We start from the raw sequence: 72,089 nt of genomic DNA on the forward strand, positions 1-72,089 counted from the left end.
ACGCAAAGGATGCAGCACTCAAAAAAATATAAAGGGGTTTATTTTCTCATCATCAGTGAAGAAACGTTTCTGCTCCTATGGAGCCATTTTCAAGCTTGAAAATGGCTCCATAGGAGCAGAAACGTTGCTTCACTGAAGATGAGAAAACAAACCACTTTATATTTTTTGGAGTGCTGCATCCTTGGCGTTTTATATATATATATATATATATATATATATATGTATATATATATATATATATATGTATATATATATATATATATATATGTATATATATATATATATATATATATATATATATAAAATAGTAATAATAAAAAGTGATCAAATAGTCCTATCAAAATAAAAATAGTACCAATAAAAACTACAAATCACTGTGCAAAAAAACTGAGCCCTGTATATTAAAAAGAATTGTGTTTTAGGGGTCAGATGAGGTCAATTTTAAGCACATAAAAAGTTATTGTTTTTAAAAAGTAGTCGAATAAAAAAAAAACTATAAAAGTTAGGTATCTTTTTAATTGTATGGACCTACAGAATAAAGATAATGTGTCATTTCTACTGCTGGAAGCCCCCAAAAGGTGCAAAATATATATATATTTTTATAAAATTTTGCCCCACAAATTATAACAATTTTTTTTTGTTTATTGTAGATTTGGTGGTAAAATAGTGATGTAATTACAAAGTACTATTGGTGCTACAAAAAACAAGCCTCATATGGGTCTGTGGGTGGAAAATTGAAAGCGTTATGGTAAGGAGGAAAAAGCTAAAGTAAAAAAAAATGAAAAAATCCCTGTGTCCTCAAGAGGATATATACACACTCATATATACATATAGAAACATATACTCACACACCCACACCCACATATTTAAACATATACTCGAACACACGCACACACACACACACACACATATACTTATACACTGAATTTGATAGGCTGCTGGTCTTCCTCTAAGCACAACATTCTAAACTCTTACGACATCACATGACATCACATAAAAGCTTTGTAAGGCTTCCAACTGGCATTCAGCTCTTCAAAACTGGAGTTGGATTTGGTAAGTTAAGTACATTTGTCTTCATCTCCTGTTCTGTCCTTATTATTTCCCATCTTCTACCTCCTGTATATTCTTCACCCTCCTTATTATTTCCCATCTTCCACCTCCTGTATATTCTTCACCCTCCTTATTATTTCCCATCTTCTACCTCCTGTATATTCTTCACCCTCCTTACTATTTCCCATCCTCTTCCTCCTGTATATTCTTCACCCTCCTTATTATTTCCCATCTTCCACCTCCTGTATATTCTTCACCCTCCTTATTATTTCCCATCTTCTACCTCCTGTATATGCTTCACCCTCCTTATTATTTCCCATCTTCCACCTCCTGTATATTCTTCACCCTCCTTATTATTTCCCATCTTCCACCTCCTGTATATGCTTCACCTTCCTATTATTTCCCATCTTCCACCTCCTGTATATTCTTCACCCTCCTTATTATTTCCCATCTTCCACCTCTTGTATATGCTTCGCCCTCCTTATTATTTCCCATCTTCCACCTCCTGTATATTCTTCACCCTCCTTATTATTTCCCATCTTCCACCTCCTGTATATTCTTCACCCTCCTTATTATTTGCCATCTTCCACCTCCTGTATATTCTTCACCCTCCTTATTATTTCCCATCTTCCACCTCCTGTATATTCTTCACCCTCATTATTTCCCATCTTCCACCTCCTGTATATTCTTCACCCTCCTTATTATTTCCCATCTTCCACCTCCTGTATATGCTTCACCCTCCTTATTATTTCCCATCTTCCACCTCCTGTATATGCTTCACCCTCCTTATTATTTCCCATCTTCCACCTCCTGTATATGCTTCACCCTCCTTATTATTTCCCATCTTCCACCTCCTGTATATTCTTCACCCTCCTTATTATTTCCCATCTTCCACCTCCTGTATATTCTTCATCCTCCTTATTATTTCCCATCTTCCACCTCCTGTATATTCTTCACCCTCATTATTTCCCATCTTCCACCACCTGTATATGCTTCACCCTCCTTATTATTTCCCATCTTCTACCTCCTGTATATTCTTCACCCTCCTTATTATTTCCCATCTTCCACCTCCTGTATATGCTTCACTCTCCTTATTATTTCCCATCTTCCACCTCCTGTATATTCTTCACCCTCATTATTATTTCCCATCTTCCACCTCCTGTATATGCTTCACCCTCATTATTTCCCATCTTCCACCTCCTGTGTATTCTTCACCCTCCTTATTATTTCCCATCTTCCACCTCCTGTATATGCTTCACCCTCCTTATTATTTCCCATCTTCCACCTCCTGTATATGCTTCACCCTCCTTATTATTTCCCATCTTCCACCTCCTGTATATGCTTCACCCTCCTTATGACAAGCTCTCTGTATTCTGATATCCCCCATATCTGAGCCCGCCATCTTAATATGAGTTTTTGATAAAATAGAAGAGTACATATGGCCCATTGTAAAAACGGTTTTCTATTCTTCAGTTCTACAGATTTTTCTGAAAAAAGAAAAAAAATGAATTCTCAAGTTTCCGAGGAGGTAACTCAGAATTAAAGTTATGAATTACTGTATATATGCTGAATGGGGGTAAAGTAGTATAAATGCATTATAAAAACGCTATACTGTACAGTGACATAGAAACCACACTAGAGAAAACATTTCTTCCTACTTTTTTAGTGTCCTATATTCTGGGAATATTTATATACTGGGGATACTGATGTAAGGCTTCACTCACACTTGTAGTATCTGTTTGTACATTAGAATAGGAACCGCTCTGTGTTATATTTGTGCAGATTTATGAATGGGGAGAAGGTATTAGATTATATTTTATATCCAGGTAACCATAGTGATCACTCAGTTATAGAATTGTTCACAGCACAGCTTTATCACAACATGTGCAAAGGAAAATTCAACCAGTTGCCCATAGCAACCAATCAGATTTCTTCTTTCATTTTTCATTTTTTTTTTCAAAAGAAAGAAGCAATCTGGTCAACTTTTCCTCTGCACGGGTTTTGATAAATCTCCCCCTATATGTTTAATCCTCAATACTTTATATAATAATATATTAGTAGATCACTTTGTAATCCATTATAATCCACAAGTAGATTTGTATAATAATCTTATTCTGATGGCCACAGGACAGGACAGGATACTGAAATCAATCACAATGTAAAACACTAGACTGTAGAATAACAAAGAAGCCACAATAAAGACATTTCTTGTTATTTTTTTTAGCTTCAAGCCTGCATAAACAAAATGAGGGAAATAATGGAGTATGCGGAGGTAAGGCCTTATTCACACTTACAATATATACTTGTGTCCATTTCCATATAGTCGTCATAGATTTCTGCCTTGCCTTTGGATCAGAGTTTATAGGATTGTCTGTAGACTGTGATCGCCAGAGAAAAGCAAGATGGCTCCCCCCCCCCCATCCCAACAGTCCCAACTGTCTCTGTCCATTGGTTCGGTCTCTACCTCCAATAGTGGACCAATCCAATGCACAGTTTTTACCTACAATAGTGGAACGATACAATGCACAGTTTTTACAAATTTCAGTTTTGCCTTTTAAGAGTCATACACAGACACATATTAGGGCTTGTTTTTTTGGAAAACCTATTTTTTTTTTGCCACTTTTCATTTTACCATAAAAGGTATTTTTGTTTATGCCCAGTCCACTTTTTGGTAAAACTGACAAGTCATCTTTATTATTTGGGTCAATATAAATAAAACGATTCCCATGGTTACACGCTTGTCTTGTATTCTACTCCTTTTATATTGTACTCCTTTAAAAAAAAAAAAAAAAATGAGTAGGCTTAACCCCTTAAGGACCAGGCCATTTTACACCTTAGGACCAGAGCGTTTTTTGAACATCTGACCACTGTCACTTTAAACATTAATAACTCTGGGATGCTTTTACCTATCATTCTGATTCCGAGATTGTTTTTTCGTGACATATTCTACTTTATGTTATTGGGGAAATTTTGTCGATACTTGCATCGTTTCTTAGTGAAAAATTCCTAAATTTTATGAAAAAAATTTAAATTTTGCATTTTTCTAACTTTGAAGCTCTCTGCTTGTAAGGAAAATGGATATTCCAAATAATTTTTTTTAATTCACATATACAATATGTCTACTTTATGTTTGCATCATAAAATTGATGTGTTTTTACTTTTGGAAGACACCAGAGGGCTTCAAAGTTCAGCAGCAATTTTCCAATTTTTCACAAAATTTCCAAAATCAAAATTTTTCAGGGACCAGTTCAGGTTTGAAGTGGATTTGAAGGGTCTTCATTTTAGAAATACCCCACAAATGACCCATTATAAAAACTGCAGCCCCCAAAGTATTCAAAATGACAATCAGTAAGTGTTTTAACTCTTTAGGTGTTTCACAGGAATAGCAGCAAAGTGAAGGAGAAAATTCACAATCTTCATTTTTTACACTCGCATGTTCTTGTAGACCCAATTTTTGAATTTTTACAAGGGGTAAAAGGAGAACATTTATACTTATATTTGTAGCCCAATGTGTCTCGAGTAAGCACATACCTCATATGTCCATGAAAAGTGTTCGGCGGGCGCAGTAGAGGGCTCAGAAGCGAAGGAGCGACAAGGGGATTTTGGAGAGTACGTTTTTCTGAAATGGTTTTTTGGGGGCATGTTGCTTTTAGGAAGCCCCTATGGTGCCAGAACAGGGAAAAAAAACACATGGCATACCATTTTGGAAACTAGACCCCTTGAGGAACGTAACAAGGAATAAAGTGAGCCTTAATACCCGACAGGTGTTTTACGACTTTTGCATATGTAAAAAAAAATGTAAAAAAATTTCACTAAAATGTGTGTTTCCCCCCAAATTTCACATTTATGCAAGGGTTAATAGCAGAAAATACCCCCCAAAATTTGTAACCCCATCTCTTCTGAGTATGGAGGTACCCCATAAGTTGACCTGAAGTGCACTATGGGCGAACTACAATGCTCAGAAGAGAAGGAGTCATATTTGGCTTTTTGAGAGCAAATGTTGCTCGGGGGCATGTCGCATTTAGGAAGCCCCTATGGTGCCAGGACAGCAAAAAATACCCACATGCCATACCATTTTGGAAACTAGACCCCTTGAGGAACGTAACAAGGAATAAAGTGAGCCTTAATACCCGACAGGTGTTTCACGAATTTTGCATATGTAAAAAAAATTTACAAAAATTTCACTAAAATGTGTGTTTCCCCCCAAATTTCACATTTATGCAAGGGTTGATAGCAGAAAATACCCCCCAAAATTTGTAACCCCATCTCTTCTGAGTATGGAAGTACCCCATAAGTTGACCTGAAGTGCACTATGGGCGAACTACAATGCTCAGAAGAGAAGGAGTCATATTTGGCTTTTTGAGAGCAAATTTTGCTCGGGGGGAATGTCACATTTAGGAAGCCCCTATGGTGCCAGGACAGCAAAATAACCCCCACACGGCATACCATTTTGGAAACTAGACCCCTTGAGGAACGTAACAAGGGGTACAGTGAGCATTTACCCCCCACTGGTGTCTGTCAGATCTTTGGAACAGTGGGCTGTACAAAATTTTTAATTTGCAGCGCCCACTGTTCCAAAGATCTGTCAGACACCAGTGGGGGGGGGGGTAAATTCTCACTGCACCCCTCATTACATTCCGTGAGGGGTGTAGTTTCCGAAATGGGGTCACATGTGGGTTTTTTTTTTTTTTGCGTTTGTCAAAACCGCTGTAACAATCAGCCACCCCTGTGCAAATCACCTCAAATGTACATGGCGCACTCTCCCTTCTGGGCCTTGTTGTGCGCCCCCAGAGCACTTTGGGGTATCTCCGTAGTCGGGAGAAATTGCATTACAAATTTTGGGGGGCTTTTTTCCCTTTTACCTTTTACCTCTTGTCAAAATGAAAAGTATGGGGCAACACCAGCATGTTAGTGTAAAAAATTTATTTTTTTACACTAACATGCTGGTGTAGACCCCAACTTCACCTTTTCATAAGGGGTGAAAGGAGAAAAAGCCCCCCAAAATTTGTTAGGCTATTTCTCCCGAGTACGGCGATACCCCATATGTGACCCTAAACTGTTGCCTTGAAATACGACAGGGCTCCAAAGTGAGAGCGCCATGTGCATTTGAGGCCTGAATTAGGGATTTGCATAGGGGTATTCTACGCCAGTGATTCCCAAACAGGGTGCCTCCAGCAGTTGCAAAACTCCCAGCATGCCTGGACAGTCAACGGCTGTCCGGCAATACTGGGAGTTGTTGCTTTGCAACAGCTGGAGGCTCCATTTTGAAAACAGTGGCGTACCAGACGTTTTTCATTTTTATTGGGGAGGGGGGCTGTGTAGGGGTATGTGTATATGTAGTGTTTTTTACTTTATTTTATTTTGTGTTAGTGTAGTGTAGTGTTTTTAGGGTACAGTCACACGGGCGGGGGGGTTACAGCAAGTTTCCCGCTGCGAGTTTGAGCTGCCGCGCAAAATTTGCTGCATTGCAAACTTGCAGCCTGATACTCACTGTAAGCCCCCTGCCCATGTGAATGTATCCTGTACATTCACAGGGGGGGGGGGAAGGGCTGTCTGGGCATACTGGGAGTTGTAGTATACAGGGTCCCAATACAGCAATGCATGTCGCTTTACGGCGACGTGCATTGCTGTAAAGGGCCCGACCGCGGCTGAAGATCTACTCACCTGTCCCTGCCGCCGTCGTCTTCATCGCAGGGATCCGGGTCTTCAGGGACGAGGTAAGTACCGGGGCCGGTCCCCAGCACTCCCCCGTCCCCCGCCGCGTCCTCCGGTCTTCCTCCCGTCCTCTCCGGACATTCAGGGGCCGGGCAGGACGGGAGGAAGTAACCGCCCCCCCCCCCCCTGCGATTGGTCGGTTAACTAACCGACGGATCGCAGGGGATCGGAGGAGGTGACAGCCGGGATCATGCAAAATTACCGGGCGGTCGGGTCCCAGAGACCCGATCAGCCTGGTATCGCCGCAGATCGCAAGGGCGATTTCCCTTGCGATTTGCAGCGATCGCCGACATGGGGGGCCTACATGGCCCCCCTCGGCGTTTGCCCTGGATGCCTGCTGAAGGATTTCAGCAGGCATCCAGTTCCGATCTCTGCCCGGCGAGCGGCAGGGCCGGAAAAGGCCATGACGTCGTGGGACGTCATTGGTCCTTAAGGCCCAGGGTGCCATGACGTCCCAGGACGTCATTGGTCCTTAAGAGGTTAAAATTACCATATTCTGACCTCTATAACTTTCTTCTATGGCGTCCATTGATGATCTGCTGGCCCGGGTGCAGGAGGAGGCGCTGCGCCGGGGTTATGGATGGCTGTCGGAGCAGCTACAGGGCATGGTGGGTGCTCCGACAGCTGGACTTGCGGTGGGGGTGTCGGCGGAGGGGCCGGAGTTGTGGGTGAGTGGACGCCGGTCCCGGCCGCCGACCCGCCTGAGCCCCAGCCTGGTGCCTCATTCCAAATGCCGCCAGTGTAGCCCTGGTGCCCGCCCTTCGACCTCTGCTTCTGGCGGTGCCGGCAGTGAGCGGTTGGGCACAATGAGAGGACTGGTCGTGGTGCCGCCCGCTCCCAGGCTGCTGACGGAGTGAGGAGGCGGGCCCGGCGGAGCTTGACTGCAGCTGCCCCCGTCTCCCGGTGGGGAGGATGGCAGGACTCGGGCCTGGTCTAATGACATCACGGCGGCTGCTGGACGTCGCAGCCGGCTAATGGAGGAACGTTCTCAGCAGTGCGAGGGGGGGTTCCCTTAGCCCCATCTCCAGCTTTCTGGGCAATGATTTAGATGTGGCGGGGGTGGTGCTGCCCCTGGCTTCTGCTGCTACTGTTGAGGATGTCGTTAGGGTTCCGGGCACCGCAGGGAGGCCCCTGCTCCGGCTGCTGTGAGAGGGGGCATCTGGCCCCGGCGAGCAGGTGCTGATCGGGAGAGGGTGGTCGGCCCTGCTTCTAGTTCTGCTGCTGCTGCTGCTACTTCTTCTGCGGGCGGGGGTGCCCCTGGTCCAGTTCTTGCTGGAGTGACGGCCGCTGGCGGAGCCATGCCAGAAGGGTCTGGTGAGTCCACTCCTACTTTTTGGTCCTTGGGGGGGGGAGGAATTTACCTAGTCTGGCGGGTTTGCAATTGTTATGGCAGGGGATGCAGGCCCTTCTGCAGGGTGGGGGGTTGGTGGGTCCCCGGTGTCAGTATGGGGTGCGCAGGCTGTAGGAGTTCCTCTGGGTTCAGCGTGCCTTGTGGTCAGGCGGTGGCGGGGACTGTGGCGGTCCCTGGCACTGCGGAAGGTTTGGTAGTCATGGTCAGGTTGGTGGACGCCGTGAAAGGGGAAATATATATGTGCTTTGAAAGGCCACTGGAGGCTCATTTGAAGGCAGGGGTCCATGATAGATTTGGAATGGGGAATATGTAGAGATTTTTTCTTTTTTGCCCCTTGAGAAGTTTAATTTGGATCAGGTGAAGCCGGAGGATTCAAAGCGTAAGAGGAGGAGGAGGAATGGCGGCGGTACCGATTGATACTGCGGACATTTTCCAACTGGCTTCAGGCATTTCCGATACTGGCCAGTGGGATTGGGGAAAAGGCGCCGAAGCATTGTTCCAGTCTCTTTTGTTATCTCGACTCAGTATGGGAGGCGTATAGAGTGTACGGTGGGACGGCTGCGCTATGATGAGCAGTTTTGGCAGCGCATGGCGATCATGCTGTTGCTGCAGTGGGATCACAAAGACATCAGTCTTTGGATGAAGCTTATGGCGGCGCCGCGGGGTGGGCAGCAGTCCTTTCGGGAGGGCGTCGGGGGTTCCGGCGCGGGATCTGGGCGATCAGCAGAGGGAGCTAAAGGACTGTGTTGGAAGTTTAACGAGGGGTCCTGTAAGTTTGGAACGGAGTGCTGTTTCAAACACGAGTGTTCCGGGTGCGGGGGAGCTCATGGGCTTACCCAGTGTTTCAAAAAGGGTTGGGGAAAGGGCGAGGATTCTGAGCAAAATGGAGGTGACCCTGGTCATGGTGGAAAATATGGCGCCTTTCCTCTCCAGGTACCCAAATACGGAGGTGGTGGCGCTCTTGGAGGAAGGGTTTTCCATGGGGTTTTAGGATTCCGAGTGTTACGGCGGGGCCGGTTGAAGGGGGGGTTCGCAACTTTCTTTCAGCACAGGCTCAGCCTGGGCTGGTGCTGGAAAAGCTGGGTAAGGAGGTAGCGTTGGGGTGAATCGCAGGTCCGTTTGACTCTCCTCCTTTGCCTGGGTTGCGGGTTTCCCCTTTGGGCCTTGTGCCAAAGAAAGAGCCGAACAAGTTTTGCCTGATTCATCACCTGTCCTACCAAGAAGGGGGTCGGTGAATGATGGAATTGACCCAGAGCTTTATTCTGTGTCTTACACTTCCTTTGATCAGGCGCTGGTTTGGGTGCGGCGGTATGGCCAGGGAGTGCTGTTAGCGAAAACGGACATTGAGGCCGCGTTTTGGTTGCTGCTAGTTTATCCGGACAGTTTTCCTCTGTTGGGTTGTTATTGTGAGGGTTGGTTTTTTGTTGACCTTTGTTTGCCCATGGGGTGTTCCATTTCTTGCGCATATTTTGAACACTTCAGCACGTTTTTGGAATGGGTGGTGCGCTAGGAGGCGCAGGTTCATTCTGTGCTCCACTATCTGGACGATTTTTTGTTTTCAGGTCCAGTGGGGTCGAGGGTGTGCGCGATTTTGTTGCAAGTTATGGAACGCATAGCTCGGTGGTTCGGGGTCCCCTTGGCTCCGGAAAAAACAGAGGGGCTGGCAACGACGGTTAGTTTTTTGGAGATTGTTATCAACACGGTAGCCATGAAGTGTTGGCTGCCTGACGATAAGCTCAAGGCTTTGAAAGGTGAGGTTGACCAGGCATGCAAAGTGCACAAGCTGAGGCTACGGGAGGTCCAGTCTTTGTTTGGCCATCTTAACTTTGCTTGTCACATCATGCCTATGGGGAGGGTGTTCTGCCGGCGTCTGCCGGCTGCTACTGGAGGCGTGCGCAGGCCACACCAGTTTGTGGGCTTATCGGCAGAGTCGCGGAATGATTTGGGGGTTTGTAAGGACTTCTTGGGCAGGTTCAACGGGAGTTTGGTGGTGTTTGAGCATCCGATCTCCAGTGGAGACTTGGAGCTGTACACCGATGCGGCTGGGAGCTGTGGGTTTGGGGCATACTTCCGGGGGCAGTGGTGTGCGGGGGCATGGCCTGAGAAGTGGAATGCAGCTGGTTGATTAGGAACTTGGCACTCCTGGAACTTTTCCCCATAGTGGTTGCTGTTGAGGTATGGGGATCTGAGTTTAGGAACCGGCGGGTGTGCTTTTAATGTGATAATTTGGGGGGGCTGCAGGCCATTAATGCACAGACAGCTAGCTCCCCTCTGGTGGTCATGTGGTTGGAGTTGAATGCTCATTTTGTGGCGCAGCATGTGCCAGGGGTTCAGAACTCTTTCGCTTATGCTATTTCTCATTTCCAGTGGGACAGGCTTCGAGAGTTGGCCCCAGAGGTGGAGGACCGAGGGCTCCCTTGTCCAGAGTGGATGTGGGAGCTGGTGTGACCTTGGCGATGAGTTTGGTACAGCGGTCTGTGAGTGGGGCTACTTGGGCGGCGTATAGTCGTTGGTGGGAGGATTGGGAGGCTATGCTGCGTCAGTTGTCAGGTGTTAGGGAGGAACGGGATTGGGATGCGGCAGTGTTATATTATGTGGGGCGTGCATTTGGTGAGTGCGTCACGCCCTTGGGCAGTGTTCCGGGACTCGAGGCCAGTGTCTTTTTCCCTGCTGGTCAAGGGAGGAGTAGACAGGGGGTTAAAAGGCTGAGGGGTGGAAGAGGAGGGGACAGTCTGCAGGACAGAGCCACAGAAGAACGTTACCACCCGTCCGCCCTGTATTGTTTTGTATAATTTGTCACGGCAGCGGGAGTGGGGGGGGGGAAGACTTGGAGGCACATTTGGAGGCTTATTATGGATGAAGTGATTGGTTGGCTGGGTGGCGGCACCCAGCTTAGTGATTTCCTTGCGGGCATGGGGCCCCAAGGAGGGGTACGGACTCTGAAATTGGTGCCCAGGGGTCCGGCGACCTATGGCCAGGGGTAAAGAAGGAGGTCCCTTTCAGGTGGGTTGACGATGGAGAGAGTGGGCGAGGTTCCTCAAGGTCTTTCCCCTAGTTCTGGGTTAAGGATAGGTTATACCTGTTATGCTGTTATGTTATGTATGATGTTCATATGGTTATTTATGGTTATAATTTGTTAATGTTTAATAACAGTTGGTCTGCTGTGGTCGTTTTACACCAACAGTGTCTCAGAGTGTTATGGGGGGGGGGTGAAGGGTAATAAGGGTGTTGTAAGGGTTAGCAGCATCCAGACAATCCCTGAGTTATGTGTATACAGTTTTGAGGGCTAATTTTTTGCACCATCATCTGTAGTTTTTATCACTGTATATATGTATGGCTGATAATTTCTTATTTCATTTTTTTCTGGGGTGTGATATGACCAAAAATCAGCAATTTTAGACTTTTTGGATATTGTTACATTCATGCTTTTCACCATAAGGTGTTATTAACATTATAGTTAATAGTTCTGACTTTTCCACACGCTAGCGATACCAAAAGTGTTTTTTATTTATTTTTTTTAAAAATGTTAACATTTTTTTATTAGTAAAATGGGAAAAGGGGGGCTGATTCGAATTATTATTGAGGGAGGGGCTTTATTATATTTTTTTAAAGTTTTTTTAACTAATTGTTTCATATTTTCTAAGTCACCACAGTGGACTGTTAAAGCGATCTTTCTATTGCTATTACTGATCAGTGTTATGCAGTGGCATAACACTGATCAGTAATATCGGCAATGTTTATGGACACCCCGTGTACTGGTAAACTATACAGGAGGATCCCCGAAGAGCTGCACTGAGAAGGGTAAGTGACCTTCGGCCACCACCTTCACTTATCGGTCCACCCGCAGCATGATTACAGAGGGTCACATGAGTGAAGATGGCCACCGGAGGTCTCTTACCCTCCTCTGTGCTGCTCTCCAAAGCCCCGCAATTGCATTTGATGCCATGATGAGCACTGATCATGGCATCCAAAGGGAAGTTAACTTGCTCAGTGATGTCCTTCAATCGTGGTGAGGTCCCGTCTGCTACCCGCCATCTATGAAATGAGCGCAACATGTGCATGACGTAAATTGTGCGCTAAGTACACTTACTTCCTGTGTCCTCTAGGGGTTAAAAACCATTCATTTAAAAAGTAAAGTATAATGGAGGCCTTTAAATTATAGACAATGTACAATCTGAAATCTTTCCATTACTTTATATACTTCTCTGCTTAAACCTTTTTCTTTTCTTTACTATTACAGACTCTAGAGAAAATGATGGCTTGTAAGTACTGATATTCTATGATACATTTGTCTCATTTTGTGACTATAATACTGTGATATATCTGTATTGGAGGCTTATGGTTTTCTGCATATTTGGCAAACAAAAAATGTGCTGAGTAAAATAGATGACAGATGCCATAATGGGAACCAACAGACCCCATTATTTGTCCATGAGCTTACACAGCTCAAGGCCTGCCCCCCTCCCCCCCCCCCTCCCGTGCCCAACAACAAGTCTGCCCCTAATGCCTGCCCTCTATCTCACCCATTGTCTATGAAACAAATATCTTAATAACAAAGGCAGGGGCGGACTGACACCACTCAGGACCCCCGGACCAAATAAAGCAAGGGCCCCCAGCAAGACTCCACCCCTGGCCCCACCTCTGCCCCGCCCCTATTCCCGCCCAGTATGTATATGAATATTTGCCATAGAATAGGGGGTGCAGTGTGCTTGAGGCTATGGTGTACTTTGAGGGATAGCAATGCCAATCACCTTAACTACACCAAGCGCTTAAAAACACTAAACTATGCTCCTTTTTATGCCAACTTGGGATCTCTGTCTGTGATAGCCAGTCCAACTTGGCTCCAGCCTTCACTCACCTTAAAGGGGTACTCTTAAGGGGTTGATTTTTTTTAAATCAAAAGTTAAAGTTAAACAGATTTGTAAATTACTTCTATTAAAAAATCTTAATCCTTCCAGTACTTATTAGCGGCTGCATACTACAGAGAAAATTATTTTCTTTTTGGATTTCTTTTCTGTCACGACCAAAGTGCTCTCTGCTGACACCTCTGTCCATTTTAGGAAATGTCCAGAGCAGCATATGTTTGCTATGGGGATTTTCTCCTGCTTTGGACAGTTCCTGACATAGACAGGGGTGTCAGTAGAGAGCACCATGGTCGTGACAGAAGAGAAATCCAAAAAGAAAAGAATTTCCTCTGTAGTATACGGCCACTAATAAGTACTGGAAGGATTAAGGTTTTTAATAGAAGTAATTTACAAATCTATTTAACTTTCTAGCATCAGATGATTTAAAAAAAGAAAAGAAAAGTTTTTCACAGAAGTACATGCCTTTCACTTTTCACTACATTATGGCACAGTCAGATATATAACTCATGTCTGACTGTGCCATCATACAGTAAGCGGTGAAAGGCAGGTAAAAAATAGCAACTGGTCCATTTACAAGCCACACACTTTACCTCCTGCTTTTTTGCCCCCTGCTTGGGGGAGGCTGAGGCCTCTTAGATTTATTAAAGAAATAGCACAGCAGCACAGAGTATTTCTGGAGGGAACTGTAGTGAGGCAGACTGTCTTCTTCACTACAGTTCCTGCCAGAAATACTCTGTGCTGCAGGGAAGCCTACTCCATTTTCTCCCTGCCTTTCACCGCCCCCTACATGACGGCACAATCAGAGATATAAGTTATATTTCACATATAACTTATTAGTCCGTATAACAAAATGAAAAGATAACACCAGCACTGAATAGATACAACAGGTGGATCTCGGCTAAAACCACAAAAAAAGGAGCTGTATACAATATATATAAATATGTATCTGCGCTCTAATAATAAAAACTACAAAATAGTGATAGAAGCTCACTTACTAAAATCCTGATGGGGAGTGTACTCGGAATCTCTGCCCAGAGGAAGTTCTTGTCTCCACTTAAAGATCCCTCAAAGCTGTAAGTCCGTGTCCTTGATAGTATGGAGCTTGTCCCGTTGTACTTGCTTTTTTGTGCTTGGAGTAGTTTTCAGAAGTGGTTCAAGTCAGCCTACTAGCCGGGAGATCTGCCCCGGCCGTTGGCGTCTCACCGGCTTGCTGTACTGTTGGTAGATTACGGAGTGCTGTGACCTAGCGTTGCGAGTGACGTCACTACTACAGTGAGAGCGCGAGGCCAAAATGCATCTATTGCATTTCGGAAAGTAACGCTTTCCTTCATCAGAAATACATACAACTATACAATTCATAAGCCACCCACCTGGCCAGGCTACCCTGTTTTGGGTCCATGCAGCTGTCGACTGAGAAGGCCGGCAGAGAGATTAGGACACTTCTTCAGGAAGGCTCTGTACACCGAGGACAAGAAGGGCTCTCAACACTGAGGACAAGCGGGGCTCTGTACACTGAGGACAAGCAGAGCTCTGTACACTGAGGACAAGCAGGGCTCTGTACACTGAGGACAAGCAGGGCTCTGTACACTGAGGACAAGCAGGGCTCTGTACACTGAGGACAAGCAGGACTCTGTACACTGAGGACAAGCAGGGCTCCGTACACAGAGGATATGCAGGGCCCTGTACACTGAGGACAAGCAGGGCTCTGTACACTGAGGACAAGCAGGGTTCTGTACCTCAGTGTACAGAGTGGACAGCGGTCCCTCTTCCTGTCCAGGCCTTCAGTTGACGGTCGAATGGACCAGCCGGTCAGTCCGCCCCTGAACACAGGACAAGAGTAACAAAAGCCTTTTAGTTTTAAGAGGAAGGAAGTAGGAAATATTATTATACATATTATCGCCATACTGTTACTGACCAAATCCAGTATACTGAGACCAATAGTACCATATATACTCGAGTATAAGCCGAGTTTTTCAGCACGATTTTTCGTGCTGAAAACACCCCCCTCGGCTTATACTCGAGTGAACTCTCCGCCCTCAGTGGTCTTCAACCTGCGGACCTCCAGATGTTTCAAAACTACAACTCCCAGCCAGCCCGGACAGCCATCGCCTGTCCGGGCATGCTGGGAGTTGTAGTTTTGAAACATCTGCCACTGCCTGGGCCTTCGTCATCATCCATCCCCCCCTCTCCCCCTTTAGTTTTGTACTCACCTCCGCTCGGCGGGACTTTCGGGTGAACTGGTCCGGGCCATCTGTGCTGCAGGACCATCCGGTGGGGAGGGTTAGTCATTCCGGGCTGTCCATCTTCACCTAGTGGGCCTCTTCTCCGCGCTTCGCGCCCGGCCCCGGAATAATGACGTTGCCTTGACGACGACACACAGGGACTTCATGAGCAACGTCCCTGTGCGTCGTCGTCAAGGCAACGTCATTACTCCGGGGCCGGGCGCGAAGCGCGGAGAAGAGGCCCACCCGGTGAAGATGGACAACCCGGAATGACTATCCCTCCCACCGGACGGTCCTGCAGCACAGATGGCCCGGACCAGCTCACCCGAACGTCCCGCTGAGCGGAGGTGAGTACAAAACTAAAGGGGGGAGGGGGGGCTGGATGATGACGAAGGCCCGGGCAGTGGTCTTCAACCTGCGGACCTCCAGATGTTTCAAAACTACAACTCCCCACATGCCTGGACAGCCGATGGCTGTCCGGGCATGCTGGGAGTTATAGTTTTGGAACATCTGGAGGTCCGCAGGTTGAAGACCACTGTTAAATCAGACATTGACAAGCGGTGATGATGAAGGGGGTGGTGTGGGATGATGACAGGGTAATGATGAAGGGGGGGATGATGAAGGGGGATGATGACAGGGTAATGATGAAGGGGGGATGATGAAGGGGGGATGATGAAGGGGGGATGATGAGGGGGGGATGATGACAGGGTAATGATGAAGGGGGGGGATGATGACAGGGTAATGATGAAGGGGGGATGATGACAGGTGATGATGATGATGAGGATGTTAATGACGGGGGTCTGGATGATGACAGGGGGATGATGTATTTCCCACCCTAGGCATATAGTCGAGTCAATAACTTTTCCTGGGTTTTTGGAGTGAAATTAGGGGCCTCGGCTTATATTCGGGTCGGCTTATACTCGAGTATATATGGTACCAATAAAACCAGTACACAAGGAGGAATTTTATGACATACATATTACCATTATACTTTTACTGACCAAATCCTGTATACTGAGACAACTAAAAAAAAAAAAAGTGAGAAAACTACCACCATACCATTACCATTACCACCATTATCACACAGTGATTGAAATTAAACCACTGAACATAGACCATTATCCCCCATACAAAGCCCATATAGTGATGACCTCGACTCTACACAGGCTCTGCATACCCTATGAGTGATTACAGTGCAGTTACATCTACTTACTCACAGGGGGTTTCTTCTTGGAGTCACTATTTCCTTTCCTTTTCTAGCTGTTTCAGACTGTTATCAAGTCTTCTTACTAACATAATTGGTCTTCACAGAATCTGCCAGACAACAAACATATTAGGCTCTGCACTTTTTCAGCACATTTCCCGCCTGTTCCCTACCCTAAGTGCCCCAAAAAATGCCCCCTTTGGTGCCCTGAATAGTATAAGGAAGTAGTTAAGTGTGTTTGGGGAAAGGGTAGGGGGATAAGGTGGTGGTGGGTAGGTTATTTCCCCTCTCCTATTATGTAGTGGCCCCAGTAGGTAGGTAGGTATGTAGGAAATCCCCCTAGAAGGTAGACACCCCCAGAAGGTGGATAATTCCCCTAGTAGGTAATGCCCACAGTAATGCTCGCAGGTAGGTATTGTCCTAGTAGGTAGGCAGTAGGTCATGCCCCCAGTAGGTATGTAAAAGGTAATGCCCCCAGGTTATGCCCCTAGTAGATAGTACCATCAGTAGGTAGTGCCCCTAGTAAATAGTGCCCTCAATACATAGTGCCCCCAGGTAAGTCATGCCTCCAATAGGAAGTTCTCCCAGGTAGGTAATGCTCCCAGTAAATAGTGCCCTCCAGGTAGGTTATGCCCCTAGTAGGTAGTACAATCAGTAGGTAGTTCCCCCAGTATATAGTGTCCCCAATACATAGTGCCCCCAGGTAAGTCATGCCTCTAATAGGAAGTTCTCCCACGTAGGTAATGCCCACGAGTAGGTATTGCCTCCAGTAGATAGTAGCCCCTGTGCTGATTGTAAAGGGCCCACATCCCATCCCAGCATCAAATGAGTAGGGGCACGGGGAGGGGTGTTACGTGGGAGACCTGGGGTAAGGGTCTGGCAGCAAGATAGATAATGAGAAAGATAGATGATAGATAAATCGATAGAAAAGTGTCTCCCAAATAGGATGCCTCCAGCTGTTGCAAAACTACAACTCCCTGCATGACCACACAGCCAAAGGCAACCTAGGAGTTGTAGTTTTGCAACAGCTGGAGCCACCCTGGTTGAGAAACAATGAGATTAAGGTAAAGAGGCACTGTCTCATTGTTTCTTAACCAGGGTGCCTCCAGCTGTTGCATGAGATAGTGCTTATTTACCTCCCACTAATCCCTAAATTGCAACCTGCCCCCCCCTTCCCCCCAGAAAGTTACTTACTTTGATGGGCAGGATCCAGCTGTGGGTCTAAGGGTTCGGCAGTGCCCGACCGTCATTCCGCCCCTGGGAGCAGGAGACCACTTTAAAGCGCAACTGTCACCACCGTACAGGTACGGAGGTGCAGTTACCATTGCATAGAGAAGAATGTGCAGTAAATGCGGGTGCTTTTACTCACATTTGCCGCGGTATGTAAAGGAGAATTCTTACTTTATTCTGATGCCGGGCCACAGTCGGATGGGCTGGCCGACTCCCGCAGCGGCACGCCCCCTCTCCACCTCCTCTCTGCTCTTAGCATGGAGCACTGCACGTCAATCTTGCTGATTCTGCATGATTGACGTGCAGTGCGCCATGCTAAGAGCAGAGAGGAGGTAGAGAGGGGGCGTGCCGCTGCGGGTGTCGGCCGGCCCATCCGACTGTGGCCCTGCATCAGAATAAAGTAAGAATTCTCCTTTACAGACCACAGCGAATGTGAGTAAAAGCACCCGCATTTACTGCACATTCTTCTCTATGCAATGGTAACTGCACCTCCGTACCTGCACGGTGGTTACAGTTGCGCTTTAAACAACGTTCTCTTGTTTCTGTGCTTGGGCTACTGCAGGAAGGTACACTGGCCCCTTACTGGGGTACTGGCTGTACCCCCCTGACGGCGGCCTTGGTCTAGAGAACAGAGCCTAAAATGTGTAGAGATTTGAGATAAAACATTCATTGTATTGTACCTTGAGGCAATGCTGATATAATGTATCCATCAGAAATGATAGCACAGTTGGGTCTGAATAATTCTGTAAACTATGTCTATGAGAGGAGGAGATGGACTGAACCATCAGAACTAAAATTACTCATCCAAACTCTCCGGATAACTGAGGTGAAGACTAAAGTAAATGAGAATAAAGCGTCCATTTCCTATAGAGTTCCTCCTATATTATCTGCCTGTGTATAAGATCCCTTAGTCTTCCTCAGCAGTATGATTCTACAGCAAACATGATGAATGGATTATTTATTTTTCCGGTAAATATTTCAGCAAATCTCATTTATGGTTATTTTTATTTTTAGGTCCAGAAGGAGAAGTCAGGTAAATAAATCTATTTTCTATTCGTATAACCTGTCTGAAAACCCCATTGTTATACCAAAAACATCCAGACATTGGCTAGTTAATACCCAAAATATGGCAGCAGCTCATTAAAAACAAATAATTGTCATCTATTATATCTTCCACTGCTCCAGCGCCAATGTCTTACATATGAGGCAGCAGTGATGTCCTGACTGGCAAAATCCCTGCTTCCATGTAAGCAGCCTGGAGCGGTGGAGGAGTCAGCAGGTATGGCGGCCTCTCTGCTCCCTCCTCCATGCTGCCCCCACTTGATGTGGCTGAATAGGAGGTCCCTTGTTTGTATTGCGTGTCATACTGGCAAAAACTTAAAATTGGGTTATCTTATTTATCCACCTACAGAGCCGTACAAGGGATTGTGTTTTGTGAGGCTAATTGTACTTTCTAATAACACCTTTCATTTTACTATAAAATCCACAGCAAAACCAAATAATTATTTGTAGATTTCTATTTGTAAATTAAAAAGAAAATGTAGCAACTTTTTGGGGGCTTTGGTTTTTATGTAGTGCCTTTTGGTAAAACGGACATGTTCTCTTTATTTTGTGGGTCAATATGATTGAAATGATAACTAAATGATAGTTTTTCTATTCTTGCACTACCGTATTTTAAAAAATGTAAATTTTGTATTTAATTTAACAAAAAATTTATTATATTTTCATGTAAATGGGAATGTACGAGGGATAATTTTTTATGCCATGAACACAAGTTTTTATTGGAACAATTTTTCTGAAACCTAATGTGTCCAAAAATCTGCGTTTTTGGCACTTTGTATTTTTAAACATTTACACTGTTCATCGTCCGGGATCATAAACATTACATTTTAATACTTCAGATAATTCTGCATACGGCGATACCAAATGTGTTAATGTTTATTTTTTTAATTTTTTTAATGAAAATAGCAGGGTGATGTCAATTTTGATTGGGGAAGAGGGTTTTATATAATTTAAAAAAACATTTTTTGTATTTTTTATTTTACACTTTTTAGGTCTCCACTGTAAATGTAATTATAATATTGAATTTACTGTACAATGCTCTGCCTATTGCATAGCACTGTACAGTGTGATCTGAGCTCCACTGATGCACTGGAGTGACGGGGAGGATGGCCAATAGGTTGCATCGTCAGACAACCCGTTTACTTTATCTACAAAAGGTTGCATTTGTGGTAGAGAGTGATTGAAGACAATTTTACCGTCTTTCATTGGCTCCAATGCCCTTGGAAACTAAGGGTGTGAATCGCCAAGAATTTGGCGATTCGATATATCCCGATATATCGCGATACCGTCTAGGTGACGATACATCGCGATATATCCCGATACATCGCCCACCTGGGAGCATTCATAGATCCCAATAGACGCCGCTGTCAGCTTTGACAGCGGCGATCTAGTACTCCGGTGCTCACTTTTCTCATTTTATCCCGTCCGGGCTGAAAAATAAAAGAAAACGCACTTTATCTTACCTGCCAACGAGCCCCCGGAGCTCCGGTACAGGTGTTGGGTCCCCGGGCTGTATTCTTCTTACTTCATGTTAGCGTGGCACATCACATGGAGCTTCAGCCTATCACCAGCAGAGGCGGGACATCGCTGCAGCCAGTGATAGGCTGAAGCTCCGTGTGACGTGCCGGGCTAACAGGAAGTAAGAAGAATACAGCCCGGGGACCGAACACCTGTACCGGAGCTCCGGGGGCTCGTTGGCAGGTAAGATAAAGTGCGTTTTCTTTTATTTTGCATAACATGAGAAAAGTGTGCACCGGAGTACTCCTTTAATAGCAAGCCGCGGCTATGCTGGCTATTAGCGGCGGCCCCCGGCTACTGAAATCAGCCGGGGGTCGCATAGTACGGAGCGGGCACGAGTCGGAGCCCGCTCCATACACCCAGAGCGACGCCGTGTCAGATCCGGCCTGCCCGGCTCCACAAATGTGGAACTTTTATCTCCTGATGCCCAGGACATGCTGTTCCAGGCGTCAGGAGATAAAAATTCCACATCCCTAAAAGAATCGATTCAAAAATATTTTGAATCGATTCAGTATCGGCAAATGAAAAAATTGCGATTATCGCGAGAATCGATTTTTTCTTACATCCCTATTGGAAACCCTCCATGTAGAACTCTAATAACTTCTGGCATTCATATATTTGTTAGATAATATGTGTTTCATGTACAATAGGGAGGAGACACCAGAAGAGGAAGAGGAGAAAGAGGAGATGGGGTGGATGGAAACGTAAGTAAAGAGATTCAGTATGTAAATATAAAGATTACAGATCACACAATGATGGAAAAGCCTCATTATCCCTGATGACTAGAAATGAAGATAGAAATAATGATATAACCAGTCTGCACATACTATATATCTGCCCTCATAGATGCCTTTCAGTGGGCGCCACCCATGTGGTATCATTTACTATAGAGAAATGGCATAATGGTGTTTTATGGGATACATGAGAGGAAGGGACTTTTTAAAGAGTCCCAGGAAAAATGAATACAAATGGTAGGTTTGTATTATGGAAAATTTAGAATGATATGATCTATTATTATTATTATTATTATGTTTACTTCCTGTAAGGATGTGTTCACAGGGATCTCAGATATAGTGCATACAAAATAGTTGCTAACAACAAACGTTCAGACACCTTTTTAAAATATTTTTGGCCTGTACTACGAACAGACACTAATGTTAGATCTATTGGATCCCATTCACTGGGATAAGCTGCAGTACAAGGCTCATCCATTCCTATGAATAGATAAACTAAATATGTGCCAGAGGTACCTACTTTACCTTGTATTTTATGAGACATCTATACAGAGTTAATTATGCATTTCAACTTTGTATCCCTGAAGTATGTTTGTTGATGTGAGCTTGTTTCTTTTTTCTTTTTTGTAATCTTTAGGATAACATCTTTCTTCTGTTGCTGTTTCTATTACAAATAGTGAGTATACGATATTCATTCTGATAAATGTCCCCTTTACTTCCCTTAAAGGGGTACTCCCGTGGAAACTTTAATTTTTTTAAATCAACTGGTTCCAGAAAGCTTAACAGATTTATAAATCACTTCTATTAACAATCTTAATCCTTCCAGTACTTTTTAGGGGCTCTATACTAAAGAGAAGAACAAAAAAGAAATGCATTTCCTGTGATGTCCTGACCACAGTGCTCTCTGCTGACCTCTGCTGTCCATTTTAGGAACTGCCCAGGGCAGCATATGTTTGCTATGGGGATTTTCTCCTGTTCTGGACAGTTCCTAAAATGGACTGCAGAGGTCAGCAGAGAGCACTGTGGCCAGGACATCACAGGAAATGCATTTCTTTTTTGGATTTCTCTTTAGTATACAGCCCCTAAAAAGTACTGGAATGATTAAGATTTTTTTTATAGAAGTGATTTACAAATCTGTTTAACTTTCTGGCACCAGTTGATTAAAAAAAAAAAAAAAAAACAAGAAAGAAAAAACGGTTTTCACGGGAGTACCCCTTTAACCCCTTAACCCCTTAAGGACCAGGCCCATTTTGGCCTTAAAGGGGTATCCCAGACAAAAACTTTTTTTTATATATCAACTGGCTCCGGAAAGTTAAACAGATTTGTAAATTACTTCTATTAAAAAATCTTAATCCTTCCAATAGTTATTAGCTTCTGAAGTTTTCTGTCTAACTGCTCAATGATGATGTCACATCCCGGGAGCTGTGCATGGTGGGAGAATATCCCCATAGAAGCTGGACAGCTCCCGGGACTTGAGTCATCAGAAAGCAGTTAGACAGAAAACAGCAACTCAATCCTTCCAATAGTTATTAGCTTCTGAAGTTAAGATTTTTTAATAGAAGTAATTTACAAATCTGTTTAACTTTCCGGAACCAGTTGATATATAAAAAAAAAGGTTTGGCCTGGAATACCCCTTTAAGGACCAGACCAATTTTATTTTTGCATTTTCGTTTTTCGTCCTCGCTTTCTAAAAATCATAACTCTCTAATATTTCCATCCACTGACCCATATGAGGGCTTTGTTTTTTGTCTCACCAATTGTACTTTGTAATTACATCACTTATTTTACCATAAAATGTATGGCGCAACCAAACAAATATTATTTATTTGGGAAATTGAAAAGAAAACCGCAATTTAGCAAATTTTTGAAGGTTTTGTTTCCACGCTGTACACTTTCCGGTAAAATTTACATGTATTCTTTATTCTGTGGGTCAATACGATTAAAATGATACCCATGATTATATTCTTTTCTATAATTGTACCGCTTAAAAAAAATCTCAAACCATTTTAACAAAATTAGTATGCTTGAAATTGCCCTATTTTGACTACCTATAACTTTCAAATTTTTCCGTATATGGGGCGATATGAGGGCTCATTTTTTGCGCCATGATCTGTAGTTTTTATCAGTATCACTTTTGCTTAGGTTTTACTTTTTATAAATTTTTTATAAATTTTTTTTGGAATAAAATGTGACAAAAAAAGCAGCAACTTTTTAAATTTTTTTACGTTTACACCGTTCACCGTACAGGATGACTAACAATATATTTTAATATTTCAGACTTTTACTCACTCGGCGATACCAAATATGTGTATTAATTATTTTTTTACGCTTTTTTGGGGGTAAAATGGGAAAAATGGATGTTTTACTTTTTTATTGGGGGAGTGGATTTTTCACATTTTTTTACTTTTTTATTTTACATTTTTTTACTTTTTATTTTTTTTTATTTTACACTTTTTATGTCCCCATAGGGGAAATCAGTTGATTGCTAATACTGTGCAGTGCTATGTATAGGACACAGCACTGCTCAGTATTATCGGTGATCTTCTGCTCTGGTCTACTCGATCTCAGACCAGAGCAGAAGACCCCGGGAGACGGCCGGAGCCAGGTGAGGGGACCTCCGGCCGCCATGCTGGATGATCGGATCCCCGCGGCACACATTTCCGTGTGGAAATGTCCAAGTTACAAAAATATATCATTAATTAAACCGCACGGTCAATGGCGTACGTGCAAAAAAATTCCAAAGTCCAAAATAACGTATTTTTGGTCATTTTTTATATCATGAAAAAATGAATAAAAAGCGATCAAAAAGTCCGATCAATGCAAAAATGGTACCGCTAAAAACTTCAGATCACGGCTCAAAAAATGAGCCCTCAAACCACCCCGTACGGGAATTTTTTTTTTAAGTTATAGGGGGTCAGAAGATGACAATTGTAATCATATACATTTTCCTGCATGCAGTTATGATTTTTTCCAGAAGTACGACAAAGTCAAACCTCTATAAGTAGGGTATCAATTTAATCGTGTGGACCTATAGAATAAAGATAAGGTGTAATTTTTACCGAAAAATGTACTGCGTAGAACCGGAAGCCCCCAAAAGTTACAAAATTGTGTTTTTTCTTCAATTTTGTCGCACAATTTTTTTTCCCGGCCTGGTAGTGCGTGTGGGACATGGCGAGGCAAAGCTCTCGCAGGCTTCAGTGAGGTTGCACAATTTTAGGACAATTTTAGGCATACTAATTTTAAAGTAGTACTAATACTACTGTACTACTTTTAAAAGTACAATAATAAAAAAAAGCTATATAATTTGGGCATCACTTTAATCTACAGAATGAAAAAAAGTGTCATGTTTACCATAAAGTGCACTTTCTAAACAAACAATCCCCCCAAAAGTTGGTTTCCTTATCAATTTCCCCCCACAAATAATAATTTTCTGATTACATTATAAATGTTATGGTAAAATGAAGGGCGTTATTCTATAGCAGGATTGGTCACACATAAAACAAGCCCTCATATGGGTCTGTGGATGTAAAACCAAAAGAGTTATGGCTCTACGCAGGTGAGGAGAAAAAAACGAAAATGCCAAGGCCAAAATGGGCTGTGTCCTTAAGTGTTTAATGTGTACCTGTATGTTCAGCAAACTTCTGACATGTCATAGAGACCTAGAAGGCAAATTCCACAACCAATCCACAAAACAGACACAAAATCCGTAGACTTATGACGACTTAAAGTTTTATACAATTTTCATCATGAACAATGAATCCGATCATGTCTTCTGGGTGAAGTCAGCAGATATTCATGTGCGGCACATTACAGATTCCTTCACTCCCCATGGAGCCTTAGAGTTCCAGCCGTCTAGTTTGCAGATCACTGCGAACTGAGTGTAAGATCTCGCGTCTGTACTAGTGTTGCTCACGAATATTCGCAATTCGAATATTATTCGCGAATATCGCATATTCGCGAATTCGCGAATTTCGCGAATATAGCGCTATATATTCGTAATTACGAATATTCGTTTTTTTTTTTTTTTTTTTTTTTTTTCACAGTACACATCACAGTGATCATCCCTCTCTGCTTCCAGCTTGTGTGGTGTAAAGAAGGCTCTAATACTACTGTGTGAGACTGGCGTGCGAAAATTCGCATATGCGGAAATTAGCACATGCGAAAATTAGCACATGCGAAAATTAGCACATGCGAATTTTCACATATGCGAATTTTCGCGTATGTTAATTTTGTATATGCTAATATGCACATATGATAGTTTTCGCATACGCGAATGTTCGCATATGCGAAAATAAAACGGGAATATAACGAATATGCGAATATTCGCGAATATATGACGAATATTCGTCCATATATTCGCGAATATTCGCGAATTCGAATATGGCCTATGCCGCTCAACACTAGTCTGTACTAATAATTTGTATAGAGTTAGTATAAAATCTAACAGTACTATACAAAAAACAATCAGAGCAGTATAGTCTTATAGTAATACATTAAAATGACATGATTCATTTATACAATGAGGGTATAGAGAGTTAAAGGAGTACTCCGGCGCTAAGACATCTTATCCCCTATCCAAAGAATAGGGGATAAGATGCCTGATCGCTGGGGTCCCGCCGCTGGGGACCCCTGTGATCTTGCACGCAGCACCCCGTTATAAACAGTCTCCGGAGCATGTTCGCTCCGGGTCTGATTACTGCCGATCATGGGGGCCGGAGCAATGTGACGTCACGGCCCCGCCCCCGTGTGATTTCACGCTCCGCCCCCTCAATGCAAGCCTATGGGAGGGGGTGTGACAAATGTTGTAACTAGACGGATGGATCTATGAGTCTCCATGCGGAGTGAAGGAATTCGTGATGTGCCGCACATGAATATCTGCCGACTTCACCCGGGTGTTTCTTTACTTATGTACAAGACATGATTGGATTTATTGTTCATGATGAAAATTGTATAAAATGAAAATTGTCATCATAAGCCTACGGATTTTGTGTCTATTTTGTGGACGTATTTGCTTTAAATGTTCACCTGAAGAATGGTGGTGCATTCTTCAGCTCGATCTACTCGCCGAACACATTGCAGCCTGTTGGGGCTACAATGTCCGCGTGGTCCTAGCGCCGACAGATTCAGTTGGTGCTGGCTGCACTCAGAGTCTCTAGATGGAATTTTTCCGTGTGGAGATTCCGCAGTGTGAACCTAGCCTAAGTCATCATAAGCCTATGGATTTTGTGTCTGTTTTGTGGACGTACTACTGTCTGGGGTTAATTGAAGCCTCCAGCTGACACATTGTTATCCAACACCCATGGTGAGAGACTTCTTTCTCCCGTCTCAGACATTGGCCTTCATTTACTAAGAGTGAAGTGTAGTTTTCTTTGTGTTTTTTTTTCCCCCAACAGACATTTTTCTTCAGTATTTATTAAGGTTTCCCTACATTTTGCACTTTTCCCATTCGTGTTTTTTTTTTACAACTGCTTTGAGCTGTAGGGTTTTCCAGATCTCAAATCCACCTCATTTTGGTGAAAACATTAGTAAATATGTTGGGATTTTTTTAATGGGAACACGCCCCCTTTTCGACAGCCACAGCCCTTTTCCAGAGGCCACACATGTTTTTCAGGTTTTCTAAGTAAAATAGAGAGTTGGTTGCTTTTTTTTTTTTTGTGTGTGCAAATTCTGGTACAGAAACAATTTGTGGTGCAATGCGACACAATTTGACGCACAACCCGACCAAACAGGTCAGGTTACAATAGTAAATCAGGGCCATTGTCTTGGTTCTGATAATTATATTTTCTCCAAGAGAAGCGGAGAGTTCAAGTAGAATTTGGACAAAAAATATATAAAATGTCCTTTGAAGCCATTTTGATAACTACAAAGTCGCAGATTTGTTTGCTTTCTCAGAGACGGTGATCGGAGCAGTATTTTACAGGTGGCAGGAACGTCAGATCTGAACTTGAGCGAAACATCCAGGTGATTTGCGCAAGGAAACCAAATAAGCTGATGAAAAAAGAGGCCAGCATAGTCCTGCACGCTTCGACTCTTACAGAATATTTAAAAGTTCAGAGGATCCCACAAGAATTGAGAAGTCAGGTCTTACCTGTTCTATTGCAGAACAACACTGATTATCTGCAAAAATGGCAGGCGTTATGTAAAGGACACTCACTGGATGTGATGTATCTTACGGTAACACTGGCAAGTGGCTGTAAAGGATATAAAGAAAGAGATTGCCATACATAATGAGGATTAAAAAAAAACAGGAACCGCAGAGGCTGTTGAAAAAACGCCCCAAGAATTGAGGGTTGACATAAAGAAACTGCGCACATCCATCTTGCAGGTCAAACTTTCTAACTGTAAAAGGAACACTAAGGACTATCTCCTGGATGGTGTCTACTCATGGACAGATGAAAGGAGACAGATCCGTCACAAGCGGAGAGAACAATGAGTTTGATGCCTTGGAGTACGCTTCTGCTGACCCTGAAAGGAGCCGTAATGTAAAGGTGTCTGAAAGATCTAGTCAGGATTTTTTGGATACACGTCCAATGAATCCCAAAAAGAAAAAAGAAACAAAGTAAGTGGAGAAGAGGGAGCGCAGACCAGAGCATGAGGACGTGACAAGCATCAAAAGCTGGTGAGTTGTTACTCAGTATCTCCTCTGTTGAACTCTCTGACATACATAGGAAGGTGATTGATAAAGGATTAGGTTTTGTGCCATCGTAAGAGTTTGATACATTTGACTTTACAGTGGACTTTTACAAATGTTGTATTTTTATTATATTAATTGGAGTAAAAAAAGTTAATGTGAGGAGTATTAATGCCAGATTAAGGAAGAAGAGTAATTTTGATCCTTGTGGGAACAGTGCCCTATTGGATAGCTTCCAGCAAGTGGTAATAAGGGAAGTCACTAATGAATGGGAGAATAGGAAGTACAGAATGAGATCTAAAATACAGAAAACTGAAAGAGAGGCCTTAAAAGAGCTAAAGAATGATGAGAGAATCATTATAAAAAAAAGGCAGATAAGGGTAGGGCTACTGTTGTTCTTGGTATAGAGATGTATGTGCATGAAGCCTATAGTGAATTGGAGGATTTCAATGTATATCAAATTAAAAGGTGATCCCACACATGAAATAAAAAGGTTAATTGATTTAATGTTAGAAGAAGCTTACACAGAGGGGATTATTGAAATAAATGAGAAGATAGCACTTACCAGTGACAATCCTCGGGTCCCAGTGATGTACTTTGGCAATATATGTGGATAGCTACTTACAGAAAATAGTGGCTAGTCTTCCCAATTGCCTTAGAGGCACTAATGAGTTTTTAGATCCTATAGCAGACATTGAAACCACTGAGGAATCATTGTTATGTACTTTGGATATCAAAAGCCTGTATACCAACATCTCCACACAATAGGGGAGTATAAAAAAAAGGTTTAGGTTTACTGATGAGTATGCTAGAATATGTGCTGTCCTAATGTTATTTCAGATTTAAGGAGGAATTTTTCTTACAGACGCAGAGGACTTCCATGGGGTTCCATGTAGCCCCAAATCTTGCAAACATTATCATGATCAATTGTAATGGTAAATTCATCCATACTGATCCATTGAGTGAAAATTGGGGCTATGGGTCTGTTATGTGGATGATGTGTGTGTCCACTGGACAGATACACAGCCACAATTAATGGAATTTGTTAAAGGGGTACTCCAGTGGAAAATGTTAGTTTTTCTTTTTTTCAAATCAGCTGGTTCCAGAAAGTTAAACAGATTTGTAAATTACTTCTATAAAAAAAATCTTATTACTTTCAGAACATATAAGCTGCTGTATGCTCCAGAGGAAGTTCAGTTCTTGGTTGTTGTTCTTTTCAGTCTGACCACAGTGCTTTCTGCTGACACCTCTGTCCATGTCAGAACTGTCCAATGTAGTAGAGGTTTCCTATGGAGATTTGCTCCTTCTTTGGACAGTTCCTATCATTGACAGAGGAGTCAGCAGAGAGCATTGTGGTCAGACTGAAAAGAACAACTCAACTTCCTCTGGAGCATACAGCAGCTGATAAGTACTGGAAGGATTAAGATTTTTTTTTAAATAGAAGTAATTTACAAATATGTTTAACTTTCTGGCACCAGTTGATTTAAAAAAAAGTACCCCTTTAAGAATCTTCATGATTGTCATCCCCTAATCGAATTAACCTGCGACTTTGATAAACAGTATACATTACCTTGATGTACAGGTTCCAAAACACAAGAATGGTCACTTAGATACCACACTTTATGTCAAACAGACAGATGAATATAATATGCTGTTAAGAAGTAGTAGACATGCCCCTCCGGTGTTTAGAGGTATCCCAAAAGGGCAGCTTGTAAGAGCTAAGAGAATTTGTAATACTGATGAAGAATACCATAAAAATAAATATATGCTAGTGCAAAAATGCATGAAAAAAAGGTATGACAAAAAGATATTGAAGAAATAGCAAAGGGGGTTAATAAAATACCAAGTGAAGATCTTAGGAATAGAAAAAAGAAAAAGAAGAATAGAGAGGAGGGATTTTATTTCTTCTCGGCGTATGATGGTCATTCCAGGTTGATAAGAAAGACTGTTAACAAATATTGGAATATATTAAAATCTGATGAGAAATATAGCTAACTTTTTCAGCAGCATCCAAGATATGTATACCGGAAGGGGAAATCAATTGCCAATTATTTAGTTAGAACTGATTTGAAAAAGATAAAAAGACAAACTTTTTTAAAGGAAAGCAAGTGTGTTTCCTATAAAAGGGTGGTTCACCTGTGATAGCAAACAAATGGTTCACCTTCTAAAATGCCCCTGCAGCAAGGTATATGTGGGACAGACAGCGAGAGCCATAAAAATCAGATTAAATGAACGTAAGAGCGATATTAGGACATATGAAAGGAGAAAATTGGAAGGAAAAATGGAGGGACTAGAGGACAGGTTTGGTGAAACCAGTCTAGTGAGGCACTTTATTGAGAATAGGTACCAGATTAATAAACTAAGGTGGATGATACTAGAGGAGATTCAAGGCAGCAATACAGCACAGGTAAAGAAAAGACTCCTACAATGGGAGGTCTTTTTGTGCCTAACTCTATACACCCTCATGGCAGCATAGGGGTAACTATTACAGATGTTACTTGTCAAGGATACCAAGGAAAATTGTTTGCCAAAGGAATATTATCAAGAAGAAGAAATTCACTGTTATACTGGTCACAGATTGCAGCATTTGCCTGTGTTTTGTCTTACTTAGTAACACAATAAATCATCATTTGGGAAAATGTTCTTCTTGATATTACACCCTCATGGTATAAAAAAATCGTGTAATTTCAATGTATTTTTATAAGACTATACTGCTCTATAGTACTGTTGGGTTTTATACTAATTCTATACAATTTTTTATTACAGACGTGAGATCTTACGATACTTGTTTGTTTATTTAATATGGTGTTGGGTGCACTAATGCCATGCTTGACAATGGGGGCGGTGGCTCCAGAAATGTTGCCGAACACTCAGTCCACAGTGATCTGCAAACTAGACGGCTGGATCTAGGAGGCTCCGTGCAGAGTAAAGGAATCCGTGATGTGACTTCACCTGGGTCATTCTTTGTTTATGTACAAGACATGATTGGATTTATTGTTCATGATGAAAATTGAATAAAACGTTGTCATCATCAGCCTACAGATTTTGTGTCTGTTTTGTGGACGTATTACTGCCTGGGGTTAATTGGAGCATCAAGCTTACACAATGTTATCCTACACCTATACTGAGAGACTTCTTTTTCTTGTCTCACACATTGTCTTGGTTCTAAAAATTCCATTATCAGGGAATGGATGCACGGATTAAATCAGACTGACTCTCTTCCAGCAGATTAAGTAGAAAAAGTGTGGTACCGGGTGGTGTAGGGAAATACATTATCACATCGTGTCGCCAGGACACCGTTAGCCTATAAACGGTCTGAGGTTGAAGACAGCTTCTCCTGGGCCAGACATGGGGAGTAATGGAACACAACAATGTCAGGTTACGGATAACTGTCTTTACTGAACAGGGTGCAGATGTTGATACACAGACAGTATGGCGCAGAGTGGAGAGGATGCAGCGTAACCTCTTGGAAGCCCTGTTGCCTTGCTGGGACTTGTGGTGCTTTCACCCAATAGATTGATAGTTACTTGAGAAAGGATTGAAGATTGATCCAGGTAGCTAGGGTTCTGTCAAGGTTCTGTAGCTTTTTCCGCCAGGGCGTGAACTTCCACCGTGCGGGTGATCCTTGCAGAATGACTGGATAAGATAGATTTGTTCAGGGCCTTCCCTTAGAGCTTCTCCACACACCTCACACTTTTACCACACTTGAGCTCAGCAAGGGTGTGACAGTGCTATTTTTTAATCAGCAACCCCAGTGTGTTTATACCATAAAACACTACAATCATAGTGGTGCAGACCACACATTATACATGCACCTGCGCTGCACAACAGGTGGCATGTAGAGAGAGATCACTTTCTGGAATTAGACATACAATGGGATTGTGATTTTAGCAATTTTTCTCACCTATTAATTGAATAAAATAAAAGATACGTTTTATAGAGCACACTTGATTTATAGAGAATTAGTTAACCCAACCAGGTTAAATTGTTGTTATTGTTGAGTTTATCTCTACAAGTGTGCTAAAGGCCCCCTTTCTGTAGTAGTTAGGCTATGCTGCCTATGATAGTGATTAAGGTGCATTAGATTTGGAGTTTATACACCTCCAAATATAAGATTTGAGCAACAAGAAAAAACATGTTTTTAAATGTCAGGAAATGCTCAACCCCAAATGCAGTTGTGCATTTTTGCTGGGGGAGCAGATTCTGTGCTTGTGGTCCATTGCTAGGGGTGATCCCCAGCACAAAATGCATACAATGGGAGATGCCTGTGTGGTGGCCTAGTATGGGAGGTGTTACCCTGTGCTTCTGCTGTCCTTTCAGGCAGCCTCCTTCAGTGTCCCCAGGCCCTCTGTACTTGTTTCCGCATTGTAAACATGTTTTTACCATGTAAAGTGTTACAACATGTAATGTTGCTTTAAGAGTATACCATGTGATATGTCATGTTGTCACGATTCGGCTTACAGGTTGTGGCTCCACTGTGTCAGCGAGGGATTGGCGTGGACCGTGCTGGTGGACCGGTTCTAAGAGGCTACTGGTGTTCACCAGAGCCCGCCGCAAAGCGGGATGGTCTTGCTGCGGCAGTAGCAACCAGGTCGTATCCACTAGCAACGGCTCAACCTCGCTGACTGCTGAGAAGGCGTGGGACAGAAGGACTAGGCAGAGGCAAGGTCAGACGTAGCAGAAGGTCGGGGCAGGCGGCAAGGTTCGTAGTCAAGATGGATAGCAAGAGTTCAGGTAACACAGGCTTGGACAACACTAAACGCTTTCACTGGCACAAGGCAACAAGATCCGGCAAGGGAGTGCAGGGGCAGTGAGCAGATATAGCCAGGGAGCAGGTGGAAGCCAATTAAGCTAATTGGGCCAGGCACCAATCATTGGTGCACTGGCCCTTTAAGTCTCAGAGAGCTGGCGCGCGCGCGCCCTAGAGAGCGGAGCCGCGCGCGCCAGCACATGACAGCAGGGGACCGGGACGGGTAAGTGACTTGGGATGCGATTCGCGAGCGGGCGCGTCCCGCTGTGCGAATCGCATCCCCGACTGCCATGTCAGTGCAGCGCTCCCGGTCAGCGGGACCGACCGGGGCGCTGCAGGGAGAGAGACGCCGTGAGCGCTCCGGGGAGTAGCAGGGACCCGGAGCGCTCGGCGTAACACATGTGATTGTTACCCAGGAGGTACCAGTGACCAGGTGATCCCAAGAGTGACCTATGGGCTCCCTGCTAGTCTCCCCCATATAAGCCCTGGGTGGAGCTTCTCTCTCTTGTAGCTTAGAGCTCTTGCTTTCTGCTGAGATCCAGTGCAGTCGCGCCTAGTGTGTGTGTCCAGAGTGTTGGAGGCCTCAAATTCAAGTCCTGCAGCCACCATCAATTCAAGTAAGCTAAAGTCACAGCTTTATGAGTCAAGTCAAGTCAGTCCCTGTCATCTATCAAGTCAGCGTGGTCTGCATTCAATAGTCCAGTCCTACTACAAGTCCCAGCAAGCCCTTAAGGTCTCTGCGTCACTGGTCAGCTCCTTGGGCCCTCCATGATCTGTATAGTCTTTACCAACTGTCTACCCTCAGTAAAGCTACCGTTGTCCATAACTTGGTGTCAGAGTCATTATTGCCCCCGTGCATAGCACAGGATCCAGCAGTATACCTTCGGGTGGTTATATGATAAACCACGTCCTGGTGTCAAGAATACAAAGTGGTTAATGCCATCTGCCCCTAGGGTAACAACATCTGCTCTTCACCACACACCCCGCCGCCACATCTGCAGCAGACCTGAAGTACCACAATGACATCCTACACCAGATGAAAGGTGTGGATGTGTAACATATAGAATAATACATAAATTTAGGTGCACTACTGTGGTAGATGTATACAGTGACATATGGCTAACCCTCAAACTGATGTTAAAATTGAGACATTAGCCAGTATATCCTTATATGAAGGACACACCTGAGTCCGCACACCAACGCCAAGGTTTCTCAAGTGGCACGGGACCGAACACTACACCTACCTGTGCCGTATGGGCAATACCAGGGGCCAGTGGGCAATTACAGCGGCATTAGGTCTGACTCACAGCCTGTTCCCAGTTCACTCCAGTGTGGCTGAGCACACATACAATGGGAGGAGGGAGAAAGGCTATGAGCCCCACCCAAGTAGGCTGATATGTTGTCGGCCTCACATGTGCACCTAAACGCTGCCTATAATAGTGATTAAGGAGCATTAGATTTGGAGTTTATATCCCTCCAAGTGTAAGATTTGAACTACAAGATTTCTCAAGTGGCACTGGACTTAACACTAAACCTTCCTGGGCCATATGGGCAATCTACCACAGTAGTGCAACTAAATTTATGTATAAAAAGTGGTCGGAGGGCCCTTACTGGCCTCCATACTATTAGATAGGTCCATTAAGAATAGAAACAGCCTCAGCAGCCTGTATGAACAGAGCCCCAATAACACTGATCAATGCAGTGTATGCAATGAAAAAATAGCATGTAATAGTCATCTATGGGAAAACTGTGAAAAAGCCCCCCCCCAATAAAATTTTAGATCACGGGGGGCGTGGCCTGGTCGCCAGAGGAGATGGCCGCTTAACTACATAGCTCCGCAGCAGGTGCTCGGAAAACTTCTGTTTATTTCTGCCAGTGACTTTATCAGCAACTATTTCTGACCTCGGGGACAGTATAGCGACTTCAGGCAGAAAGAGATCCAACAAACTGGGAGAAGCAAGACCCTGAAACAGTTTTTCATCCCGGAGAAGCAAGACGTGAGGGAGGCCAAAGATGACACGGCTCCCTCAGCTCTACACAGCGTGGCTTCATTTCCAGCACTCTCTCAACCTCCGCTGCCGCAGAGGAATGCTAAGACCATGACACCTCAGGTCGGAGCCCTGGAGACATACACCAAGGCTGATGATGACTGTCTCTTACCTCAGATCAGGCGGTAGGGCTGGACATGGCGGCCGTTGTGGAGGGGGATGACGCGCTGCCTCTGAACCCGGGCGATGTCACTGGAGCATTGGATGCTGAGCTAGACTCCCCTCGCTATCACTTTGCCTCATCTCCTCGTGTCAGCCCTGTGAAGCAAAAGCCCAGACTTACCTCTGACAGCGACGCTGCCTTTGATGCTAGCCTTGCGGGGGATGCTGGAGACCAGCATCCTACTAGACTACAAACAAAGCTGTGTCGGAAATGGCCCTGAAGGAGATGCTGCTACTCCTCCGCTCCTCCTTGCATAAGGACTTTTCTTCCCTCCTGGGGCCGTGGTATTAGAAAGGAAGGTCAAACATGTCGAATCCAAAATGGCGACCTTTGCTGCTGCCCATAATTGCCTCACTGACGCACACAATGCATTGGATGACAAGGTTGCTGCTATTCAGGAGAAAGTGGGGGACTTTAAGGACCACAATAGACGAAATAATGTTAAATTCCATGGCATTCCGGAAGCGGTGCCTAACTCCCAGCTTGCCAAATATTTGAGGGAGCTTAATTGTCACTTCTTACCTGATCTGGAAATATTTGAATATTACCAAGGCACATAGAGTAGTGAAACCAAAATCCCTTCCTGAGGACCTCCCGAGGGATGTTCTTGCTCGCTATACCTTCAACAAGACTAAGGTCTTATTGCTCCAGTACTCGAGGAAACGCAAGTCTTTACCTCCTCCATATGAGGATATCCGTATCTTCATTGATCTTTCTGCAGCTACGCTGCAAGCAAGGAGGAATTTTTATCCTCTTACTCGAGAACTGTGTCGCATTTCCCATGATAGGTGTTATTCTAAAGTATACACCATACTGTTTGTTTTTTCTTTCTCTACTACCTGTTTATTTGGTGCTTGGTTGTATTCACAAGTACGTATTGCTGTGTTTGCTAACTAATTGATTGGAGTGCTGTGCCTTACATTAACCCAGTAGGTGCTTTCCCCCTCTTTCTGTTCTTTTTTTCTCCCCCCTCCTCCTTCTTTCTCCCTTACTTGGGTAGAAGCCGATTATGGGTGTGGAGGTTTTGTCCCTGAATGTAAATGGCCTTAATAGTCCACAGAAATGGAATTTCCTGTGGCAAGAGGCGCTGCGGAGCCACGCTGATGTCCTGCCCGTCATACAGGAAACACATCTATCCTCAAATAATCCCCCGCCCTTGAGACACAGGAAATTCCCAGTTGTTCTGACGTCTTCCTTTCTGAAGAAGAAGAGAGGGATTAGGATTGCCTTTATTGATATAATTGCTCTGTCCATTGCCACACAAATAATTGATCCCCTGAGTCGATACATTATATGATGGTGGTCTCCATAGATAATGTGAATTACACTATAGTAAATGTTTACGCTCCTAATACACACCAGGGAAGGTTTCTTAAAAAGGTTATGAGGAAGGTGGAGACTGTTAGAAAGGGACTGCTGATGGGTTGTGGAGACTTTAATGCTGCAGTGTCCCCATCTTTGGACCACTCATCTCCAGCCACTAGAAATTCCTTTTACCTAGATGAATTCCTATCTGGTAACAACCTTTTCTTTTTTTTTTTTTACATCTGGTGTATACAACATGCGTTGGAAAGGGATTACACTCACTGCTCAGCGAGGTTTCGCACCTTCTCGAGAATAGACCTAATCCTGGTTGACGCTTTTCTTTCCTCTTTGCACCTTCCTAAGCTCTCACCCTCTACTCTGGATACCTTGAATTCTCCTATCACTGCCCAGGAGATCACCGATGCTGTCAACTCACTGCCTAATAAAAAGCCCCGGGACCGGATGGTCTCCCTAATGACTATTGCAGACGCTTCCTACTCGTCCTTCTACCGCATTTACTACCTGTGTATAACAATTAAATACCACAGTTCTAGTTTATTGCAAAAATATCTCCCTTGTGTCATATTGACACCCATAAGGGAGTGGAGAAAAAATCTTGTCATCAACAGGGGAACTCAATAATATAATTAAACACCATAGAAAAAAAGAGTTCAAACAGCACCTATATAAAAAGTATATACATCTTTATTAAAAACATATTCAATTAAAAACATGTATCATGCAGCAATGGAGAAGTAACAAGGATGGGTATCCAATACAACAAAAGGGGCAATAGGTTGCTCAAAAAAAATATTATCGTAACCGCTCATGGTCCAACGAAAAAACTAATAACATGTATAAACATGCAGAATCTCAAGTACAACAAAGGTATTTCCTTTATAATATACATACATTGAATATGGGCTTATGTCAGTATAGTATATCTATGGGGATAACCATTAGTTATTCCCACCCAGAGCTCAAGGTATATTTAACCATAAAGTGCAAATGCATCACATATATAAGATAGGCATTGGGTAAATGCAGACATAGTCCATACGGAAGAAAATGAGCGATCACATCAGCATACTGAAATAACCTTACCCATGTGGGAGAGCAGCCACCGCCCCGACCCCTACAATCGTTTCGGTTTCCCTTTCTCAAGAGGCACTAATAGTAGCAGTCACTATCGGAATTTATATGGTGAATCAATAAACTCTTGGTTTATCTGTGTTTTTTTTCATCATATTATTCACAATTAATAATCGGGATTGCTATTGAATGAATGGCAATGGCACCGTTATTTGCTGCACATTCTCTTGCATATATAATAGAGTTATAACACACATATGGGATTTACACATAGACACATTCACAGTATTGTTTACTAATTACAAAAAATATATATATTATAAAAAAAAACCTTTAATGTGACTTGGATGTCACATAACACTATATATTTTGATTTGTGTTTAATATTTATTTTATTGTTTCTGGATTGATATATATTGTCATATGCGTTGTAATTGTGGTGTTTTCTTATTATTTTTTCACTATTTTCACATACACTAAATGTCACTTACATGTTATCATGTGAACCGCTTACTGTGTATAGGCATTGGGTCAATGCAGACGTTCCCCACACTCTAATACAGCAGTGTTCTTCAGTGCGCCTGCGCTAGGCTTCCCCGTCCGTGACGTGGCTCCCCGACGTGACAGAAGTCCTTGTGCGCATGCCCGGAAATGATTGTTCCCCGGGCCTGCGCACTGGGATGAAGACGCCGGAAGTGGGGCTCACAGATAGTTCCGGCGGAGTAGTACGCAGGCGCCAGTGTGATAACACACTGCTGTAAGTAATTTACTTTATTGATTCACCATATAAATTCCGATAGTGACTGTTACTATTAGTGTCTCTTGAGAAAGGGAAACCGAAACGATCGTAGGGGTCGGGGCGGTGGCTGCTCTCCCACATGGGTAAGGTTATTTCAGTATGCTGATGTGATCGCTCATTTTCTTCTGTATGGACTATGTCTGCATTTACCCAATGCCTATCTTATATATGTGATGCATTTGTACTTTATGGTTAAATATACCTTGAGCTCTGGGTGGGAATAACTAATGGTTATCCCCATAGATATACTATACTGACATAAGCCCATATTCAATGTATGTATATTAAAAAGGAAATACCTTTGTTGTACTTGAGATTCTGCATGTTTATACATGTTACTAGTTTTTTCGTTGGACCATGAGCGGTTACAATAATATATTTTTCTGAGCAACCTATTGCCCCTTTTGTTGTATTGGATACCCATCCTTGTTACTTCTCCATTGCTGCATGATACATGTTTTTAATTGAATATGTGTTTAATAAAGATGTATATACTTTTTATATAGGTGCTGTTTGAACTCTTTTTTTCTATGGTGTTCTGTGTATAACAATGCAGTTGACTCGGGCTCCTTGCCTTCAGATATGCTTTACACCCTTATTACTACCATCCCCAAACCTGGCAAATCTCCAGATCAAACGTCTAATTACCGCCCCATTTCTCTTCTTAACGGAGATGCGAAGATATATGCTAAAATTATAGCAGCTCGTTTGCGCCCCCTTTTGCCGGCATTATTGGGGAGGGAACAGGTGGGTTTTACGCTTGGTCGCCACGCCCCTGATAACACCAGGCGAGTTATATCGCTATTGCAGCACTGTGAGAGGGAGAATATACCCGCAGTTTTTCTAACCCTGTGCTGAGAGCCTCTGGCTTTGGGGGTTCTATCCTCTCTGCCATCCAGGCTTTATATTCTAATCCTGTGGCGAGCGTGTTAACAAATGGTGCACTCTCTGGTAGGTTCACTCTGTCGAACGGCACCCGTCAGGACTGCCCCTTATCACCATTGATATTTTTAATTACTATCGAGCCATTAGCTCAGGCTATCCGCCTCTATGCAGATATCAAAGCTATCATTGTAGGTAAAACTGAGCATAAAATGGCACTGTTTGCAGACCATGTGCTACTCACTCTGATGAGTCCCCGATCTTCCCTTCCGTCCCTTTTTCGAGTTATTGACTCATTTAGCTGGGTTCTCTACGTCCTCAATTCCCACTGGATTGGCAACATTGGTCTATCTCCTATTTAGGGATACAGCTCACATTTCCCTCCTCTTCCCTCTTCCAAACTAATTTCTTACCATTTTTGTCTATGCTATCCTCTTCTCTCAGCACTTATGGGAAACATCTACTGTCATGGTTTGGCCGTCTAGCGGCATTTAAAATGTTTCTATTGCCAAAATTGTTATACTTATTCCGCACTTTGCCGATAGAGATACCCCCTTCCTTCTTCAAATCTGTAGACCGAATAATGGATGACTCTCTTTGGCATCAAAGGCATCCTAGGGTTCCTAGAAGAGTGATGTGCTGAAACAGATTCTACGGGGGATTGGGCAGACCTGACATTGAGGGCTATTACAAGGCGTATATCTCATCTCGATCAGATGAGATATTGGTGAACTGGAGATGCAGGCAAATTATGGGTAGAGCTGGAGGCGTCCTACAGCACAGAGTGCTCCTTGCTGTCTAGGGTACTAGCGACGGTATCTAATAGGAAGTTAGCCAAAACTCACCTGTCTGCCATTGATGTCACAGATAGGGTATGGAGATCCAGCCTTAAGGAATTCCCTAACTTTATCACCTGTCCTCCTAGACACATACCGATTGAACATTTGGCTTTACACATCCCAGACCTAGACTTGTCGACATGGAGAGCTGCTGGTGTGTCCACAGTGCACGATATCCTGGATGAATCGGGTAATGTTCATTTCCCGACTATTAGGGAAAGGTTCCGTATGCCCCACAGGGAGTTTTATAAAAGTTTACATATTAGGATAAAAGCTTACAGATTAGGAGTTTAATTAACACAGGCTGGTTGAACTCATTTAAGCTGCCCGTGCGACTATTAGGCACATTAAACACCTCTAGTTTCATGATGAGTAGTGTTGCTCGCGAATATTCGCAATTCGAATATTATTCGCGAATATCGCATATTCGCGAATTCGCGAATTTCGCGAATATAGCGCTATATATTCGTAATTACGAATATTCGTTTTTTTTTTTTTTTTTTTCTTCACAGTACACATCACAGTGATCATCCCTCTCTGCTTCCAGCTTGTGTGGTGTAAAGAAGGCTGTAATACTGTGTGAGACTGGCGTGCGAAAATTCGCATATGCGAATATTCGCATATGCTAATTTTCGCATATGCGAATTTCCACATACGCTAATTTTCGCATGCGCGTATTTTCGCATACGCGAAAATAAAACGAGAATATAACGAATATGCGAATATTCGCGAATATATGACGAATATTCGTCCATATATTCGCGAATATTCGCGAATTCGAATATGGCCTATGCCGCTCAACACTAATGATGAGGGGTATCTCCTTCTTCTATACCCTTCTGGGTGACAAGTCAAACATAATGGAGTTTCCTTACATGGAGAGGTGGGAGAAAGAACTTGGCATTTCCATTACTCTAGAACAGTGGCAGGTGACATTCCGCAACATACGCAACATTTTTAAGTGTGCCAACCATCAAGAAGCAATGTTTAAAACTATTTTCCGGTGGAATTATACCCCCTATAGACTACATATAATAGAAGCCTCCTGTTCCGACCTGTGCTGGAGAGGATGCAGGAACATGGATACCTTGTTACACACACTGTGGGACTGTCCTGCATTACGTGTGCTTTGGTCAGGCATTGAATTAGTTATTTCTAGTATTGTAGGCATGCAAATCACATTATCCCCTTCCCTTGCTTTGATGTTGTTGGACTTAGATGATCTTCCCACCGTGAAAAAGAAAATGGAAATTAATATATGTGGTATGGCTGCATGCGTAAATGTCCGATCTATTAAAATATAACATTAACCCCTTAAGGACCCCGGGCGTACCGGTAAGCTCTGACGTCCTGGGACTTAAGGCACCCTGTGCAAACCCCTGGGGGGTGGTCCTGAGACTTAATCAATTCAGATCGGCAATTTCTGGAGGGCAAGAGCGGGTGCCGGGAGTGTGTACCTGTAGTGGGCGCCCCTGATCCCCAGCATCAGCGGTTGGATCGGGGCCCCCGGAGCGGAGACAGCGGCAGCAGCAGGATGACATGCAGGACATGCGCAGCAGCAGGAGGTAAGGCCGTGCCTTCTGCTGTTGCCTAGCAACAACTCCCAGCATGCACAAAACGGCATGCTGGGAGTCATTGTTATGCAACAGCAGAAGGCACATCTACAACTCCCAGCATGACCTTTGGTAGTTTGTGCATGCTGAGGGTTGTAGTTAGGCAACAGCTGGAGGTACATTTTTTCTTTGAAAAAGTGTGCCTCCAGCAATTGCATAACTACAACCCCCAGCATGCGCAAACTACCAAAGGGCATGCTGGGGGTTGTGGAATAAAGTCTTGATGAAGTAAACACTACTATTGACGTCTTCTGTGATTTTCGGTGTCCTCTCTCCTTTTCTTCTCCTTCCAGCCATGCCACATCGATCTATTCCAGCCAACACTTATATCTTTAGCATCTGCTGGACAAACATCTTAGACTTTGCATTTTTCCAGCACCCTACTCTCTTCTACACAATCTCCCCATTTACAGGACCCCAAATTGTAATAATTCCCTCTTTGGTGTCCTGTAAAGGAAAAGGCAGGTAGGTAGGTAGCCAGGTAGGTAGATAACCTGGTAGTTAGGTAACTAGGTACATATGTAGGTATCTAGCCAAGTAGGTAGGCACCCAGCAGACATGTGGGTATGTAGGTAGCTAGGTAGTTAGGTAGCCAGGTATGTAGGTAGCTATGTAATTAAGTAGTTAGGTAGCCATGCATGTAGGTTGGTAGTCAGCCAGGTGTGTAGGTAGTTAGGCAGTCAGATATATAGTTAGGTAGCCAGGTATATAGGTAGGTAGATCCCCCCCCCCTCCCCTTTTATGCCAGGCTGAAAAAAGGTAAAAAACAAAACAAAAACAGATATTGCACCATGCAGCAATCTCCTCCGAAATACTGTGGGGCCACATTCTTCTTCCTTAATAGTGCTGGCACCGATGCATGAAGTCATTGGCGTCTGCACTGCGTGGGTGAGGAGGTTACGTCTCCTCTCTCTGTAGGCAGATGTGGCTCACAAAGAGAAGAGGCTTTTAGCTGTATGTGCGTGAGCCGCACATACAGCTGAAAGCAATGCTCATCTGCCTGGGGAACCGGGACAAGTTTTCCGGATCCCCAATAGCAGGGCCCTTTCACTGGCCAGGACAGCCGACCATGTCCGACTGGACCAGCCGGTCAGACCAACCCTGACTGGTTTTGTATACACTTAGTTACTCATAATTTATTATTTATTACTTAGTATTTCTCATTATTTTGTCTCTTGTTTCTCAAGCGCTAAACATCGTTTTGACACACTGTACATATCTATCGTCTCTCTCTTTTTGATGGTATTACTGGATGTAAAAGTTCATTAAAGTAGATCTGTAATACAGTGCACATGAAAGGGGTATTGGAGGAATATTTTTATTTGACTGTTCTACAAGGGCTGTAAAATTAGTGTAGTTCATCATATAGTGTCTGTCTGTACCTGTGTTTGATGGATGGTCACGCAATTCCTATGTGATCTGTGCCCTGATGTTTTTTTTAACAGCATACATAACGAGTGTCGTCTCAGGTTTTTTCCAGGTTTCAGTAGAGTGCATTACTAGTCAAGTGTTGAAAGGGAGCCTCCCTGCTTCAATGGGTGGAGCTACTGCTGTGTTCATTCTCCAAAGAGCTGCAGGAAATTGTAGAACAAATGTGCTGCAGAGGGTGGGGTGACTGATGTGTGGTACGGAGAAAAGTTTACTACAATGGATCCTGGGGCTTGTAGTTGGAGTGAGGGAACTCCAACAGGAAATAGCCATTTCACACAAAAAAAAAAAGCAGCATTATAGTGGACAACACGGCCGGCCATTTAGGCCCAAGACAAGCATGGATCCATCCTGAGCAAGTCCAATACTGTCTGGCAGGTAAATACTAAAGTCACCTTTTAGTCAATAACCCCTTTAAAAAAGTTGTCTGGGCAGGGGGTGTTTTTAACTATGTTGCTGGGGCTGCTTTGAAAAATAAAAAAGCTGTATATTTGTGTGCACCAACCTACAATACTGCCTCACCTAAATAAACACCAATGACCACCTATTGCAAAAAAAAATACTTTTTAAAACTCTTTATATACAAAAAGACAAGGACAGAGCCCTAACCCTTTAAAACATATATCCCCAAATAAACAGGAGAGAACCCCACATATAATTCAGAAATGGAAGTGTGGTGTCCCAGTACTGGACTTGGTCCCGTACCTTTGTCGTAAGTCCCCACAGTCAGAGTTCCTCCATGCTGGTAGGGCTTTCCTGTTGGGTTAACCCCTAGTCGCCTCATAGTTCTATTAAGAAATGTATATATTTAATATATTTTATTATAATGTAATTTATGTACAGGACCTTTGGTCATGTGATCTATGGAGAATTGTGTTATGCTAAGGTTCAAGGACCTTTAGGTCATGTGATAGGTCATGTGATGTAACCATAATGCCTTGGTTTAGGACTGACAGGTTTAGGGACTGTCACGATGCCGGCTGGCAGGTAGTGGATCCTCTGTGCCAGAGAGGGATTGGCGTGGACCGTGCTAGTGGATCGGTTCTAAGTCACTACTGGTTTTCACCAGAGCCCGCCGCAAAGCGGGATGGTCTTGCTGCGGCGGTAGTGACCAGGTCGTATCCACTAGCAACGGCTCAACCTCTCTGACTGCTGAAGATAGGCGCGGTACAAGGGAGTAGACAGAAGCAAGGTCGGACGTAGCAGAAGGTCGGGGCAGGCAGCAAGGATCGTAGTCGGGGGCAACGGCAGGAGGTCTGGAACACAGGCTAGGAACACACAAGGAAACGCTTTCACTGGCACAATGGCAACAAGATCCGGCGAGGGAGTGAAGGGGAAGTGAAGTATAAATAGGGAGTGCACAGGTGAACACACTAATTGGAACCACTGCGCCAATCAGCGGCGCAGTGGCCCTTTAAATCGCAGAGACCCGGCGCGCGCGCGCCCTAGGGAGCGGGGCCGCGCGCGCCGGGACAGGACAGACGGAGAGCGAGTCAGGTACGGGAGCCGGGGTGCGCATCGCGAGCGGGCGCTACCCGCATCGCGAATCGCATCCCGGCTGGAGACGGTATCGCAGCGCACCGGGTCAGTGGAGCTGCCCGGAGCGCTGCGGTAGCGAGAGAGAAGCGAGCGCTCCGGGGAGGAGCGGGGACCCGGAGCGCTCGGCGTAACAGTACCCCCCCCCTTGGGTCTCCCCCTCTTCTTAGAGCCTGAGAACCTGAGGAGCAGACTTTTGTCTAGGATGTTGTCCTCAGGTTCCCAGGATCTCTCTTCAGGTCCACAGCCCTCCCAATCCACCAAAAAGAACTTTTTTCCTCTGATCGTCTTGGAGGCCAGTATCTCTTTCACCGAGAAGACGTCAGAAGAACCGGAGACAGGAGTGGGAGAAACTAACTTGGGAGAGAAACGGTTGATGATGAGTGGTTTAAGAAGAGAGACATGAGTTGCACAGATTTCTTGATGCCTACATGACCTGCGAGATGGGAGGAGTGACCCCATTTGAGGATTCCGAGGCGTTGGCGTGGAGAGACGAAGGTCTTTCCTGGAGGAGTTTGCCTGATGGAGACTGGAGAAGTGGAAATCAGGCAGTCAGGAGGAATGATGTGTTGCGGAGAGAGTTCAACTTCCGAGGCATCCGAGGAACGAGAGAGAGCATCGGCCCTAATGTTCTTATCGGCAGGCCGAAAGTGAATTTCAAAATTAAATCGGGCAAAGAACAGAGACCACCTGGCCTGGCGAGGATTCAGCCGTTGGGCAGACTGGAGATAGGAGAGGTTCTTGTGATCGGTGTAAATAATAACTGGAAATCTTGATCCCTCCAGCAGATGCCTCCATTCCTCAAGTGCTAATTTAATGGCTAGAAGCTCTCGATCCCCGATGGAGTAGTTTCTCTCCGCCGGAGAGAAGGTCCTAGAAAAAAAACCACAAGTAACAGCATGCCCGGAAGAATTTTTTTGTAGAAGGACCGCTCCAGCTCCTACAGAGGAGGCATCAACCTCCAATAGGAAGGGTTTAGAAGGGTCAGGTCTGGAGAGCACGGGAGCCGAAGAAAAGGCAGACTTGAGCCGTTTAAAGGCGTCTTCCGCTTGAGGAGGCCAAGACTTGGGATTGGCATTTTTTTTGGTTAAAGCCACGATAGGGGCCACAACGGTAGAAAAATGTGGAATAAATTGACTGTAATAATTGGCGAACCCCAAAAAACGTTGGATAGCACGGAGTCCGGAGGGGCGTGGCCAATCTAAGACGGCAGAGAGTTTGTCTGGATCCATTTGTAGTCCCTGGCCAGAGACCACGTATCCTAGGAAAGGAAGAGATTGGCATTCAAACAGACATTTCTCTATCTTGGCATAAAGTTGATTGTCACGAAGTCTCTGAAGAACCATACGGACATGCTGGCGGTGTTCTTCTAGATTGGCAGAAAAAATCAGGATATCGTCCAGATATACAACAACACAGGAGTATAAGAGATCACGAAAAATTTCATTAACAAAGTCTTGGAAGACGGCAGGGGCGTTGCACAGGCCAAAGGGCATAACCAGATACTCAAAGTGTCCATCTCTAGTGTTAAATGCCGTTTTCCATTCATCCCCCTCTCTGATGCGGATGAGATTATAAGCACCTCTTAAGTCCAGTTTAGTAAAGATGTGGGCACCTTGGAGGCGATCAAAGAGTTCAGAGATGAGGGGTAGGGGGTAGCGGTTCTTTACCGTGATTTTATTAAGACCGCGGTAGTCAATGCAAGGACGTAGAGAGCCATCTTTTTTGGACACAAAGAAAAATCCGGCTCCGGCAGGAGAGGAGGATTTACGGATAAAGCCTTTTTTTAAATTTTCCTGGATGTACTCCGACATAGCAAGAGTCTCTGGGGCGGACAGAGGATAGATTCTGCCCCGGGGTGGAGTAGTGCCCGGGAGGAGGTCAATAGGACAATCATAAGGCCTGTGAGGAGGTAGAGTCTCAGCTTGTTTTTTGCAAAAAACATCCGCAAAGTCCATATAGGCCTTAGGGAGACCGGTTACAGGGGGAACCACAGAGTCACGGCAAGGGGTACTGGGAACCGGCTTTAGGCAGTCCTTGAAACAAGAGGGCCCCCAACTCTTGATCTCCCCAGTGGACCAATCCAGGGTTGGGGAATGGAGTTGAAGCCAGGGTAGTCCAAGGAGGATTTCGGAAGTGCAATTGGGGAGGACCAAAAATTCAATCTTCTCGTGATGAGGTCCGATGCACATTAGAAGGGGCTCCGTGCGGAAACGTATGGTACAGTCCAATCTTTCATTGTTTACACAATTGATGTAGAGGGGTCTGGCGAGACTGGTCACCGGGATGTTGAACCTATTGACGAGAGAGGCCAAAATAAAATTTCCTGCAGATCCGGAATCCAAGAAGGCCATAGTAGAGAAGGATAAGGCAGAGGCAGATATCCGCACAGGCACAGTAAGACGTGGAGAAGCAGAGTAGACATCAAGGACTGTCTCACCTTTGTGCGGAGTCAGCGTACGTCTTTCCAGGCGGGGAGGACGGATAGGACAATCCTTCAGGAAGTGTTCGGTACTGGCACAGTACAGGCAGAGATTCTCCATGCGGCGTCGTGTCCTCTCTTGAGGTGTCAGGCGAGACCGGTCGACCTGCATAGCCTCCACGGCGGGAGGCACAGGAACGGATTGCAGGGGACCAGAGGAGAGAGGAGCCGGGGAGAAAAAACGCCTTGTGCGAACAAAGTCCATATCCTGGCGGAGCTCCTGACGCCTTTCGGAAAAACGCATGTCAATGCGAGTGGCAAGATGGATGAGTTCATGTAGGTTAGCAGGGATTTCTCGTGCGGCCAGAACATCTTTAATGTTGCTGGATAGGCCTTTTTTAAAGGTCGCGCAGAGGGCCTCATTATTCCAGGATAATTCTGAAGCAAGAGTACGGAATTGTACGGCGTACTCGCCAACGGAAGAATTACCCTGGACCAGGTTCAACAGGGCAGTCTCAGCAGAAGAGGCTCGGGCAGGTTCCTCAAAGACACTTCGAATTTCCGAGAAGAAGGAGTGTATAGAGGCAGTGACGGGGTCATTGCGGTCCCAGAGCGGTGTGGCCCATGACAGAGCTTTTCCAGACAGAAGGCTGACTACGAAAGCCACCTTAGACCTTTCAGTAGGAAACTGGTCCGACATCATCTCCAAGTGCAGGGAACATTGGGAAAGAAAGCCACGGCAGAATTTAGAGTCCCCATCAAATTTATCCGGCAAGGATAGTCGTAGACCAGAAGCGGCCACTCGCTGCGGAGGAGGTGCAGGAGCTGGCGGAGGAGATGATTGCTGAAGCTGTGGTAGTAGCTGCTGTAGCATCACGGTCAGTTGAGACAGCTGTTGGCCTTGTTGCGCTATGTGTTGTGACTGCTGGGCGACCACCGTGGTGAGGTCGGCGACAACTGGCAGAGGAACTTCAGCGGGATCCATGGCCGGATCTACTGTCACGATGCCGGCTGGCAGGTAGTGGATACTGTGCCAGAGAGGGATTGGCGTGGACCGTGCTAGTGGATCGGTTCTAAGTCACTACTGGTTTTCACCAGAGCCCGCCGCAAAGCGGGATGGTCTTGCTGCGGCGGTAGTGACCAGGTCGTATCCACTAGCAACGGCTCAACCTCTCTGACTGCTGAAGATAGGCGCGGTACAAGGGAGTAGACAGAAGCAAGGTCGGAGGTAGCAGAAGGTCGGGGCAGGCAGCAAGGATCGTAGTCGGGGGCAACGGCAGGAGGTCTGGAACACAGGCTAGGAACACACAAGGAAACGCTTTCACTGGCACAATGGCAACAAGATCCGGCGAGGGAGTGAAGGGGAAGTGAAGTATAAATAGGGAGTGCACAGGTGAACACACTAATTGGAACCACTGCGCCAATCAGCGGCGCAGTGGCCCTAGGGAGCGGGGCCGCGCGCGCCGGGACAGGACAGACGGAGAGCGAGTCAGGTACGGGAGCCGGGGTGCGCATCGCGAGCGGGCGCTACCCGCATCGCGAATCGCATCCCGGCTGGAGACGGTATCGCAGCGCACCGGGTCAGTGGAGCTGCCCGGAGCGCTGCGGTAGCGAGAGAGAAGCGAGCGCTCCGGGGAGGAGCGGGGACCCGGAGCGCTCGGCGTAACAGGGACTAATAAGCTTTGATCCTGCCCTTTCTGTATATAAGGGCACTGCATACAATAATCTCTCTTAGTTCCTGGTTGCAAAGCAAGCAACATCTCTCTTGTATCCTGAATATGAAAGAAAGCAGATCTGTGATCACAGCTACAAGACAAGCTAGGCCTGAAGCCTTCCACTTCAGCGCTTTCTAAACCGTGAGTTAATCTGACTCAAATCTCACCAATCCTACGTGACTACTGAACCTAAACATACCCCTAAATTCAGTGGAACAGCGTACAGCGAAAATCAAAGCTGATTTTACCTCAAAGTCCCAGCCAACTTGTGAGGAGCCTAAGTCCCGGTCCTCCTGCAAAAGACTGTTATCATCATCTGCATAAAATCTGCAATAAAGTTATTTCCAGTTTATTACTACTTCTGCTGTGGACAATCCTTCATTCCTCCCTATCGTTCTTGGGACGGGTGGCGGTAGGACATTTATATATCAAGAGGAAGCCCGTACCCTGGTGTCACGGCAATCAAGGGTTAATGGTACACCCTGCAACACTACTCTGCAACACCCCTGTTCACCCTACATCCCCAAGCTCACCACAGAAGTATATACACAGAGGAATAAATATATAAAAATATTACATAACCAATAACATAATCCATATGTATATACAAAATAATTATACCCAAGTGGTGTCCAAATTTGTGCAAATGACTAATACTTTACTAAATAAATAAGTATCAAATCAAAATACATAAATTACCTGCGATCAACATCCTCGGTGTAATGTGGGGACCCCTGCCAGACACCTCCAGGAGGTAGCATTGTAGGTTATGTGCATATGATTTTGTGTCGCCTTGTTAAGTATAGTTGTCCAACAGAAGTAGAGTAGGTTTTGATTGTATACTTGCCTGGGCCGCTTTCCGGCCGATGTCAGTTTTCTGAAAGCCTGGAATGTCTACAAAAGTAGTGAAATATAGAACTGTGGTGGAAACCAGGGCGTAAGAAACTGCCAACAGCAAGGGAGCAGCCCAGATAAGTATACAGTTTTGTTATGTTCAATGCAGCCCGAGCAACATAGTAAAAAAAACACCATCTGCCATTCATTATCCTTAGTATGGACTTGTAGGGGCTCTTTCAGCCCTCTGGGACCCCATGCAAGTTTTATGTTGGAATGGAGTAGCGGTCTTGCATGCACACTGCAGCTCTATTCACTTTCAATGGGACTGCAGAGGAAGCCAAAGTTCAGCACTTAGTTAGTTGCTCCTAACCTCATTTCCCATATGTTATTATTGAGGTTGCATTGTACTAATGCTGGACTTTTTCTATGGCTTGCAAGTGACCAAATGTCACTATGTAGCCATAGTGTGGTGACCACGGGGTGTTGCAGTGAGTGGTAGCAGGATCTGATGAAATTAACCCCTGGGGCAAGATGTTGTTAACCCTAGTGTTCGTGATGCCAGGATGTGGTTGTTTTGGTATAGGGCACCGCCGACAACTAGCCCAGAAACGGCATGCAGAGTCCACAGGCAGGATTCAAAGCAACTTGAACTTTTACTTGGAAAAGGCAGATAACAGTCTTTACAACTAGCCAACTTCCACAGAGGTGACCGGGACACAGGGAACCTCTCAGGCTTGCTTGGACTTGTAGTTATTGTAGTAATGATGCAGGCCACTGTACTACTGTTGTAACTTTAGTGGGACAGTAATGGACTTGAATTGTAGAGGTAGATTTCACTTACAGTTTAGCTGTGGCTGCAGGTTCTTAGGCTTTGGGCTAGATAAGCTGAAGTTGAATGATACAGGACTTTGTGATTTCTTCAATGCCAGGAACCAAGAGAGTGAATATACAGGCTACAGCCCCTTATATACTAGGGGGCTGGACTAAAGCCCATTGGTAGCTGATTGCCTGGGGTACCTGTGCCCTTGGAACTCTGGGTATATCATGTGATTACAAGACACATGACCAACATTTTATACAATCTGTACAACTTTATACATACTGACAGAGACAATAAATGAACATATTGAATATACAAGGCACTTACACCATATAACCTGGGGGGAACCCTGCAGGAGAGCCCTGTGGACCTGAGGGACTCTTCCTGAGGGGACTTAAAGAAGCACTGTCATTGTTAAAAAACTTTTCATATATTGCAGGACTCATTATAATACGACATTTCACAATATATACCTGTTAAAATTTTTTTGAATTTTCACCTGAAATTCAAGCTCAAAATAGCCGCCACTAGGGGTCACCTGTCTTTTAGCCAGACAGACTAGTCTAGATTTTACAGCATACTGGATACCGGCCGTAAAGCATACCGGTATCCAGTATAGGAGATTTCTATTGAGTGAATGCAAAACTACAAATAAAGGATGTGTGGACATGCTGGGAGCTGTAGTTTTACAACAGCTGGAGGCAACACTGCTCTAACACAGTTATTTACAAACATTGCAGCTTCAGTTGTTACTAAACTACAACTCCCAGCATGCTGAAATAGTCAAAGCTTTCTCAGACTCCTGAATGACAAAGAAGTTGATCAGACATTCAGGAGTCTGTGAAAGATGAATGACACACATAGTGACAGCTATGCTGATTAGCATCCAGCTTTACTAGGAGAAGATAGAACAGATAGAACATGTATTCATAAAAATGCTGTACTTTTATCTAAAAAATCCTTGCACTAATTCTATAAAGATCTATTCTTATATTTATACATTTTATCCTGTTATGAATTCACCATAATGTCTTCTGATTACTGCAGGCAAGCTCCAAGTATCTTCCTCTGACACAGCATAAAACCAGAGAGGAAAGGGTTACAGAGTAGAGAGTACTGATTGGCTCACTGCCCAGGCTTGCTCCTGTGAGGGAGACAGACTGACACGCCCCCTCCAGCCTGCACAATGAAAAAGTAACTCACCAGCAGATAAATGCTTATATATCTGGATATATAGGTCTGAAACACATAAACAAGATATGCACATGATCAGGATTGGGTCCTGAGTAACATTTCACGTTTTTTCTTTTTTTTTTTTGCAATATGACAGGTAAGCTTAAAGGACTTTACAGAACTATGTTCTGTACTGGGACACCACAATAGCATTATACTTCAACTGTTTATTGGGGGTATTTTTTTTGTCATATATTTTACTTCTCTCTTTTACTTCTATATATTACCTTCAATACCCTTTGTATCCTGATTATGTCAGGCTAATGCTCTGAACTCAATGATAAAGAACAACTTGTGTATTTTGTATACACACATAAATACACACAAACTAATGCATACATAAAATAAATAATATCCCTATAATCAAAATCAAATCTTGGGTCCTTACTTAAAGAAGAAGTATCATGGACCAAGTCACAATTTTTTTTTCCTATCATGTGAAAGTGCATCATCTCACCATTCTGACAATCTGCTCCTCATGTATCTCACCCTCTCCCTTCTCCTGCAATCCCCTCTGAAAGATCGGTACTTCCTGGTACATGGAGGTCCCTGACTTCCTGTCTCCCATAATGCCTTTCAGTTCATCATAGAAGTAGCCCAGCCTAGACCAGTGCTTCCTTACCAGGGTGCCTCCAGCTGTTGTGAAACTACAACTCCCAGCATGCCTGGGAGTTTTAGTTTTGCAACAGCTGAAGGCACCCTGGTTGGGATACACTGACCTAGACACTGATCACTTTCCTAACAGCAGGCTCAGTGTTTCCCCTCCCCCTGCTTCTATTCTCAGGACATTGTTCTTTCAGACTGACCTGCTGTCAGATTGTGATCAGTGCAGGGGAAAGCAGGGATCTCCCCCTCCCCCTCTGCTTCTTCTCGGGACATTGGGACATCGTTCTTGCTCTTATAAACACTGAGCTGGCTGTCAGATGCTTCCCTGCCGAGGAGATGAAGACACGTGAGCTCAGCTCACTGGGGCTTCTATGATTGGCTGAAGCTGCACATGGGAGGTTCCCTTGCCGTGCACAGAGCTGGCTAAGCTGCAGAACTATGGGAAATTGTGACATCACGGCCCCCAGCATAATGCAGCTCAATGGGGGGTCGCAAGTCATCAGAACAGGGAGCTGCTGAACTTCCTCTCTGAACAAAGAAGCTAAAAAAACAGGTTTTACTTACAAGATGGGTGAAGTCAGTGATTTACAAAGTGATATAACTTTTGCTTCTGCATTTAAAACACAATACTTTTTCTACATGGGACTTCTCCTTTAAGTTCAAATCACCACTATACCTTACCTTTCTTCAGGAGAAAGTGTAGCACCTGTGTCCTCCTTCTGACTTGATCTTCTGTATATTTACAAATGTCAGGAAACCTTGTAGAATGAGAGGTCAATATAGGTTTACAATATGGCGAAGGGGATGAAGCCAACCTGTACAGTTACCAAGCAAACCCTTGTAGTATGTACTTTTATGCATACAATACAGTTATTTTTGTGTACACTGCGTATCTTATTGTTATCAGATTTCTCATTGAAACTATTGAATACAATGAGACTGGTTACGATCAAACCACATGCAGGTTTTTATCTAGCTATTTGATGCTTTGCATGGACAAAGATTGCTTTGTTTTTTAAATATAAATTTCTAAACACATTAGTTCCTTCATTAGAATCAAAAATTATACCGTGTGATCCCCCCCCCGCATTTTTCTTTGACCAATTTTTCTTCAATCATAGTTTATGGAAGCTGTTACTCTATGTTACGCCGAGCGCTCCGGGTCCCCGCTCCTCCCCGGAGCGCTCACAGCGTTCTCCCATTCGCAGCGCCCCGGTCAGACCTGCTGACCGGGGCGCTGCGATAATGTTCCCAGCCGGGATGCGATTCGCGATGCGGGACGCGCCCGCTCGTGATGCGCATCCCGACCCGCTTACCAGACTCGTTCCCCGTCTGTGCTGTCCCGGCGCGCGCGGCCCCGCTCCCTAGGGCGCGCACTCGCCGGGTCTTTGCGATTTAAAGGGCCGGTGCACCACTGATTGGCGCATGGGTTTTAATCAGTACCTTCACCTGTGCACTTCCCTATTTATACCTCACTTCCCCTGCACTCCCTTGCCGGATCTTGTTGCCATTGTGCCAGTGAAAGCTTTTCCTTGTGTGTTCCTAGCCTGTGTTCCAGACCTCCTGCCGTTGCCCCTGACTACGATCCTTGCTGCCTGCCCTGACCTTCTGCTACGTCCGACCTTGCTTTTGTCTACTCCCTTGTACCGCGCTTATCTCAGCAGTCAGAGAGGTTGAGCCGTTGCCGGTGGATACGACCTGGTTGCTACCGCCACTGCAAGACCATCCCGCTTTGCGGCGGGCTCTGGTATAAACCAGTAGCAACTTAGAACCGGTCCACCGACACGGTCCACGCCAATCCCTCTCTGGCACAGAGGATCCACCTCCAGCCAGCCGAATCGTGACACTCTATAAGCAGACAACCCCCTTTTTGACCTCAGGTTTCAGCTGTAACCTTTCAGCTTGAAAAGACTACACTTTGGACATAGATGCACCCTAAGGTGGAAGCAAATCCACACTGCACTACTTCAACAAGGTGGAGTAAGAAAGAGCAGGAGACTTGGTAGTAGGAGAAGCTGTCAGCAATGTGCCACATCATTGGAGCTCACAAAGAAGGAGGAGCATTTTCAGCACCAGCAATTATAATTGGATAGAAAGCAGGAAGGAGGAGGCTGCCAGACAGGGAGAATGCAGCAGGGAATTATTGGTGCAGTGGGGACTAGACTATTATGGGGGCTTTGCCTATCTGCCTCTGTAATGTGAGGATTTCCTTATGGGGGCATTATTACCATTTTAGGCACTATAGCTAGGGTGCTAGAGATGTTGAGGGTTCTGGAAAAGGTTTGTGTGGCAATTTTGCAGAAAAGAGTCACGTATGGAAGATGTTGTCATGGTTTTTAGAGCCAAATGTTAAAGAAAAGGAAAGAAAACGTCTGTGATTAGAGATGACATCATCTGTGAGTCCATTCCTTTTACAATAAGGACATTATTTTATGTAGCATCTTTGCAGTGCACATGGAAAATGTGTGCATTGTTGAAAAATGTGTTCTTGAACATGGTTTATCATTATCATTGATCAAAAAAGCAACACACAGCCGCTTTCCCTGGCTTGGTGACAGATCCTCAACTGGGCGGCTGTCCCTGTTATGAGTAAGTGCAGGGGCACAACAAGGTCCAAAACAATAAACAGATAGTCGGGTCACAAAACCAAGAGTTAAAAGCACACAGGAAGGATCAAGCAAGAAATACTGCAGAAGCTAGTGCAGAGGAACTGAACACAAGCAGCTGACTGGATATGTATGTACACCTGAGAAGATTATGGATGCTGAGACCAGATATAATTGTGTCCAAGCCCCTAATAGGCCCAGGTTTTGTCACAGGAACCCATGATACTCCAGCCAAACAGAGAAGAATTAACCCTTAAGTCAGAACCAGAACCCCTCCTTCCTTTCATGAAGGGCCATCGGACCCTTTCTTCATTGGGGACAGTTTGTCTGGGTGTGAGGTGTGAAATTTTCTAACTAGTGTAGGTGCCTGAACCGAGGAGGCAGGAATCCGTGATCTCTCCTCCAGCACATAACCCAGTTGGACCAAGTGCTGAAGGGAGTTTTGAACCTTACGCTATCTTAGAGACCTCACACTGTAATTCACCATCTATTTCAATTAGAGAAGGGGTTCTTTACACTGGGCACATACTTTTTGAGCAAAGAGTCGTGAGAGGTGTTATGTATTCAAAAAAATTTGGTAAATTAAGTTCATAACAGTCAGAATTGAAAATATCTGTTACCTCATAAGACCCGGTAAAACGTGGAGCCAGTTTACCTCAGGGTACAGTGACCCCTTGACATACGATGGCCCCGACATACGATAATTTCAACATGTGATGGCCTCTCAGAGGCCATCGCATGTTGAAGGCAGCATCAACATACAATGCTTTTTTATGTCGGGGCCATTGCATGAACGGCTATCCGGCAGCGCTGACTGCTTCAGCTGCCGCCGGATAGCCGTTTACGGAGCTCCGGTGATGGTCACTCACCTGTCCTCGGGCTCCGGAGCGTCCTCTTCGGGATCCCCTCCATCATTGATGCTCTACATCGATGTCATCACGTCGCTGTGCACGCCGTCCCGTCATCCAATAGGAGCGGCGTGCGTAGCGACGTGATGGCGGTGACTGAGAGTGAGGATGCCGGGGAAGAAGAGGCTTTGCCGGAGCGTCAGGGACACCTCGGGGACGCGGCGACAGCGATGGACGGCGACATCCGGAGCGGCGGAGACAGGTGAGTACAACTTTCTCTAACAGTGGTCTACAACCTGCGGACCTCCAGATGTTGCAAAACTACGACACCCAGCATGCCCGGACAGCCAACGGCTGTCCGGGCATTCTGGGTGTTGTAGTTTTGCAACATCTGGAGGTCCGCAGGTTGTAGACCACTGTCCTATACTTTACATTGCACGGATCCCTCAACATACGATGGTTTCAACAAACGATGGTCATTTGGAACGGATTACCATCATATGTTGAGGGACCACTGTACTCTGAAATGCAAATTTTTAGCAGAGAGCCAAACCCTATCTCCTATCTCAAAACTGGAGCCACAAGTATGTCTTTTCTCTGTATCTCTTGGGCATTCCTCAGGTTCTTTTGAACCCAGGCCCAAACTTTGCATAGTTTTTGATAAGAAGAACCAACTTCAGGATTATCAGACTTACACAAGAAGTAAACCATAGGTTCAATATAAAAAAGAGACACACTGGTAAAGGAATCTTCTTGTTTGTTCAGGGCAAACTCAGTTAATAGCAGAAAAAATACCCTCTCATTTTGATTATCTGACACTTAACATCTGAGCAGTGGCGTACCAAGAGGGGGGGGGGCGTTCCGCCCCGGGTGCCACTCTCAAGGGGGGTGCCAGGGACGGACTGACCTGCCGCCGCCGCTGCTGAGGTCCAGGACACTCGTCCCAGATCCCCAGCAGTAAGCGCTACATTCTCCTGTATGCGCGATACATGCACATACATGAGAAGGTGTCCCCTCTGTGTGAGCCGCATCTGCAGCTACACAGAGGAGACATGTCCTCCGCCCCCACGCAGCACGCAGTACAGGCGCTGGTGACGTCACTCATCTGGCACCTGTACTGTGGAAAGGAGAAGACGCGGCCCTGCAGCTGAGGAGATCGCTGCGTGGGATATAAGGTGAGCATCCTTTTTTTTTTTGCTCTATTTTTTGGGGGGGAGAGGGAGAGGGAGAGGGGGGTGGGGTTACTCTACATATGCCTAGAGGGAAGGGGGGGGGGATGCTCTGCATTTACCTATAGGGAAGGGGGGAGAGGGAGGGGGGGGGTGCTCTGCATTTACCTATAGGGAAGGGGGGAGAGGGAGGGGGGGTGCTTGGCATTTACCTATAGGGAAGGGGGGGAGGTAGGGGGTGCTCTGTATTTACCTATAGGGAAGGGAGAGAGAGGGGGGTGCTCTGCTTTTACCTATAGGGAAGGGGGGAGAGGGGGGGTGCTCTGCATTTACCTATAGGGAATGGGGGGAGAGGGAGGGGTGCTCTGCATTTACCTATAGGGAAGGGGAGAGAGGGAGGGGGGGTGCTCTGCATTTACCTATAGGGAAGGGGGGAGAGGGGGTGCTCTGCATTTACCTATAGGGAAGGGCGGGGAGAGGGGGGGTGCTCTGCATTTACCTATAGGGGAGAGGGGGGTGCTCTGCATTTACCTATAAGGAAGGGGGAGAGTGGGGGTGCTCTGCATATACCTCTAGGGAAGGGGGGGAGAGGGAGGTGCTCTGCATATACCTAGGGCTGGGCGGTATGACCATATATGTGTATCACAGTATTTTTTTAACTTACGGTGGTTCCACGGTATATAACGGTATTTCCCCCCCCCCCCCAAATCATGTGGCCCGCCAGCGCTGTTCTGCCCCCCTGCCCCTATCATGTGACCCGCGTGCGGTGTTCGGCTTTCCCCCCCAAAATCATGTGACCCGCCAGCACTGTTCTGCTCCCCCCAATTAATGATCAGCCCAGCGGGATACTACTCACATATGTCAAGCACTGCCCTCCTCCTCTTTGTTGGGGGCCGCCGGCGATGGAACTCACCGTATGCCAGTGGTCTCCAACCTGCGGACCTCCAGTTGTTGCAAAACTACAACTCCCAGCATGCTGGAAGTTGTAGTTTTGCAACAGCTGGAGGTACGCAGGTTGGAGACCACTGCTGTATGCTGTATACCTATGCCCGGGCTGCAAAAGATACAGAAAATAAACTTTTAACTCACCCACGTCATCCTCACGCTGGGGACGGGAACGTCGGACAGCTGTCAGCCTATCACTGGCCAGAGCGATGCCCCACCCCTGCCAGTGATAGGCTGAGCCCACTGTCATGTAAGAAGCCAGCTTCATACATGACAGTGGGCTCAGCCTATCACTGGCAGGGGTGGGGCATCGCTCTGGCCGGTGATAGGCTGATGGCTGTCCGGCGTTCCTGTCCCCAGCGTGCGGCCGACGTGGGTGAGTTAAAAGTTTATTTTCTGTATCTTTTGCAGCATAGGTATACAGCGTACAGCAGTGGTCTAAAACCTGCGGACCTCCAGCTGTTGCAAAACCACAACTCCCAATATGCCCAGACAGCCGTTGGCTGTCCGGGCATGCTGGGAGTTGTAGTTTTGCAACAACTGGAGGTCCGCAGGGTGGAGACCACTGGCGTACAGAGAGTTCCATCGCCGGCTGACCAGGCATGCTGGGAGTTGTCGTTTTGCAACATCTGGAGGTCGGCAGGTTGGAGACCACTGGCGTACAGTATAGAGTTCCAGCGCCCGGCGGCGACCCGCAGGAAGTGGAAGAGACTGGGACCGTAGAGCGGGACGGAGATATCGGAACAACGGGGGATCGTAGGCATGTAAGTGAAAGTTTATTATGTATATCTTTACAGCCCGGGCACAGTGGGGGTTAAAAGTTTCAGCTTAGAAAACTCCTTTAACAAAGAGGTTGGTAAGGATTTTGGCATATGTGTATATATATATATATATATATATATATATATATATATTATTTTTTTTTTTTTAAGAAACCAAATGCACTACTCACATAAAATTTTTACCTTTTGAGGATGGTAGATTGGTCATGAAGTCCATCAACAAATTAGTCAGGGGGTCTCCAGGTAAGCACAAAAGCCCCCACATCTCTATTTAGAACACATTCCTTTCTAGGTGCACACATTTTATGTGCAGCTTTGTTCAATTTATTGGGTTTAAAATGCACAGCAAAACGCTACATGTAATGGTGTTCTACTAATTATATTGTATGTAGGTGGGGCATCTATAGAGGTCTGGCTTACACATAGGTGGGTGACGCATGGGGGCCCCATGGCTGTTGAGTCCACCCTGCTCACAGTGTTCACCTAACACCTACTATCTCTAAAATGGCTGTGAAAGCTTTAACATCCCCCTATTCTGCCTGCTGTTTGGCTGATTCTTCTTGCCTATGATATAATGGTTGGATGGTGATATAGAGCATGCTGCCCTTAGTATCCATAACTGATTTACCTGACTAAACCATTAAAGAAAGTAGGAGATTGCAATTCTCCTATCCTGAGATGAGAAAGGAAGTAAAATCAGACCAGATGAAACCCAACCGTGATCCTGCAGTCTAAACAAAACTTGTTTACCGGGGATTTGTTATGTTAGGCAAATCAACGATTGTCAAAACAACGATTGCAGCATCATTTAGTAAACCAATGGGTAATTTCCACCACAAGTTGTAGTTAACTCTTTGTTCACTTATATCAAGATGTTAAGGAAAAAAACATTTGTTAAAATTGTTTGCATGAGTACTGGCATCAAATTGCTTCTTATTTGTTCATCTTTGTTTGCAATGATGAAATTGCAGGACATGGAGTAGTCACAGAACTCTGGCTTCCATTGCTTTTGTTTGAGTCACACCCATTATGTGGGGTCAGGAATGTACCTGCTAGCACAACCTGTAAATTAACAGACTGTTTGCACCCAGAAATGCTGCATTCTTCTTATATTAGATGGCAGTAATGGAGAACCTTCTGCAGAATGTTCACTAATGTATGAAAAATGGCTTCTCTTCGCACATGACTCACACAGGCTTAATGCGAGCTACCGAAAGTAACACATGAAGTATGCTAAACACCCAGTAGGCAGGTGTGAGGATGTTTACAGCATGGGCAAGACTAAAAAGCAGCCTTGCATGAATTGCTTTTTCTTTTTTTAGTTCTGAACTTATGTCACCCATAGAATTATACATGACTTAGTTGAAAAAAATGTGCTAGATGTTAATATGACAAGCATTTTAAACTGTGCATATTGCATTATTAAAAGGAGTGGTCCAGGCTATCTGTCATAAAAAATCAAAAAATGAAGCTGTACATACCTGCCACGCTCCCCCACTGCCTCCAGTAACTCTGCCACCAGTCTTTGGTGCTCTCCTCTTCTGAGTCCTAGAGCCCAATACCTCAATTGCTGCTCAGCCAATCACTGGCCACAGCTATGTTCTGTCCCAGCCAATGGTTGGCTGAGTGGCACTTTGATGTACTGGTCCCAAAAACAAGAAAGAGTAGATCAACTCAGATCGGGGCTGGGATGAATAGATCAATTGCTGCTTAGTAAATCCCTGCCTAAAGCAGGACTCCACAATAGACATATAGGGCCACAGCGCCAAGAAGAGGAGAGCACCAGAGTAACGTTACCAGAGGCAGAAGGGGACCTTGGAAGGTATGTACAGGTTTGTGATTTTTTTTTTTATAATAGACAGCCTGGGCATCTTCATTAAAGGAGTTGTCACCTTTGGGCAAAGGCTTTCTATTAAAATAAAAACAGTTTATACATACCTTTCTGGCTCCCTGTAGGTTGCCTCGTTGTCAGGGCGCCTCGTCCACAGGCCAGTGTCTCTTCTTCTCCCGGTGCTGCAGGGATTCGGCATACACCAGCCTGTGCATTGGGCACCCTGACACCGGAGACCTGCAGGAAGCCAGGAAGGTATGTATAAGCTGTTTTTATTTTAATAACAGGCCTCTGCTCATAGGTGACATTTTATTCCCATTGTACAACCCCTTTAAAAATACTCTTCTACCCGACAACCCATTTAACATATAAGTAGTCCTTTTCCATGCCTGCAGGTGCTCTGTAAATGTCGTCGGACTCACCAAACACTCTGCCTAGTACTAGATTGAAACAGTAAATACCAGATTGGAAGGGGGGTAAAGATACATGTTCAGCTATCTAACGTAAGACTATGGTTAATGTTTTGTAAGGATGGGTAGGCTTTTGATGTTTCGTAGTGCACAAAGAAGATGCCTGAAGGCACTTTGCATTTTTAGTAAAGTCCATGTCTGCCATAAAAATTTAAGATTAAGAAAAACTAGTTGTCTTGAATACCACACTCATAATGAATGCTGAAGTGGCTTTATGACCTGGAATGTTGTTAACCCTGGAGGGTTGGTTTGGTTTCAAGAAGACCGGGTTCAGAGGCTTGTTATTACATATTTATCAATACCTTTAGAGGAAATAATGAAGGGACCTTGCAAAAAAAAATTTACGCTATTTGCAATACAAAAAAATATTTAAAGGCCACATCATTTCTCCGCAAGTCAGATTGATTTCTAACAGAATCCCACTGTGGCCATGCATACAGCATTAACTTAAACTCCCCCAATTCCATTCAGTAAAAGAGCTAAAAAGGACTAAATATGTCACTCATCATATTCTTTTGGTTTTGAAAAATGTACAACATGATTCACGTAAAAGATGGCCATTTTAAGTGAAGTTTCATCCACAATGTTAACTAGTATTTGTAGTATTTCTGCAAAAGGAAGGAACTCCAATACAGCTTTAATGGAGCAACATGTTACATTGTCTGCTATACCAAATTGGTACTATTTAGTTGAAAGCATTGCCAGACATGCTGCTTTTTTGGTATAATATGATAAAGCAATATAAGTTCATACATAATACACTTCAGTGCTGGATCCTCTTTTGCCTTGACATCAGGGCTGGCTCCACCTAATAGCAAACTAGGCGCTGGCCTAGAGAGCCAACTTGCTGAGGGCACCGTCCACAGCCCACAAGTAAGTTAAAACTGTTAGTGCCACTAACTATACTGCTGTCCTGACCGCTGCTGCACGCTCGGCTCCTCCTCAGCAGGGCCTGCATCTGGGCATTAGCATCACCTCACCTCCGCTGCTCCGGACAGAAGGTCTTGGATGATGGATGGAGGTGGAGCTGCTAGAACAGTGTTCAGCCAGGTCCTGTGATAGGGTCACCATCTGACTGTGCTACTGACACAGCACAGTCAGCACCAGGGGCATAGCTAGAAACCACAGGGCCGATGCAAAAAATTTACTGCACCCCCCTACGCAAGGGTCAGTCATTTAAAATAAGCAGCTCTTTTTTTTTTGGTGGGAGTCTGACTGCTGGGACCTCCACTGATCACCTTGGTTAAAGTGGCTCTCCAGCTGTTGGACATCAATAGGCATTATGGGAGTTGTTGTTTTGTAACAGATGGAGAGCTACATATTGAAGTACACTGCAGAACTGCAGAACTTACAAGTGACTACAGAAGTGATGGGACAGTCAGGAGAATACACAATCATATCATTGACCTGAATGACGTCTTCTCTGTTGCTCCAGGCACCAGGTCTTCTTCCAGCTACATCTTCTTTGCAGGGTCTGACACCCGGACATTATAGCTTCATCACTTTGCCAGTCAGATCCTCATCCTCTATATGAAGCCAATCACCATTATAACCATGCCAAATACTCTGCCCCCTGAATATGATACTGCCACACACCGTGCCCCCTGAATATAATACTGCCACACACTGTGCCCATAATAATAATATTGTCACACACTGTTTCTTTTTCAGCTGAATCCCAGGCCTGCACTCTCCTCCCCTAGACCCCTCTATCCTCATCCAGAGCAATAAGTCTTCCTCCCGGCTCCTCTGCCCCCCTCCATAAATACCTGCTCTAGGCTGACCTGTATCCAATTGCCCTCTGGCCCACCACCAGTATATGTATGTATGTATGTATGTATGATAGAGATGTATATGACTGGAGTATGTATGATAAATGTGTGTATGACTGGTGTATGTATGCTAGATGTGTGTATGTATGCTAGATGTGTATATGACTGGTGTATGTATGCTAGATGTGTGTATGTATGATGGATGTGTGTATGTATGATAGATGTGTGTATGCATAATAGATGTGTGTATGTATGATAGATGTGTGTATGATGTGTGTATGATAGATGTCTATATGTATGATAGATGTGTGTATGTATAAAGGATGTGTGTATGTATGATCGATGTATGTATGATCAATATGTGTATCTATGATAGATGTGTGTATGTATGATAGATGTGGACATGATTGATGTGTGTATGATTGATGGATGTGTGCATATATGATGGATGTATGTATGATAGATGTGTGTATGTTTGATAGATGTGAGATCTATCATACATACACACATCTGTCATAATACACACATCTATCATACATATAAACATCAATCATACATACACACATATATCATACATACATCGTACATTTACACATCTGTCAGGACCGGAGAAGACAGCGGAGAGCCCAGCGGAGGCCCAGGACACCATCTCGAGCGGCGGGGACAGGTGAGCACAGGTTCCTATACTTTACATTGCACGAATCCCTCAACATACGATGGATTCGACAAATGATGGCTCGTTTGGAATGAATTACCATCGTATGTTGAGGGACCACTGTATACATATCAATCATACATACAAACATCTATCATACATATTTAAATCTATCATATATATTAACATCAATCATACACACACAAATCTATCATACATCTTCACATCTATCATACATACATATTCACATCAATATACATTCACATACATACATCTATCCTACGTACACACATCAATCATACATACATCATACATACATCATACATGCATCTATCATACATAAACACATCAATCATACATACATCTATCATGCATATATACACACATCTATCATACATTCACCAGTCATATACACCCCCCCCCCCCCCGCCCATGCATCATTTCTTTATCCCCTTAAACAGGATGTCCAACCTCAACCCCCACCCCGTTCTCCTCAATACCAATCCCCCCTCCCCCGGTCTCCTCAATACCAATCCTACCTCCCCTTCCCCCGGCCACCTCAATACAAATTCCTTACCCTCCAACCACCAGGTTACCACTCACGCGCTCGATGATCAGTGCCGCGGTGCCAGGCGGTGGAGGCTGCTGCTCACCAGCTGGGGGATGTTGATTGAACAGAGGCAGGGACATGTCATTGACCTGGAGCATAAGTGCTTGCCTACGCATGCACGTCTACTCCTAGCAGCCCCTGGCCTGTCCTGCCCTGATTTTTAAAGGACCCATGCCCGCAATACACTTACTACAAAGAGCACGACCAGAGAGCCTGACAGCATATAGTATAGTGTAGTGGCAGAGGACCCTACGGCCCCCCTGGCTATGAGACCCAGTCGCCATTGCAACCATTACAACCTCTATAGTTACACCACTGGTCAGCACTGACTGAAGCCGGCAGCCACATAGAGGAGGCTGAGAAGCGCATGCATGCACACAGCGCTCCTCTTTGGCACTGAACAGGCACCCTCCCTCATCACTTTGCTGCTGTAGTCACCAGCCAGACTGACAGGGCAGAGCTGCGGCACTGCAAGAACAGCAGCACAACATCCAAGTCATGCACCCCTGGTAATGGGGAGAGACTGAAGAATGCACTAGCACATGTAAAGGGGGTCAATGAGATGTAAGAAGGGGGAAGTGTGATGAAAGAAGGGAGGCAACGTGAGGAATATGGGGACAATGTGTTAAAAGATAAGGGCAGTGTGAGGAATATGGGGGCAATGTGGTGAAAGATGGGGACAATGTGAGAAATATGGGGGATAATGTGAAGAATATGGGGGCAATGTGAGGAATATGGGGGGTAATGTGGTAAAAGATAAGGGCAGTGTGATGAATATGGGGACAATGGGATGAAAGATGGGGGCAATGTGAGAAATATGGGGGCAATGTAAGAAATATGGGAGACAATGTGGTAAAAGATGGGGGCAATGTGAGAAATATGGGGGCATTGTAAGAAATATGGGGGGCAATGTGGTAAAAGATAAGGGCAGTGTGAGGAATATGGGGGCAATGTGGTGAAAGATGGGGACAATCTGAGAAATATGGGGGGAAATGTGAAGAATATGGGGGAAATGTAAGAAATATGGGGGGCAATGTGGTAAAAGATAAGGGCAGTGTGAGGAATATGGGGGCAATGTGATTAAAGATGGGGCAATGTGGTGAAAGATGGGGCAATGTAATGAAAGGTGGGAACAATGTGATAAAAGATGGGTGCAATGCGATGAAAGATGGGGTCAATGTGAGGAAAATGAGGACAATGTCATGAAAGATGGGGGCAATGTGAGGAAAGATTGGGCAATTTGAGGGGCCTGCTATATGGAAGAAAAAGAAAAGTAACTCCAATCAGAGAAGACATCACCTGTGAGTCCATACATGTAGCTTCTATATGGGCACTGTATGTGGGAATATTTATCTCTGTATTTTAGATTTTTTTCACTAAAAGTATAGTGCTAAAAAATAAGGTGCGGCCAAGGGGCGGAGCTATGGGGGTAGCAAAATTAGGTTTAGCCTTGGGTGGCAAAATTCCTTGCACCAGCCCTGCTTGACATTTATAGTAGAAAAAAATTGTGATGCTCCTATACACCAGTGGCAGATGATAACATTGTTGGTTTTGGTGGCCAAGGAGCCCATATTGAGCTGTGGCCCTAGATCCGAGGCCAAAAGCCACTTTAGTGTAAAGCCACTTTAGTGTCATAGAATAGAGAGCCGTTGGCTCCCTACACCGTCACTCTCAAATGTACCTGCAGGCAGATTTTGGCTTGCTGTCTAGAAGGAATCAGATGCAACTGCTGACATTGGGTGATGAGGTCATGAGGTCTACTCTGTGTGTCCAGCAGGGCAAGGAGCTGCAGTACAAGAGCCCAGGAGAGGTGAGTGTTTTTTTTTGTACTTTCCACTATGTTGTGGAGAGGCGGTTCTGTTGGGGGGAAGCGGGGTTAGCTCCCTATTGAGAGGGACAATATTGGTTGTTGCCTTTTGTAAGCTACACTTTTAGGATCAACTGTTTGAGGGCCACTATTGTTGTGTTGGCATTAAAGAGAGCAGCATTATCACTTGAGCACTATGGTGTGGGGTGCACAGCCTAAGATCTTTCTACAATCGTTGGCAGATTCTGTAGAGACAATTCATGGCTTGAAGTCATGGAAGAAGTCGCCATGATGGCCCGAACCAGTAGGAAGAGAAAGGGAATGAGAATGACTCCAATCAGCGAAGACATCCCCTTGCGGTCACTGCACGTAACTGCACCATAATCACTATATTGTCACTGTGTAGGGGTAATATTGGTCTGTGTATAGTACGTATACAGTAACAGTAAAGGGGCATCATATTGGCAATCTTTCAATCTGAACTGTTTTATGTTTTTTTTAAATCTGTGCATAACCCAGATTTAAATACCGTAGTTTTCATATAACAGAACAAATATACTTAATAATATAATAATATTGTGTAAAACCAATCCTTGCTGTTTATTTACAACAGCTTAGAGTTTTTATACAATTATTTATTATGAGTTTTATCATATCATACCTGTACAAAAGTCTTTGATTTTTTTATTTACAATTAAATAAAATAAAAAAAAAATCAGGCACCAGTGCAAGAAAAATAAATCACAAAACTTCATGTTTCACAAGTTTAAAATGCTGTCTGTAATACTGAGTAAAATTTTCCACATTTTATATGTCTCCCTCGGAAAGCTTTTATCACTGAAAACCATTGAATATAGTGGCTTCAACATTTTGCAAAAAGCTTACTACTGTAGGTCCTGTTTGCTTTGAGTCTTCTAGGCACCACTGATGATTGACAGACCTTGTTATCTGACTTACTGTCATGCCCAAAGCCTGTCCCATAGAATTGGTTGTTAATGGTTTCCCTAGTCTTTCACCTGCTATAGAGCCTCTGATCTTCTCGTAACCTCATTGCGGAATATATCTCAATACCGGTTAAGGTATTTTTGTTTTCAAAACACTTGTTTTGAAAACATAAGAAAGATGCACCATAGAGGAAAGATGTACAAGAGGAAATATGCACCATAGAGGAAAGATGTACATAGAGAATAATTCTAGAACATATACTTAGTTATTTTCTCCTTTGTTCGTTATCTTTTCAGTGGTCAGTACCATTTCATTTTCGCAGCTTAGTTGTAATATTTTTCCTTTTTCTAAACTTTGCTGTAATATGTTACTATTTCCTTCTTTGGTCCATTGAGATTATTGAACTGGTGATCATTTTTAATACATCCATTGCCATTTTGATGCTCATATGAATTCAGGTTAAGCGGAGGTTTACATTTGTGCCAGTTCTGTAGAAGGGTGTTTATTGTCCCCTGGCTGGTAACTCCTAGGAGTTTATCTGTTTCTTCTTGCTCTGATGATTTCTCCGATTTCTCTAGTTTCTCTAATATGTTGGTATGTCCCATGGTGAAATCTCGATTGATGTTCTCAAAAAATTGTTGAATGCATAGCTTTGCAAAGCTTTTCGCGTGCTCAGTGCAGGTCTCATCAAATAGTTTTCTTTCTATGTCAATATAGTGAGACCAGTATTTGCTCTTCAGAAAAGCAGCTTGTGTAAAGCAGGGTCGAATGGCTCTGATGAGAAAGGCCAAGAAAGTCATCAGTAGGATGAAGGTCCAGCCAAAGGCCTAGAAGAATGACAAGGGAAAGTAGTTTGGTTAAAGTTATATTTTTTCAACTAGAACTCTACAGATGAATTACTAAAAAGATTATGGTAGCAAAAACTTTCATGGTGGGTTATATAGGAGGTGTTGATGAATTACATTATAGATGGTTTTTGGTATGAGGCATGAGGCAGTCTGCTTAGATCTCTTTCGAGGTGCACGTCCACAGAAAGCCATCAACTCTACTGTGGTAAAAAAAAATGAAATCACCCCACCTAAAGTATGTTCACCTGACTTTTATTTTACTTTCACACAAATACAAAACTCACAGATGTGAAGTGTAGATAGAAATGCTGGCACTGTCAATCCCAGTGAGTGAATATGGACATAAGCAGACTCACGGATAACAGCAATGTTACGCCGAGCGCTCCGGGTCCCTGCTCCTCCCGGGAGCGCTCGCGGCGTTCTCCTCTACTTGGACCCGCTGACCGGGAGCGCTGCACTGACATTCACGATGGGGATGCGATTCGCATAGCGGGACGCGCCCGCTCGCGAATCGCATCCCAAGCCAATTACCCGTCCCGGTCCCTGGCTGTCACGTTCTGGCGCGCGCGGCTCCGCTCTCTAGGATTTAAAGGGCCAGTGCACCAATGATTGGTGCCTGGCCCAATCAGTCTGATTAGCTTCCACCTGTGCTCCTGTCCATATAACCTCACTTCCTCTTTCCTTCCTTGCCGGATCTTGTTGCCTTGTGCCAGAGAAAGCGTTTAGTGTTGTCCAATGCCTGTGTTCCAGACCTTCTGCTATTGCTATTGACTACGAAACTTGCTGCCTGCCCCGACCTTCTGCTACGTCTGACCTTGCCTCTGCCTAGTCCTTCTGTCCCACGCCTTCTCAGCAGTCAGCGAGGTTGAGCCGTTCCCGGTGGATACAACCTGGTTGCTACCGCCGCAGCAAGACCATCCTGCTTTGCGGCGGGCTCTGGTGAAAACCAGTAGCAACCTAGAGCTGGTCCACTGACACGGTCCACGCCAATCCCTCGCTGACACAGAGGATCCACATCCAGCTAGCCGAATCCTAACAAGCAACAGGGAACCCAGCGGTGCACTCACTCAGAGCAATGTAACCAGAGATCCAAACAAAATCAGGTGCGGAGAAAAGGAAATTCTGCAGAACACGTCATCAGTTCCAACATAACTTCATTGGCAGCAAAGTGCAGCGCACAGGCAACAGGCCTGTGCGCTGCACTTTGCTGCCAATAAAGTTACATTTGAACTGATGACGTGTGCTGCAGAATTTCCTTTACTCCGCACCTGATTACAAAAGTCACAGATATGACACAAAAAATTTATGTTTTAGATCTGAACATTCAGGATATGTAAAGCAAGCCCAAGGGTGGGTTCCCACATTGTGATTGTGGCATGTAGGCCAAACTATGTCCACATGTAGTGGTTTGTGTGCATACAGTTTAACTAGTAATACCTTAGATTGCTGAGAAAATCGTTGTCATTGGCCACTGCAAATAAGAGTGCCTGCTCATGGCAGCTACGATGTGGGAATACACCAACATTTCTTGGTACTTGGCTTACTGTATGTTTAAAACTCTAATTTCTTAGAAACACTGAGGGCATCTGTGCTTGTTTCATGCTGTCTGCTTGTTCTATTTAAAGTATTACTGACATTAAAAACAATTCTTGACATGTTGAGCAGATATGTCAAAAATAGTTGAGTTTTTAGTTGGACAAGTCTATCCAGAGAAATGGACGGATCTCTTGGCCAGCCAGGGAATAGAGCGTGATGATCCCCCACACCCATCTATTAACTCATGATCGCAGCGGGTCTAAGGAGTGAGACCCAGAGTGATCAACAACTTTTGACATGTGTGATCAACATGTCAAGAATTGTTCAGTGACATTAACGCTTTAAGGCTTGGTTTCCACACAGGTTTGTTTTTCTTTGGTCTTTTTTGGAGAACTGCCACTGCAGTTTTTAAGCCAAAGTCAGAAGTGGATTCAGCAGGAAGAAGAAGTGTAAGTCCTTCCTTTATATCTCCCCTTCCCTTTGAATACTCTTCTGGCTTTGGCTCAAAAAAATGGCAGTAAAAAAAATAAAAACTGTGTGGAAACCTAGTCTAAGACAGACTTGTTTCTAGGAATACTCTGTCTAATAGCTGCACATCTTTGAATGTGATTTGGCAAGTGTCTTGGTCACAAAGTATCAGATTGTCTTGGTGACACTCAGTAGAAAGAACGCTGGGAAGAATTAGCAATGAAGCTGCAGCAAGTCAATTTCTGTGCAAATTTCATGCAGACTATTTATCCAGCATGTGAAGAGTTGTTGTTGCTTTGGGTGCAGATTTTGTGCCCCTAAGGCCATGTTCACACGTCCAGAATCTCTCTGCGGAGATTCCAGAGCAGCAGAGTCCCGTTGATTTCAACAGGAATCTGCTGCGCTGTGCACATGTCCAGAATGTCCGTGCCAAATGTTTCCGGAAATTCCATTTTCTGTGTGCGCACAAGAAGTCAGTATAGTCGATATGGGGGCAGTATAGGCACCTAATGCTATATGGGGCTGACTGCTGTATGGGGCAATATTACTGCATGAAGCCTACTGCTATTTGGGGGCCTAATACTATATAAAAGCACTATGGAGGCTTACTTCTATATTGGGGGCCTACAACTAAATGGGGGCAGCATGGGGGCCTAATACTATATAGGGGAAGTATGGGTGCATACTGGTATAGGGGGCAGTAAGTGGGCCTTTTTTTTAGCACCAGGTTAGTGGTTTCCAGTAACGCCCCTGCTGGACAGCCATCATGAGTGGGGGGAGTCAACACTAGAGTAATTCCCACTCCGGTCAGGTCAGGATGCTGCTTTAATCTCCAATCTCCAGTCCAAGATTACTTTATATAGACTATTTGTCAGTGACATGTTTGTATATGTTTTGTCCCAATCTGTGTGCCCATCCAATGTCAGTGCTGCCTGTTAGCCTATGCCACTTCTATGAGCCAGTAATATCTTTGTATATGGAGCAGCTGAGTACCAGTCTGTTCTAGTCAGGTTTATAATACACCTGGCCAGCACACAGCCAAAACTAATAATTTACTGGCATAGTTTTGCACACAGGGCCACAGGCTGGCACACAGCATATGCAAAGATGTTACTGGCTCACAGAAGTGGCATGGACTTACAGTAAACACTGACATAGTCTGGCACACAGCATATACAAAGATCTTATTGTCAACCCCTTTCCCTTGCATGCCTTTTGAGCCTTTATTCCCATGCAATTTTTTTGTTTGTTTTCCATCATCTCTAATAATTCCATTGATGAAGCCATATAAGGCTTGTATTTTGCAGGACAAATTGTTTAATGCCATAATGTCCACATTTTGGGGTTCATATATCTTATTGATACATTTTTATTAATTCCTAGGGAAATTGAAAAAATAAAATAAAAAATTAAATTTACCCTGTTCACTAAATGGTAAAAATATATTTTATTATTTTATTTTGTGGGCCAGCATAAAACTGCGATACCAGGTTTATATATATATTTTTTACTACTACATTGCCACAATAGAAAATTAAATAAATAAGTAAAACATTGTTGATCAAGTCCACTAATTGTTTTATTTTTTCGCCTGATGGCGCTGTGTTAGATCTTGTTTTTTATGAGAAAACTATAGTTTTTGTTGGTAGCATTCGGGAATATGTATTATGTATGAGTTTGATTGTTTTATTTTTCGATTTTTGTGAGACAGATTAACAAAATACCCCAATCATGTTTTTTTTTTTTTTTTTTTTTTTTTTTTACAGTGTTCAAGGTGTGGTATAGATAATAAAATAGTTTTATTGTTTGGGTAATTACAGGCATGGCGATACCAAACATGTGTCTTTTTTATGCTTTATGTATAAAGGGAACTGACAGCATTCAGCAGATCACTGGTATCACTACACTAGTGCATTATATTAAAGGGGTACTACCGTGAAAAACTTTTTTTTTTTTTTAATCAACTGGTGCCAGAAAGTTAAACAGATTTGTAAATCACTTCTATTCTTCTATTAAAAAAATCTTAATCCTTCCAGTACTTTTTAGGGGCTGTATACTAAAGAGCAATCCAAAAAGAAATGCATTTCCTGTGATGTCCTGACCACAGTGCTCTCTGCTGACCTCTGCTGTCCATTTTAGGAACTGTCCAGAAAAGCATATGTTTGCTATGGGGATTTTCTCCAGTTCCTAAAATGGACAGCAGAGGTCAGCAGAGAGCACTGAGGACAGGACATCAGAGGAAATGCATTTCTTTTTGGGATTTCTCTTAAGTATACAGCCCCAAAAAAGTACTGGAAGGATTAAGATTTTTTAATAGAAGTGATTTACAAATCTGTTTAACTTTCTGGCACCAGTTGATTTTAAAAAAAAAAGTTTTCCACGGTAGTACCCCTTTAAGCCAGTCAGCATAACTCTGAAAGGCAATGCTCCTGGCCATGCTGTACAGCAGGGCCGGGTACACAGACACCCATGGCAGGCCTGGAGTTCTACACAAGACCCCTGGTTGCCATGGAATTCATAAGCCTCAGCCAATGGGGGTGAATGGAATTCAGGCACTCTTTACATGCAGTGGTCATGATGCGACCACAACATGTGAAGGAAAAAGACTTTCCTCAAGGGCTCAAATAAAATATTTGATGGATGGGGGGGGGGGTGTATTACACACTAAAAGAGCAACTAAAATAACAACCTACAGGTGTGGAAGACCACACGCCAAAATAGTGAATATACCCCAGTTAAAAAATAACTTGTGACAAGCGTAATCGAATATAAAAGTAATTTTATTGGAATATATAATAAAAAAAAAAAAATATATATATATATATATATATATATATATATATATATATATATATGAAAACACAGAATCAATTCATAAAGGGTTATATAAAGATAAAAAATACATATATAAAAGTGAATGATAAAATATAAGGTGGATACTGGGGTGAGAGAACCTGTATGCCGATAGAATGGGTAAGAAAAAAATAAAAAAGTCACAGTGCTGTTAGTGAGCTGCGATTCATATATATAAATAAATTAATATATAGGGGGGTTGCATGCACAAGGCGAGGGAAGAGGGGGGGGGGGGGTTGTGTAAGATATGCTCAAACAAAATGTGCAACACGTG

The 72,089-nt window shown here is 44.4% G+C and overlaps 1 protein-coding gene and 1 long non-coding RNA gene across 3 annotated transcripts in view; one reads left to right on the top strand and one right to left on the bottom strand.

Moving 5' to 3' along the window:
- Positions 1-2,521: 2,521 nt before the first annotated feature.
- Positions 2,522-30,612, top strand: LOC130281774 (uncharacterized). Of its 2 annotated transcripts, XR_008846103.1 has the most exons (8): positions 2,522-2,578; positions 3,275-3,322; positions 12,357-12,378; positions 18,652-18,670; positions 20,868-20,921; positions 21,589-21,627; positions 26,844-27,570; positions 30,349-30,612. It is a non-coding gene; the product is annotated as an uncharacterized LOC130281774 (long non-coding RNA). The 2 variants fall into 2 exon arrangements; XR_008846104.1 differs by lacking the exon at positions 3,275-3,322 and having other exon boundaries at positions 2,556-2,578.
- A 35,845-nt stretch (positions 30,613-66,457) lies between these two features.
- CALHM1 (calcium homeostasis modulator 1) overlaps positions 66,458-72,089 on the bottom strand; it is a 10,367-nt gene continuing 4,735 nt past the window's right edge. Inside the window, exon 2 of the mRNA XM_056532335.1 lies at positions 66,458-66,937. Within this exon, the coding sequence (XP_056388310.1) occupies positions 66,458-66,937 (480 nt within the window). The remainder of the gene's footprint in view (positions 66,938-72,089) is intronic.

The sequence above is a fragment of the Hyla sarda genome, chromosome 7 (genome assembly GCF_029499605.1).
Source record: "Hyla sarda isolate aHylSar1 chromosome 7, aHylSar1.hap1, whole genome shotgun sequence".
Taxonomy (NCBI): Eukaryota; Metazoa; Chordata; class Amphibia; order Anura; family Hylidae; genus Hyla; species Hyla sarda.